We start from the raw sequence: 62,401 nt of genomic DNA on the forward strand, positions 1-62,401 counted from the left end.
GCATACAGTCCTTCCGCCTTTCACTCTGTATCATATGTAGAGATTTTTTCTCCCTACTATGATCAGTTTTCAAGCGAGGGAGACGAATCAGATTGTGATTCGAAGTAGTGTTTAGTGCTTAGCAATGAGCTCAATTGTTGGTAATGTGTGTAGCTGTGATTAATAAAGATCAAGTCTCTTTTTCTTGAACCGAACCACGAAATTGGCACAGTTTGGTACACTTCTATAGGCACAGTTTGGTACACAAAATTGGAGGTGTGGAATTAGAATTGAAGTCTTCAATTCCAAATCCAGTGTTTGGTTGGTATCATAAAATTCTTTGATTTGGAATTAAATTATAGTTCCAAATCCTCCAATTCCACAAGTTGAATTCTATAGCAAAAGTAGTAGCATTGCAAATACTTATTAAATTACACACACTGCACATATCCACACACACACTCTACACACATTCTCACACACACACACACTGCACACACTCACACACGCGCGTGCACACACACACACACACACCTTGAAAAAACACACAAGACACATGCACACTCATACACACATGGCATGTAGTGTGTGTATTGTGAGTGGTATTGATAAACTCGTAGTTTAGCAAGTGTGTAGGATGTTTGAAAGTGCATAATTGAGTATTTTGTATCACTTTACTTGAGTTTTCATCTATGATCCCCTATTTTAGTGTTTTGATGAGTTTGTCGAGTTTTTGTAGTCACAACAGGTGGAAACGGACGAAACTGGTACCAAAGCAGGAGGCCGGGCGTTTCACTACACTGGTCGGGCGTTTTTCTACTGCAGCCCGGGCGTTTGGTCTCCCAACCCGGGCGTATCCTCTGTGACCGGGCGTTTCTCCATGGAAAAATGCCCGGGCCGGGCATTTTGCCCAAGCCGTGTGATAAGAAGAACGCCCGGTCGGGCGTTTTGCTACTCAAAAATCGCCCGGCCGGGCGAATTGCTCGTAACTGCTGAATTTCTTCTATTTTCGCCCCGGGTATAAATAGGACCTAGGGTTCGACTCCAGGACACTTTCCACACACCCCAGAAGCAGTTTCCACTTCTTGAGAGCAGATTGAAGCGACAAAGAGTCCGATTCATCAACAAGTTTGAAGACGAAGACGATTTGCCCATTCAATTCACCCTTGGGAGTATCTTTATTAGTTTACTATGTTCAAATCTCTTTCTATGGATTTCTCTTGTGAATTTGCTTTGGATATGAGTAGCTAAATCATTTGTAGAGTTTTGGTGAAGACTACAATGAATGCTTTTGATTAATTCAAGGACTTTTGATTATCTTTGCTCTTGTGATTTCTTTGTTTCGTTCTTGTGCCTTTTCAATTCAATTGCTTAGCTACCAATTGGGTTTGTTGTCCTAGTTTGAGTAATCGAGAGATACCCAATTAGGATTGATAAAAGAATGAACAACACCTAGATAGTTTGCATTCGAGAGAAGGAATTCTAGAGTGAGGGCTTGAGCCTTTTGTTTTAAGGAGTTAATTGTGACGTATTAGAAGGAGACTTCAATATTAATAATTAATCAACTGGTTAAGTGCACTCGAGAGAGGGCTTAGTCTAGACTAGCGGCTTTCCTAGTAATCCTAGAGACTTCAAATGGGTAATCGAAGTTGTTGAGTTGTTCACATCGTGTTCGTTGTAGTTGGATCCAAGACTCTATCTCGTTCTCTTACTTGAAACTCGTCTTTTGTTGCATACTTTTGTCTTGTTTGTGTTCAATTGTTTTTCAAAATTAAAACCAACTCTTCCGAATTTTCTAGATAGTAGTCAAAATCGGTTCGTGGTACTTGAGCTGAACAATTTGTCTTCGTGGATAGGATACTCATACTTGTTTATTGCTACACTAGCCCCATACACTTGCGGGTATTTCTCGTGTTTAAAATAAATCGTTAGCAACAACGTGGATGCTAACAACTTTGAGCTCAGGAGGGGGCTCCTTCAGATGGTAGAGAACAATGTTTTTAGAGGCCGATCCACGGAGGATCCTAACAAACACATCACCAAGCTCATCCAGATCTGCAACACGACGAAAATCAATGGAGTACCGGATGAACAGATCAGATTGAGGGCATTTCCTTTCTCTCTAGAGGATGATGCCCGGGATTGGCTGGACAGTTTGGAGCCCAACTCCATCCGTACGTGGGATGCATTGGTGGCCAAATTCTTAGCAAAATACTACCCTCCGAGTGAAGCTTTGAATAGGCAATCAGCGATTCTAGCATTTGAGATGACTCCTCAAGAGAGTATCCGAGGAGCTTGGGAAAGGTTCAAGAGCCTTTTGAAGCGGTGTCCTAATCATGGTTTGAATCCAACACATCAAGTCCTCGCATTCTACAAGGGGTGCTTGCCTGATACAAAGAGCGAGCTAAACTGGAGCGCAGGAGGATCACTGATAAAGATTGGTGAGGCGGCAGCAATGGAGGTAATCGAGAGGGTTGCCTCGAATGATGGAACTTGGACTAACGAGAGGAGCAAGGTGCACAGAATAGCTTCTGCCAAGAAGTCAGTCCCGATAGCAGCTTGGCTAATCAATTGGAGCTTATCCATAGGAAGCTGGATCTCATGGGAGTGGGATCATCGGTGCAAGATAACCTAGAAGGTGTAGAAGATGTCAACTACATACACCAAGGGGGCAACAGATACCATAACAACTCCCGCCCCAATCAAGGGGGTGGAGGTTTCAACCATTTTGGGAGTAAGCCACACCCCAATCTCTCCTATGGGAACATCAACAATGTCTTGCAGCCACCTCCGGGGTTTACAGTGTCACATGGAATGATCAATGAGCCGCAGAAGAGGAGTTGAGGACATACTGAATGCCTTCATGACCCAATCTCAGAAGAATATGGAGCATTCAAACAAGAGGCTCGAGAAGGTAGAGAATGATGTGCACAACATGACGACACATATGAAGAACTTAGAGGTACAAATGAGTCAGATCGCTCAGTCTGTGAGCGGCCAACATAAGCGTGGGCAATTCCCAGGGCAGCCAACGATAAATCCCAAGGATTGCAAGGCGATTCACTTGAGGAGTGGGACGAGTTATGAGGGTCCTTCCATGCCAGAGACTCCATCAAAACCTGCAGCTGAGCCAGAGATGGAAGTAGTGACTGAAGTAGAAGAGGAGGAACTCGAGACATCATCTCATGCAGTTCACCCTGAGGTGAATACACTCGTCAAGCCAGCAGAGGTTAGAGTGCCATTCCCCCAAATGCTGCAAAGGAAGAAGAAGAATGATCAGTTCGCTAAATTTTGGGAGATCTTCAAGAAGGTGCAGATTAACATTCCGCTGATTGAGGCACTGCAGCAGATGCCCGGATATGTCAAGTTTCTCAAGGAAGCTGTCGCCAAAAAGAAGAAGTGGGAGCATCATGAGACCGTCAACTTGACGGAAAACTGTAGTGCGATCCTGCAAAGGAAGCTCCCAGCCAAGATGGAGGATCCGGGAAGCTTTACTATTGAGTGCACCATTGGAGACTACTTTGTGGAGAATGCCTTATGCGACCTTGGGGCGAGCATTAACCTCATGCCTTTGTCTTTCTATAACAAGATGAAGATTGGCCAGATGAAGCCCACATCTATCACATTGCAGATGGCTGACAGATCGGTGTCCCGTCCAGTGGGTATAGTGGAGGACATATTGGTGAGAGTGAATGAGTTCGTCTTCCCAGCTGACTTCGTGATATTGGACATGGAGGAAGACAAGAAGGTGCCTCTCATTTTAGGAAGACCTTTCTTAGCCACAGGGAAGGCCCTGATCGATGTTGACAATGGAGAGCTTACTTTTCGCTTCAATGGCGAGAGCGTGACTTTCTCCATCTATGAAGCCTTGAAGAGGCACGGTGTGGAACCAGGAGGAAGCCTGCAGCATTGCAATGTAGTGACTATAGTGGATGATTGTGTCAGAAAGATGGCCTACACCAACGCACCAGAAGATCAACTAGAGGGGTGTATCGTTAACTCTATTCATTCTTCTCATCTTATTGATATTATGGAGGCTAATCATGAGCTTATTGAGTTTGTAGGTGCTCTGGATTCAGGGAAGGAGATCCCGAGATCATACCGTCAACAGTTCCTACCTCTTAGGAATGAAGAAGAAGACGGCAAGGATGAGGAAAAGAGCAAGAAAGTGGAGCTGAAGCCTCTTCCATCACATTTGCAGTATGCATTCCTAGGAGAAGATGACACCCTACCGGTAATTGTATCATCATCTCTCTCTGCTTCTGAATTAGATAAATTGTTGAGAGTTCTTAGGAAATTTAAGGGAGCAATAGGGTGGTCAATCTCGGACTTGAAGGGAATAAGTCCATCACTGTGTATGCATAGGATCCATTTAGAGAATGACCATAAGCCTAAGGCCCAAAACCAAAGGCGACTTAATCCTATTATGCAAAATGTGGTAAGGAAGGAGGTGATAAAATTGTTAGATGCCGGCATCATATATGCCATTTCTGATAGTGAGTGGGTGAGCCCCACCCAAGTGGTAGCAAAGAAAGGGGGTACTACTGTAGTGAAGGGGGAGAATGATGAGTTGATAGCCACTAGGACGGTCACTGGGTGGAGAGTGTGTATTGACTACCGTGCCTTAAATGCCGCAACTAGAAAGGACCATTTCCCACTCCCCTTTATTGACCAAATGTTAGATAGGTTGGCTGGGCATGAGTTCTACTGTTTCTTAGATGGGTACTCGGGGTATAACCAAATCCACATAGCACCCGAAGACCAACATAAGTCAGCCTTTATCTGTCCTTATGGAGTCTATGCCTATAGGAGAATGTCTTTTGGTTTGTGTAATGCTCCCGCCACGTTTCAAAGATGCATGATGTCCATATTTCATGACTTGATTGAAAATATTATGGAAGTGTTTATGGATGACTTTTCTGTATTTGGTGATTCTTTTGATAACTGCCTTGACAATTTATCTCAAGTGTTGCAGCGATGTGAGGAGACTAACCTCGTGCTCAATTGGGAGAAGTGTCATTTCATGGTCAGGGATGGCATTGTGCTTGGGCACAAAATTTCTGCAGGTGGCTTGGAGGTCGATAGAGCCAAAATCGTTGCAATTGAGCAGCTGCCTCCACCCACAAATGAGAAGGCAGTAAGAAGCTTCTTGGGGCATGCCGGCTTCTATAGGAGATTTATCAGGGAATTCTCGAGAATTGCTAAACCTCTTTGCAATTTGTTAGCTAAGGATGTGAAATTTAACTTTTCCCCTGATTGTTTGCAGGCTTTTGAGAAGCTGAAGGAGGCATTGGTGAGCGCTCCTATCCTTATCTCGCCGGATTGGTCTCAACCTTTCGAGATCATGTGCGATGCGAGCGACGTGGCGGTAGGCTCGGCCTTGGGACAGAAGAGGGATAAGATATTCCGGGTGATCTACTATGCAAGTCGAACTTTGGACCCTGCCCAAGTCAACTACACCACCACCGAGAAGGAGATGCTAGCAGTGGTCTACTCCTTTGATAAGTTCCGCCCCTATCTCATCGGGGCCAAAACCATCATTTTCACCGATCATGCCGCAATCCGGCACCTCTTTGCAAAGCAGGACGCGAAGCCAAGGCTTATTAGGTGGATCTTGCTCCTACAAGAGTTTGACTTGGAGATCCGAGACCGAAGAGGATGTGAAAATGTGGTGGCAGACCACTTGTCAAGAATGGAGCACATGAATGAGGAAGAGAAGTTGAAGTTAGCTATCAATGAAGAGTTCCCGGACGAGCACCTATTCTTTGTGGCTAAGGGGAAAGTGGCATGGTATGCCAACATTGTGAACTACCTCGTTGCTAAGGTGGTTCCCGAAGGACTTGAAGATTACCAAAAGAAGAAATTTTTCCATGACGCAAAGTTCTACTTTTGGGATGACCCGTGCTTGTTTAGGAGGTGTGCCGATATGGTGATTAGAAGATGTGTCCCACAACATGAGTGGGAGTCCGTCATTATGCATTGCCACGCCGCACCTAGCGGTGGGCATTTTGGAGCCAACCGGACTGCCATGAAGGTGCTACAAAGTGGCCTATTTTGGCCAAGCATCACCAAAGATTGTCAAGAGTTCGTGAAGAAGTGTGATGAATGCCAAAGAATGGGGGGCATTTCTAAGAAGAAGGAGATGCCGATGACGACGATCGTGGAAGTTGAGCTCTTTGATGTGTGGGGCATCGACTTCATGGGGCCCTTCCCTCCATCTAATGGGTTCCAATACATCCTCTTAGCCGTGGACTATGTATCAAGGTGGGTGGAGGCCATTCCTACCTCAACCAATGATTCGAAGGTGGTGACGAAGTTTGTTCAAAAGAACATTTTTACGCGATTTGGCGCACCACGAGCTATTATTAGTGATGGAGGTTCCCACTTTTGCAATAGGTGGCTAGAGGCGGTGTTAGCAAGATATGGAGTAAAGCATCGGGTGACAACTCCGTATCACCCTCAAGCCAATGGCCAAACTGAGTTGGCCAACAGAGAGATCAAACAAGTTCTTCAAAAGAGTGTCAAGGCGAACCGGAAGGATTGGGCACTCAAGCTTGATGATGCTTTATGGGCGTATAGGACGGCCTATATGACTCCCATCGGAATGTCACCTTACCAATTGGTGTTTGGGAAGTCGTGCCACCTCCCGGTTGAAATGGAGCACTCATCGTATTGGGCGGTGAGGCAATTGAACATGGACTTCACTAAAGCCGGCAAGGAGAGGATGCTTCACCTCAATCTACTTGATGAGTTTAGGAATGAAGCATATGCTAATTCCTCCATCTACAAGGCAAGAATGAAAGCTCACCACGACAAGATGATCGAGAGGCGTGAGTTCTACCCGGGAGACGCCGTTCTACTCTTCAACCACAAGTTGAGGCTCTTCCCGGGCAAGCTGAAATCTAAGTAGCCCAGCCCCTTCACTGTTAAGGAAGTCATGAGCAATGGAACGATGGAGCTCTTTGGACCCGATGGCACCACCTTCAAGGCCAATGGTCAAAACTTGAAGAAGTTCTATACTAGGGAGCAACAAGACGAAGTCTTTGTTGTCGGCTTGATTGAGTAGGTGGAGATTGAAGAGCGTCGAGCATACGGCGGTAAAAAGTTGCGCTATAGGGGTGGCAACCCCTAGTAGGTACATTTATTGCTTTTGTGTGTGTTTTAGCTTATCTTCTTAGTGTGTTTGAGTGTTTACATGGGTAGTGCTTATTTTCTTTCCCTAGGTTTGTTTGAGCTGAGTTTTTGGTGTTTTTGACGTTTTGTGTTCTAAGTTCTGTTGCAAGGTAAAAATAAAAAAATAAAAAAAAACACAAATTGTCCCCGGCAACGACGCCAAAAAAAAATCACAGAAAAAACTCCCGGGTGGAAGAAGCAAAACGCCCGGCCGGGCGTTTTGAGCACTAAAAACGCCCGGCTCCAGTGAGTAACGCCCGGGCTGTGTTCCAAACGCCTGGGCAATTCGCCCGGTCGGGCGTTTCTCGCGGATATATATATATATATATATATATATATATATAGGATTGTGTTAAAATGACAACACCTCTTAAAGTAACACCATACCACCATTCCTAGCCAATCATTTAGTACATGTGGACGAATAATAAGCTGCCATGTGGCAATCATAAAAATTGCTCAAGGGTAAATTTTCGCGGACTGCAATATCCAATACACTAGAGCGCAATTTTTCCCGATCGCAATATTCAATACGCTAGACCGCAATCTATAGATTGCGATCTAGCGTTTATATTCTATCGTGCAGTCTAGCATATTTAATATTGCGATCTAGCGTGGTGTCACAGTGTCATTTTAAGAGTGTTGTCATTTTAATTAAAACCATAATGTATATTAAAACATCAAACCATGTAAAATAATGTACATTATACACACTAATAATGTACATTTTATTCATGTATAATGTACTGTCAGCATAATGTACATAATTCATATAATGTAAATGTACATTATTAGTGTGTACAATATTTAGAACAATACATTATACATGAATAAAATGTACATTATTAGTGTGTATAATGTACATTATTTACATGGTTTGATGTTTTAATATACATTATGGTTTTCATCTGAATACACCCCTATATATATATATATATATATATATATATATTTATATTGCAACAAAACTTAGAACACAAAACGTCAAAAACACCAAAAACTCAGCTCAAACAAACCTAGGGAAAGAAAATTAGCACTATCCATGTAAACACTCAAACACACTAAGAAGATAAGCTAAAACACACACAAAAGCAATAAATGTACCTACTAGGGGTTGCCTCCCCTATAGCGCAACTTTTTACCGTCGTATGCTCGACGCTCTTCAATCTCCACCTACTCAATCAAGCCGACAACAAAGACTTCGTCTTGTTGCTCCCTAGTATAGAACTTCTTCAAGTTTTGACCATTGGCCTTGAAGGTGGTGCCATCGGGTCCAAAGAGCTCCATCGTTCCATTGCTCATGACTTCCTTAACAGTGAAGGGGTCGGACCACTTAGATTTCAGCTTGCCCGGGAAGAGCCTCAACTTGTGGTTGAAGAGTAGAACGACGTCTCCTGGGTAGAACTCACGCCTCTCGATCATCTTGTCGTGGTGAGCTTTCATCCTTGCCTTGTAGATGGAGGAATTAGCATATGCTTCATTCCTAAACTCATCAAGTAGATTGAGGTGAAGCATCCTCCCTTGCCGGCTTTAGTGAAGTCCATGTTCAATTGCCTCACCGCCCAATACGATGAGTGCTCCATTTCAACCGGGAGGTGGCACAACTTCCTAAACACCAATTGGTAAGGTGACATTCTGATGGGAGTCCTATAGGCCGTCCTATACGCCCATAAAGCATCATCAAGCTTGAGTGCCCAATCCTTCCGGTTCGCCTTAACACTCTTTTGAAGAACTTGTTTGATCTCTCTGTTGGCCAACTCAGTTTGGCCATTGGCTTGAGGGTGATACGGAGTTGTCACCCGATGCTTTACTCCATATCTTGCTAACACCGCCTCTAGCCACCTATTGCGAAAGTGGGAACCTCCATCACTAATAATAGCTCGTGGTACGCCAAATCGCGTAAAAATGTTCTTTTGAACAAACTTCGTCACCACCTTCGAATCATTGGTTGAGGTAGGAATGGCCTCCACCCACCTTGATACATAGTCCACGGCTAAGAGGATGTATTGGAACCCATTAGATGGAGGGAAGGGCCCCATGAAGTCGACGCCCCACACATCAAAGAGCTTAACTTCCACGATCGTCGTCATCGGCATCTCCTTCTTCTTAGAAATGCCCCCTATTCTTTGGCCATCATGGCTCCCGGTCCCAGTCCCTCCGGTGTCAACCTCACCTCCGACCAGAAGAAGACGTGGAAATCCCTCGCCAAGTTGCCTTACCAAGTAGCTAGGCTCCCATGCCTCTTCACACTCCGTCAGCTCGGGATCGAGCAATCTTTCTTGGAGTTGTGTGAGGTCGGACAGCTTTCGGGCTTGTTCCTTGCACAGGGCCGCCCATCATACCATCGGCTCACCCTGGAGTTCCTTTCGACGCTGACGGTGAACAAGACTCGGCACGCAATCGAGTCCATCACGTTTCAGCTGCGGAATACCGTACACAATATGCCGTTAGCACTGCTTAATGAGATATTTGGAATTACGGGGGAGGTGTCCAAGATGCCCTATGAGTTCAGCCACAGTACAGACAGGTTCTGGCAGGAGATCACGGGCGAAAGGAAGTTTTCTGCCAACAGGGCAAAGAGCTCTTCCATCCGGAACCCTGTCTTACGCATCCTCCAGAAGGCATGCGTCTGCTTCCCCTTCGCCCGAGTGGAGCATGGGAGCATCACCAGAGACGAGCTATTTTTGTTGTGGCAAATCTTGTATAGACAACCAGCGCTGAATCTGGGCCACTTCATGATTAAACATCTCGAACGGGCCGCAAAGAAGAAGAGCGGGACTCTGTGTGTTGGTGCGGTGGTGGCCGCCATTGCCCTCCATCTCGAGGTGCCACTGAATGGCATGATAGCAGACATTGGAGAGTCGCCGAGTCCGGTCCTGGACATCACATTCTTAAAGAGAACGGCTGTGATGGCCTCGGACAAACATGGCCAGATCTACTTGAAACAAAAGGCCGGCGACCACTTCCCACTCCCCAATTCCGACACAACTCATGTCCACGGACCGGAGCAACGGGAGAACTGGTTGATGAACAAGCCCAGCCCACCACCACATCACAGCAGGGAACCCACCCGGATATGTGGCGAGCCCGGAGCCAAGCGGTGATGAAGCAGCAGATGAGGACGAGGAAGAGGAGGAAGAAGAGAATGAAGAGGGACCGACCCAACAAGGAAGAGATGGGGCCGAGCCAAGCACCTCACGACGGAGGAACCGTGGGGTCAGGATTGAGGAGGATATTGATGCCATCAACAATAGGCTGGACAGCGTGGAGCTGAACATGCAGCAGCTGCGGGAGCACAACGACGCTCAATGGATTCAGTGGCACCAGCAGAGCAATGATCAGTGGGCGAACATCAATGCCCAATTTGGGAATTTCTATGCCCGGCAGGATGAAAGATGGGCCACTTTTGTGCAGCAGCAGCAAGATTTCATGGCCATGTGGCGACCACCTCATCACCCACCGAATCAGTAGAGGTCCGCCCCAATTCCACATTCTTTCAAACTTATCCTTGCCTTGGCTTGGAATAAGTTTGGGGGGGTGTCTAGTGGAATTGGGCCTTTTTCTCTTTCCCCTCTCCCTAATTCGTGTTCCCCGTGATGTAATTTGTGGTGACTTGAGTGATTCTGGCATGTACCCTAATTTGATATGATGGCATCTTATGTAGTGATAGTAGGACAGTCTATCTGCTTTTATTTGATTTTCTTCTTTTGGTGTCTAGCTTTTGTGTTTTTTTTTTTTTTTTGTTGGTCGAGTCTTTCCTTGGGTGAATTCGAAATGGGAAATGGGTGAGTTGGTAAGATAAACTAAGCATGTTTGTTGGATGAGTTGCCTATGATGATTATGATAAAAAAATATATATTTGCGAAAACTTGTTGATTTAGCTAAGTGACTTGTGTTCCTGTTTGTGATTTGCCTAAAGTGAATTGCTCGTTGCCTTGTCTATTGCCAAAAACCACCTTGTGAGGATTGAGACATCTAAAAAATTTATGTGTGATTTTTCATCGACTATGCTATATGTTTCTAGAACTTGCTCGCGGTCTGTTTGAATCTGCAAAGTGGTTATAGTGATAGGAGAGGACGTTAGGCCATTCTTTGGAGCCTTATCTTAACCTTGAACCAAATTGCGAATCATAATTCTTTGCTAGCCAATTTTGAGCTTAAGCCTTTTTCTTTGATAGCTAAAAATATGGGTTGAATCTTTGTTGGGTCATAGAAAAAGAAATTTTTGGGAAAGGATATTGTTGTAGCAAGAAGGTTTCGAAATAGAAAGTAAAAAAAAAAAAAGAGAGAAAAAGAAAAAAATAAATGACATGCAAAGCATGCAAAAATTCAAAAAAAAAAAAAAAAGGGAAAGAAAGAAAGAAAAGGGAAAGTCTGGGTTGATTAAATAAGGAGGTTGAGTTGAGATTGAATAAGAGTTGCTAAAGAAAAATATGAGGATTGGGAAGTTGAGAAGAGTTTAGGCAAAGCCTAGTCTACGGAGAATGGTAAAACCCATGGGCAGAGTAGTTGTAGTTTCATCTTTGGGATTATAAGTCACTTTGGCCAAATGTTCCTCACCTAACCAAAAAGCCTTACATTACAACCTTAAGAAAAGACCTTTCGGATCCTAAATCTATAGTCACAACATAGCAGAGGAGAGTCTAGACTTCGAGCAAGCCTATGGTAAACTATACATGTTTGATTGACTTGAGAGTTACATACTTGACCCATACACTTTGAGCGCGAGAGCATATTGAAAAAATTACACTATACACATCCAGTGAGGGTAATTGACAAGGTGGAATACGTGTTAGTAGCTTGAAGCAATGTTCGATATGGTTCTACTTGTTTGCGAAGTTAATGATGCATGATGACTTGTTTTCTTGTACTGAGGCAATGATGAAAATCCAACACACTTGCAAGAGTTTATTTTTCTTTGTTTTCTTTTTGTTCGAGGACAAACAAGTGTTTAAGTTTGGGGGAGTTGATAAACTCGTAGTTTAGCAAGTGTGTAGGATGTTTGAAAGTGCATAATTGAGTATTTTGTAGCACTTTACTTGAGTTTTCATCTATGATCCCTTATTTTAGTGTTTTGATGAGTTTGTCGAGTTTTTGTAGTCACAACAGGTGGAAACGGACGAAACTGGTACCAAAGCAGGAGGCCGGGCGTTTCACTACACTGATCGGGCGTTTTTATACTGCAGCCCGGGCGTTTGGCCTCCCAACCCGGGCGTATCCTCTGTGACCGGGCGTTTCTCCATGGAAAAACGCCCGGGCCGGGCGTTTTGCCCAAGCCGTGTGATAAGAAGAACGCCCGGTCGGGCGTTTTGCTACTCAAAAATCGCCCGGCCGGGCGAATTGCTCGTAACTGCTGAATTTCTTCTATTTTCGCCCCGGGTATAAATAGGACCTAGGGTTCGACTCCAGCACACTTTCCACACGCCCCAGAAGCAGTTTCCACGTTTTGAGAGCAGATTGAAGCGACAAAGAGTCCGATTCATCAACAAGTTTGAAGACGAAGACGATTTGCCCATTCAATTCACCCTTGGGAGTATCTTTATTAGTTTACTATGTTCAAATCTCTTTCTATGGATTTCTCTTGTGAATTTGCTTTGGATATGAGTAGCTAAATCTTTTGTAGAGTTTTGGTGAAGACTACAATGAATGCTTTTGATTAATTCAAGGACTTTTGATTACCTTTGCTCTTGTGATTTCTTTGTTTCGTTCTTGTGCCTTTTCAATTCAATTGCTTAGCTACCAATTGGGTTTGTTGTCCTAGTTTGAGTAATCGAGAGATACCCAATTAGGATTGATAAAAGAATGAACAACACCTAGATAATTTGCATTCGAGAGAAGGAATTCTAGAGTGAGGGCTTGAGCCTTTTGTTTTAAGGAGTTAATTATGACGTATTAGAAGGAGACTTCAATATTAATAATTAATCAACTGGTTAAGTGCACTCGAGAGAGGGCTTAGCCTAGACTAGCGGCTTTCCTAGTAATCCTAGAGACTTTAAATGGGTAATCGAAGTTGTTGAGTTGTTCACATCGTGTTCGTTGTAGTTGGATCCAAGACTCTACCTCGTTCTCTTACTTGAAACTCGTCTTTTGTTGCGTGCTTTTGTCTTGTTTATGTTAAATTGTTTTTCAAAATCAAAACCAACTCTTCCGGATTTTCTAGATAGTAGTCAAAATTGGTTCGTGGTACTTGAGCTGCACAATTTGTCTTCGTGGATACGATACTCATACTTGTTTATTGCTACACTAGCCCCGTACACTTGCGGGTATTTCTCGTGTTTAAAATAAATCGAGTCAGAAATTAATTGGATTTAAATAGTAAAAAAAGAACAAATACTATTGAGGAGAAGCCCTAATTACCACTTCAGAAAGCATACGCAGCTCTGCCGCGACTACCATATCTTCTTCAAGCAATAGTGATTCAATTCAATCCATCAATGGGGTGTGATTACTGTACAAATCTACCATTTCTTCTTCAAGCAGTGATTCAATCAATCAATCGCGCGACGTGATTTCTTCGCAAATCTACCATCAGAACTCACCACTAACATCCTCTCACGCCTCCCTCTCCGAAGCATTGCAATTTAGCAAATACGTTTGCAAACCATGGCACAATCTCCTCGGCTCTCTCGATTTCGCCAAATCCCTTCTTTCCGATTCCGAAACCCCTCATTTCCAAATAGTAGAGTTCCAAATATTTATTAAATTACACACATTGCACATATTCATTCACAACTCACGCATTCTTACACACACATTCACTTACTACACACATTCACACATTCTTGCACACTCTGCACACATTCACACACACACACACTGCACACACTCACACTCACACACACATTCGCACACGCTGCACACATGCACACTCATACACACATGTGGTATGTAGCAGTGGCGGATCCAAACTTTTTCAATTGGGTGTGCGACTTTCATGACAAATTAATACATAGTATATAACAAAAAAATATGTTTAAAATTATATCTAAAAATAATCTTCAATTTAAAATCACATATATTAAAATAAAAAATAATACTTTTATAGAATGGATGATTAACAAACAAAATAAATTAATATCTAAAACAGAAGATATCAAATTCATACAAACAAAATAAAATTTAAAATATAAAAGAAGTAGAATAAGTATGTAAAAGGAGTACAATGGTAAAAAAACATAAGCAATGATAAACATAAAAAGCAATAAAATTTAAAATATAAAAGAAGTAGAATAACACACACATTCACTTACTACACACATTCACACATTCTTACACACTCTGCACACATTCACACACACACTGCACACACTCACACTCACACACACATTCGCACACGCTGCACACATGCACACTCATACACACATGTGGTATGTAGCAGTGGCGGATCCAAACTTTTTCAATTGGGTGTGCGACTTTCATGATAAATTAATACATAGTATATAACAAAAAAATATGTTTAAAATTATATCTAAAAATAATCTTCAATTTAAAATCACATATATTAAAATAAAAAATAATACTTTTATAGAATGTATAATTTCATTTCGATGTTTTACCAAATACAATATTAATAACAAACAAAATAAATTAATATCTAAAACAGAAGATATCAAATTCATACAAACAAAATAAAATTTAAAATATAAAAGAAGTAGAATAAGTATGTAAAAGGAGTACAATGGTAAAAATACATAAGCAATGATAAACATAAAAAGTATAGTAAAAGAACTGCAATGATAAAAAGCAAAAAATAAATAAAACGTGGGGAAGAAGTAGAATGAGTATGTAAAAGGAGTACAATGGTAAAAAAACATAAGCAATGATAAAGATAAAAAGCAATAAAATTTAAAATATAAAAAAGTAGAATAAGTATGTAAAAGGAGTACAATGGTAAAAAAAACATAAGGAATGATAAACATAAAAAGTATAGTAAAAGAACTGCAATGATAAAAAGCAAAAAAAATAAACGTGGGGAAGAATCGAAGCCCTGCCTCCAAGTAGGAAAGAGACATTAGCAACCACTAGAACAATGCATATTTTGAAAGTTGTAACTCAATTAATATATATGAAGAGATATATTTGGGTACCCGTTGTTGTTATGAACTGGATCCGCCAGTGGTATGTAGTGTGTGTATTGTGGCAGGGACGGAACCAGAAATACAAATTAGCCAGTACTGAAATTTAATAAAATAATAATATTATTACAATATTAAAAATAATAATAATATAAAAAAAAATAGTTAATATACTACTATGTATATAATTCGATTTATTGTTTCGTTAAAATCAAAATATATCTATAAAGAGATGTTTAGAATCAAAACTAAAATAGTTGTTGTAAATTAGTTATTCATCTTTTAATTGATTCTACGTCATGAAAAAATTAAAATAATGAAATATATAAAATTGATTATTAAATCGATGAATATTGTGTGCATTGTACTTTAAATTTTAACATGAAACATTAAGTTTATGGTGAGGAGATTGATATTATTGTGCTTGCAAACTTTATATGCTTTTAAGATTTAAAATTTGGACAATTTGGTGACAAGTTTCCCACTCGTGGTTGAAAAAATGAAAATAAAATGAGAAAAAAAAAGTAAATTATAAAGAAAAGAACAAAATTGGTGAAAAAGAATTTCTCAGCTTGACAACGGTGTAAATGTTTACACTTGGGGTTGGTTAAAATTTAATACTACTAGAAAATAGTCCTAAAAATATGATATAAGTTAAGGCCCAACAACTAATAATACTACGTGATTTGAAGCCCAATTACAAATCATCTTCTTCCCTAAAATTTTATGCGCCGGTTACTGTAAGTATTTTGGATTCAATACTAGGGCGCCGGGGCACCAGCGCGGAGGGAGACCATAGGTGAGAGGTTTTTGGGACCGGCCAAGCCCCCGCTAGAGTGGTGGCTTAGCCGCTGGTGGTTCCGTCCCTGATTGTGAGTGGTATAGTCAATAGTGTGTGTAATGGCGGATCCAGACCCCGGAAATGGCTGGGGCGGAATTTAGTATTTTAAATATTAATAAATTTAATATTTAAATATTATATTTAATAGAATTATTTTTAATAATAAATTAAATAATATTATATAAATATTTAAGTAGCACTAGCTTTGTTAGTAAAATATAAACATGTACTATTAGCATGCAAATATGTATTATTCATTTTAAAATATAAAATTATTTTAATTATTATATGCATTCAAAACCATTGTAAATATTATATACAAAGTGATATAAGGACTGTAGTAAATATTCAGATTTTAAAAATATTTAAAATGTATATTTTGTTACATAGAGAATAAGATGCGTAGATCACAAATTATAAGTACTTTAGGACAAAAAAACTTTAACAAAAGATTAAAAATGATTTTAATTAATTAATAAATATAACAACATAATATATGCAAATTAGTAAAAGTTTAGATTTCATAAAGTATTTAAAGGTATAATTTTGATAATAAGAAGAAATATGAATTGGTAAAATAAAAAAAGTAAAGAATGTTAAACATATTGTTCTTGATGAGGGTTGAACCTTAAACCTCTTAGTTAAAATTCCAACAACCAAACCATTGGATTACTACATTTTATATATGAATTTTTGAAAACAAATATATTTCTACATTCCACGGAGGGGGCGGATATGCTATTTTTGGCTCGATTCAAAGGAAAGTTTAGGTTGTCCAAACGGCCGGGAGGGGGCAACTGCCGCCCTCTTGCCCCCTAGATCCGCCACGTAGTGAGTTATGTATGTGTGTGTGTATGTGTGCGTAGTATGTTTTTAATGAAGCTAGTGATCTTCATTATATCTTGAGATTATAATAGTTTTGTCGAAGATTACTTTAAATTTGAGGAATTGTTTCCTTATTTATTTATTTATATGTTGCTTTACTTTCCTTGAATAGACTTATTAGAAGTCCTATAAATAGCTTCTCTTTACACTCTTAGCTAGATATCTCGAAAAATAAAGTGTATATTATCGTATAAATAGTAGCCTTCAGTGAGGGGAATATTAGGCCTCTTCAAAGGATAGTATAGGGTTTCTTCGGAGTATTGTTCTTCTATTGAGTTTGGCTTTTCTCTATTTTCGTTATTTTTTTTTATCGAATTATCTTTACTCCATATCAACAGTTACAATGAGTGATGGTACCTACTCGCTCTTTAGAAGCATGCTCAGTTTGACATGCCATTGCGCGTGGAAAGGATTGGAGAAGGCCGCGTTGGAACTAACGCCAAGTTCAGTATCATAAACACGTTCGATGCTAGTGTTCGAGGTTCGTGCACCACACATTAATCACACACCAACAACACAGAGCCAACACAACCCTTACTTCCTCTTGCATCTGCGGAGGTACTGTGTTTGATTCCTTTTTCTACCAAATTTAAAAAATACAAAATTAATTGGATTTAAAAAAGCAAAAAAAGAATAAATAAGACTCCTACTGAGAAGAAACCCTAATTACCAATTCACAAAGCAAACGCAACTCTGCCGCAATTTTCATTTCTTCTTCTTCAAGCATTGATTCAAATCCATCAATGGGGAGGCGTGATTTCTTCATAAATCTACCATCAGTGCTCACCACCAACATCCTCTCACGCCTCCCTCTCCGAACCCTTGCAATCAGCAAATGCGTCTGCAAACCATGGCGCAATCTCCTCTGCTCTCTCGATTTCGCCAAATCCCTTCTTTCCGATTTCGAAACCCCTCCCGACCTTGCTTGCTTGACGCCGAATTATAGGTTGAGTTTTGGATTCTGTGTGAGTCAAATTAGTGGGCAATAATATAAGGTCGTGTGCATCAATCACGACGGATCTGCTCATCATGTGTACACCCTCGGGACGGGAGAATGGAGGCGCCTTGAAGCCGGCGCTGCTTCTGGTTTCGGATTCCGTTCAGACGGACAGATTGTGTGTAACGGAAACCTCCACTGGAACGTGTATGACTCCACTCGACCCTTGTTGATATGTGGTTTTGACGTTGAATTTTAGCATCTTCTCTGCTCCTCCTGCCACTGTTGAGCATCCATATGTGGAGTTGAGTGTTTTGAGGGACTGTCTGTGTGTTTCTTACGCGTGGAACGATAATATTCCTCTGGTCGATGAAGAAATACCGAGTCGAGGAATCTTGGACCTTTGAGTACAGGTTGAGTTATAATGGTTTTGATTTAAATTTTGGCGATTGCTATGGAATAGAGTCTGATTATCCTATCAAAGTTTTCAATGATGGTGACATTTTGATGTTGATGGTGACAAAACACATTGACTTCTACTACCAGAAGACGCGTCTCATCTACTACTCCAGCAAGACAGGTACTATTGAACAACTCGGTCTGGTTCATGAACATCTCGGTCCGATTGATGAATCACTCAGTACGATTGAGTATTCCAATAGGCTTACGGAACAACTCCGTAAGTTTGAGGAATTGTATGTGCGGAATCACCTTACCCATGCCATGATTTTCACTCCTGTCCTTCTCTCACTAAAGACTTTTGGAATTGAGAATGTAATCTCGGACTGAGTTGATATTAATGTACTTAAGTGTTTGTTTGTTGTCGTGTTGTGTCAACACAACCTAAATTTCTTATGAGTTTATGTTTGTGTTTGATTAATCGTGTCGCGCAATTATATATATCTTAATGGGGGTAATGTCTATAAATGGAAATGGACTGATTTTATGAGGATGTACCAAATATGAACTATTGTGGTCTATTGTCTATAATCTCACTCTAGTTTATATTGTTAAATCGCTTTGTTGTCTTAATTGTACGAGATGTGTTCGTGTTGAAGGTTTTCTTGTTGTGCGGTGCTCGGGTTTGACCATATCATGTTTTGTTATCATGTTGTGCTATTATATACGTAGTGGATTGATACTGTCTTTCTAAGTTATCGGACTCATTTTGTGGATGCACCAAAATAACAAAGATGAGTATAATTTTTATAAAGGAAGGATGTGTACATTAAGAAGCCCTTATCTTTGGTATTTCACCATGTTCAGTATTTTCTCTGTCCCTTACTTTATTAATTCTCTCTCTCATTTCTTTACAAATATTCTTATAAAAATCACCATATATCTCTTTCTTGTTTTTGTATTATTTATTCGTTCTTAACATTTTTATATTTGATTGGCTTTGCATTTGTACAAGATGTGTTTGTGCTGAATGTTTTAGGATTTATCCTTTTGATACTGTGTAGTTATCTTGTCTGACTACTAGGAGCATATATATTGTGGGGCACTGTCTATATATATGGAATAGACTCATTTTTGCTGGAGTGGTTCAAGTTTTGGTATTTCACCCAACATTTTAAAAATCAGACTGAACATTTAAATCTTCTTGAAAAGGAAAAATCAATTTTTTCGATCATGAAACGATCAATGGTTGACCCTAGTTGGCTTCAGTGATGTCCCAGAGGATAGGATTAAGGGGACGGAGAAGGGACGTGTTGTGAATTACATTAATTGTTTCAAGTTATAAGATCTAGTAACATTTTTAATTGTATGATTCTTTTGATAATGTACAAAAAAGTGCAACTCACTCATCAAATGTTAAGTTATTTATAGATCTTCACATAATTTTAATGACATATGGTATCATTGTCATACTTCAGTAAGTAAATGTAACGCAATCGGAAAAGCTCGATTGTGAGCTTGCTTAACATTTTGGGGTTGAGCATCGTGGCATTACCCAGTTCAATTACTATAGCCAGCTGCATCGTAGACATGATCAGGTTTAAGCCCAAACGAGACATAAGGAGCTCAATTGCTTGGTAACGGTGTTACTTGGTTAAGGGCCGCCGGCTTAACCCGTCGTCTCTTCACTTGCCTTTACCCTTTAGGCGCCCTCGTTCCAACGGAGGCAACGAAGACAGAGTTTAAAAATTGAGGTTAAAAGAAAATTCTCTGTTATTCACAATTTTAAATAATGATGTCTCCTTAGAATTAAGAGTGCAATTAATTTCGAAAATAAAGAAAATAATAATCCGTAGTATTTAATGTGAAGAAGCCCTAAATTCTAATATTTTTGCCGCTGCTACTCTTTCTTCTTCACTATAAGCATTCCATTTCTACCATCAATGGAGCGCAATTTCTTCCACCTCCGACATCCTCTCGCGCCTCCCTCTCCGAAGCATTGCGTTAAGCAAGTGTGTTTGCAAACCATGGCTCAATCTAATCGATTCCGACGATTTCGAATTCAAAACCCCACCCGCCCTAGCTCTCTTGCAGCAGATAAACTCTACTCGGTGCTCGATTTTCGAATTTGAAGACGAAGACGGAGCCGATCTAGAGATCCATGATCTTCATTAAATTCCGCTCACACATTTCGAAATTAGAGACGAAAAATCAGAACTACTGGTAGGTATGGCTGCAAATGGATTGCTTCTTATACACTCACAGGGAGGGTTTCCTCAAATTCCTCATTTTATATGCAATCCGATCACTCGTCAATATATCGAGCTCTGGTGCCCTGAGGAATACATTTTAGATGATGATGATGATGATGATGATGATGATGATGATGATGATGAATATGATATGCTTAGTTACGGATTTGGAATGAGCAAAAATAGCGGGCAATATAAGGTGCTCTGTACCGATGTAAACGCGAGTTCCGACTCTTATCGTCATGTATACACCCTTGGAACAGGAACATGGAGGCGCGTTGAGGCTGACGATGTTTCTGGTATCGGAATCTGTTCGGCTGGATACATTGTTTTTAATGGCATCCTCCATTGGATAGGAGGAGAAGATGATTTGGCTCTTACCTTATGGGTTTGTGGTTTCGATCTTGAAACCGAATGTTTTGACATCTTCTCTCCTCCTCCTCCTCCGCCTGTAGACGGACGTGGCCATCAAACCAGGGAGTTGTCTACTTTGAGGGACTGCCTCTGTTATTCGTACACATGGGAAGATGATATTGTCATCTGGTTGATGAAGGTCATATTGTACAAGATAAGTAGAAATGGTTTTGATATAGATTGGGATTTTGCAACTGATTGGAAATATATGGGTGTTACACCAATTAAACTTTTTAAGGATGGTGACATTTTGATGCTGCTGGACGAAAAGCGGCTCATCTACTACTCCAGCAAGACAAGAACTATTCAACAAGTCGGTATGTTAAATGATGCAAATGCATAGAATTACGTTAGTGCCATGATTTTCACTCCTAGCCTTTTCTCCCTCAAGAATTTCGCACTCGAGAATGTGATCTCATTTTAGTTAGTTTGTTTGTATGGAAGGTTTGTTTGTGGTGTAGTTTTTGGGTTATAAGTCTTCTTTGTTGTTTACTGTTCGGTTTGGCCTTACCGTTTCGACCCGAACACACTATATGTGGGGCCTGGCTACTATATATATTTTGGGATGTTGTATGTAATATTGTTGTCGCTACTGCACCTATAATATCTTTTGCGATTTTGCAAAATGGGAATCAATTAGCTGTCCGGGTTTGGTCTTGTTGTTTGATCCGACACACTGTTTGCGCGGGCCTAGGCTTAGCTAATATATATATTTTGCAATGTTGTCTACAATCTTGTTCTAATTCATAATGTTAGTCTACGTCTATGTTTTATCCCTGTCTGTTCATGTTCGTTTAGAATGTTTATTGTGTCAAGCCAACATGCACGATATGTCAGTCTTATCTAGTGTATATTTTAATGTGGGCTGTTTATTATTATCTTTTTCTAGTCTGTAATGTTTGTCCACATTTTGTGTTATCGGGTTGTGTCAACAAAAATGAAATAACATTGTTATCGCGTTCGTTTTCGTGATAAGACTTTTCTTATCTTGTCATCTACGGGCTGTTATAAAGGAAAGGCTCTTTAACACAAAATTAAAGAGTGAACAGAGAAAAACACATTATTTATCTAAATACATTATTTACTAAAAGGAGAAATGAATAGATTATTTTTCAAATACATTATTTATCCACCAAGTGTTGAGGATAAAACAATTTGTAGTATTCATTTCAACTTTCAAACAAGTGCTTTATGAGATGCAGTTGGTCATTCTCTATATATATGACCTTTTTCTCGTTTCCCTCACAATATAAGAGTATTCATTTAAAAAAGATGCTCATATCAACACTAATAAAAGCATCTAATGTAAAAAAAGAGCAAAACAAGAAAGATTAAATATATTTGCAAAAAGAGAAATGAATTGTAATAGGATAGTTTGAATACAAATACTATATCAACAATATAAGAGCATTTCCAAGGGGAAAAGGTACGTTAAATATATCTTCTTAAAAAGTACTCCATCCGTCCCGCTTCAACAGTCCCATTGATTTTCTGCACTCGTTTTGTAAAAATGATAATAAATAGTTAAAGTGGAGAAATAATAAAGTAAAAAAGAGAATAATGTAGATAAGACTCTTCTCTATATTATTCTCTTTTTTACTTTATTATTTCTCCACTTTAATTATTTATTATCATTTTTACAAAATGAGTGCAGAAAAGTCAATGGGACTGCTGAAGCGGGACGGGGGGAGTAATGGATTCCAAAGAAAGAAGATAAACTAAAAAGATAAACAAATAACTTTTTTATCTTTTGTATCAAGAAGAGGTAAAATAATTCTTAAAATGAAAAAGATGAAAGATGTATAATACCTCCTCAACTATTATTTCCATTGGACCATTAACTTTTATAGAAAAAGATAAATATAATAGTAATTTTTCCTTACCTCTTAATTTACCATTTTCCTTGGAAATGCTATAAGACTGGAAGATTATTAATCTTTTCAAACACAAAAAGTATTCATTTCAAAGTTCAACCAAATGCATTGTAGTAACTTAAAAGAAATGAGTTGGTTGGTCTTTCCCTTTTGACTGTTCTAGTTTCCAAGGGCTTACATCATGAGAATCACAATCACAATATATAAGCAGCTCTCTCTTCATCAGATTTTTTAAGCAGTGATTAAGTCCAAATCTGTGTCAAATAATTGAATGTGATTTGTTGGGAAATCTACCATCAGAAATCACCGCAGAAATCCTCTCTTGGCTCCCCATCCGAGGCATTGCAACCAGCAAGTGCGTTTGCAAACCTGGCTCAATCTGCTTGTCGAATTCTCACTAAAAAGTTTCGGAGTTGAAAAAGTGATCTCATTCTAGTGTATAATGTTAGTCAGCATTTTAGTTTTGTCGTTATCTAGTTATGCTTGTGTCTAAAGTTTCTTTATCGTTTGGTGTTAAGATTTAGCTTTATCATCTGACATATTCTATATGACTGACGAGGCTAGTATAAATGCTCTTTGTAATTATATCGTTCTAGTTGATAATGTCAATCTAAATCGTCTCCATGTTCGTTTGTAAGGTTTTCTTATCGTGTGTTGTTCGAGTTTGGCCTTATCATGTCGTCAGGCTTATATATATAATTGTTGGAAACTATAGTGGAACTAACAAAAATGAACTATGTAGTTAGAAACACTTGTCTTTCTGTTTTGAAAACTTGATCAGCTTACATCTGGTTCGATGGATAATGTGCTTGTTGTCTGATCTGATTCGGACATAAAAATTGTTGAATACCTGAATCGTTGAACTAAATAATTTAGCCTCTTAAATATAATTTTAAATTTTTGGATAAAAAGTAATTGAGGTATTTTTAGTGAAAAATGGCATATATATCAGAAAAAGGATTTCTAAATTAGAAAGCTCGTTCAAGTTGAAATAGTTCATATATTTTGTTAGTAGTATATAAGAAATGAAGAGAAGAAACCCTAATTCTTATTCACACAACGCAGCGGCCACTTCTTCTTTAGTCAATTTCCACCATTAATGGGGAGGCGTGATTTCTTCAGTAATCTACCATCGGAACTCATCACCAACATCCTCTCACGTCTCCCTCTCCGAAGCATTTCAATCAGCAAATGCGTCTGCAAACCATGGCTCAATCTCCTTCAATCCGATGATTTCGCCAAATCCAAAATCAAAACCCCTCCCGCCCTAGCTCAATTGATGTCCTTGACGAAGTCAACTCAGTGCACCGTTTTCAAATTCAAAGACGAAGACGAATCCGATGTTGAGAGCCACGCTCTTCGATTCCGCCCAATCACAGATTTCGAAATCCCTCTCGGAAACAAATTTGAAAGATGTCGAGATCAGGAGACTTAACGGATTGCTCCTTATACAGACGTTGGTAGAGCTTCGTATTTATGCATGCAATTCGATCACTCGTGAATATATTGACCTCTTTATCCCTGCTGAATACGTCTCGGCTTATTTGTTGAGTTTCGGATTTGGTGTGAGCGAAATAAGTGGGCAATATAAGATTGTCTGCGTTAACGCGGATGATGGAACGGGAACATGGAGGCGCGTTGAAGCTGGCGCCACTTCCAGTTTCATATTCTGTTTCCATGCTTATATTGAGTGTAACGGCAACCTCCATTGGACGGTGGAAGATTCTGCTGAAAACATGTCTATCTGTGCTTTTGATCTCGATACGGAACGTTTTAGCATCTTCTCTGCACCTGCAATAGATGGACTTACCGAAGATCGACATGCTATCGATTTCAGGTTTAATGTTTTGAGGGACTGCCTGTGTTTGTCCTATACATTGGACGATAAGGTTGTCATCTGGCAGATGAAGGAACACCGAGTCGTGGAATCTTGGACCATGATGTACCATATTAGTATTGATATTGATTGTGGTATTGATGATTGTCATTGGAAACTTATGAATGTTTATCCAATCAAACTTTTCGAAAACGGTGATGTGATCATGTTTTTGGAAGAGAAGTGCCTCATCTACTACTCCAGCAAGACGAGAAATCTTCGAGAAGTCTGTAGGCTTACGGAAGGAACTTCAGAGGATGACGAGGCATGTGCCATGATTTACACTTCTAGCCTTTTCTCACTCAAGAGTTTCGGGGTTGAGAATGTGATATCGTTCTAGTTTCATAATGTTAGTCCACATATTGTTTTGTTGTTGTATGGTTGTGTCTGTGTCGAAGGTTTCTTTATTATGTAGTGCATCGTGACGACCTGACAATGTTGATTTTAAGTTGACATATCTATTTGGGATTTGTGCCTCCATTTGTATGATTGTTCAAATTCTTTAGTTTACAATTTTATTCAAACTTCACAATCAAGAACAGTTCTAGCAGTTGTGCAGATGTTGGAAGGGATCATGGCCATTGAACGGCCCCGAGGCCTAAAGCTGATGTGGAGGGATCTGTTGGTAGCACCAGTGTCACTGAGTCTACATTCGCGATTTCAGTGCCGGTGCTCTCTTGATCCTTGTTGTTGTGTTTCGTCATTTGCCCCTGGGAGGCATGGCGAACGGGGAGCTACCTCGTTGCTGTTGACGTCGCAGGCAAAGTGAACAGATTTTCCTGTTGATTGACAACAGAGGGAAACAGAGAGAAATTGTTTTACTTTGATTAGGTAAAAACAGATTACACATTTGTTTCTTCTTTTTCTATTTTGTTGTGATGATTTCTTGATTATATTTTGTGTTTGTTATGGAATTGGGCTCGAAAAAGGTGATTTGGAAAAGGAATTGTAATTATTGTCTTATAGCTATATAAGACATGATTGGATCATAAAATTTTGGTTTTGTTTTTGAATTAGATTTGATGCCTGTTCGTCCAATCAAAGTTTTCAAAAATGGTGATGTTTTGATGTTTCTTAGCGAGAAGTACTTCATCTACTACTCCACAATAAGACAAGAACTATTCGACAAGTTGGTATGACTATAGGTGGACCTTCAATGTATGATGCTGCCCCTGCCATGGTTTACACTCCTAGCCTTTTCTCACTCAAGAATTTTGGAGTCGAGAATGTGATCTCGTTCTAGTTCATGATGTTCCTCTACTTATGTGTTTATATGGTCGTGTCTATGTTGAAGGTTTCTTTATTGTGTATTGTTAAGAGCAATGTTGATTCTGAGTTGAAACATCTATTTCTGATTTGTGCTTCCATTTGTGTGATTATTCAAATTCTTTAGTTTATAATTTCATTCAATCTTCATAACTAAATGAGGAGGCAGTTTTTGTGTGCTTTTGGCATATACAAGAGCAGCCATCGCAGCGGCGATTATTAAGAACTTCCTGGCCGTCGCTGCGGACAACCGGATGGTTGTAGTTCTCGTCCATGAAGCACAGCGAACGGGAAACTTTCTCGTTGCTGTTGACGTTGGTGACGAAGTGAACTGATTTTAGTATCTTGTAGATTGACCACATAGGAAAACAGAGGAAAAAATGTTTTCCTTTGATTAAGTCAAAACAGATTTACACAGTTGTATCTTGCTTTTTCTCTTTTATTTTGATGAATTCTTGATTTTAGTTTGTGTTTGTAATGGAATATGGTTGGGAAAAGGTAATTTGAAAAAGGAATTGTTAAACAAGTTCTTGAGTCACATGGATTCTTAAAAACATTCAACTATCATTGTACACTCATTTTGTCACTATAGATGTTATTCATTCTCCTATTTCATGAAGTTCCCATCTTTATGTGGCTCAAACCTCTCTCACTTAGCTCTATTAATGCCGATCGAGCATAGAGTGGTGTGCGGCTGAGCATAAATACTTAATCGAGAGACCGCCTAGCCATCGCCGAGCGCCTCTCGGCCAACCCCAATAGGTTCCCAGCTGACTGCCGAACCGCACGGCGGTGGCTGGCCCGTCTATTGCTATTGCTTCTTCTTCAGTCAGAGTTAGTTAAACCTGTAACCCCTATTTACAGATGCAATCCTCTCACTCGTCAATATATCGAGCTCTGCTGCCCTGATGAATACATCTCAGATGATTTTATGTTGAGTTTGGGATTTGGTGTGAGCGAAATAAGTGGGCAATATAAGGTAATTTGTATCAATGCGGGCGCTGGCTCCGACTCTCATTTTGTATACACCCTCGGAACAGGAACATGGAGGCGCGTTGAAGCCGGTGCTGCTTCTGGCTTCAGATTCTATTTAGATGGACACGTTGTGTGTAACGGCAATCTCCATGATTTGGTTCGACCGTCTTTGCGGATTTGTGGTTTTGATGTTGAAACAGAATGTTTTAGCATCTTCTCTGCTCCTACTATTGGTGACGATGGACCTTTTCTAACTGTGGATGATGTGTGTGATGTGGAGTTGAGTGTTTTGAGGGACTGCCTGTGTTTTTCTTACACGTGGGAAGATGAAATTGTTGTATGGTTGATGAAGGAATATAGAGTCAATGAATCTTGGACCATCGAATACAAGTTGGGTACTTTGGAGGAAAAGGCGGTTTATCCTATCAAACTTTTCAAAGATGGTGACTTTTTGATGTTGTTAAACATGCAACTCATCTACCACTCCAACAAGACAAAATCTACTCAAGAAGTCGGGATATTTAAGGGTCTTGCTTCGACGGATTACTATACCTGTGTCAAGATTTTCACTCCTAGCCTTTTCTCACTCAAGAGTTTTGGAATTGAAAATGTGATCTCGTATTAGTCTACATTTATGTGTTCGTGTGAAGTTTCTTTGTCGTGTAGGGATTAGGTTCTAAGGTTCATTTGCTATGTAGTGTTCGGGTACGGCCTTATCATGTCGACCAGATTTTTGCATACAATAATATTTAAAAATGAATAATATTTAAATGTATGCAATATTAATTTACTTAAAAAGTAAATAAACAGATATAAATATGGTTGATAAGAACCCTAATTCTTAATTCACAAAATATACGCAGCTACTTCTCAATAATGGAGCTTGACTACTTCACAAATCTACCATCAGAAATCCTGACACGCCTCTCTATCCGAAGCCTTCCAATCAGCAAATCCGTTTGCAAATCATGGCGCGATCTGTTCGATTTTGTCAAATCCAAAATCAAAACCCCACCCGCCCTAGTTCGATTTAATTACTGGGGGAGTAACTCAACTCGTTAACTGATAGAATATGCCTGAAAACTTCAAGGAACTGAGCCCACGGACTATCGTGATGGAAACTGTCGCCAGAAGAGCAATTTTTTCAGTGCTGAGGTCTTTGCCGGGATGCAGAAGAGTGTGAAGACTATCTCCAACCGGTGGGTGTGAACTGGTAAGCAACAAAAATGGGGACGAGTGGAGATGGTGATATCAATCATCATGCATGGAAATGATGGAGATTGGATGTCAAGTGATTGCAAGTCACCATGGTGATTATGTCCAAATTAGGTCTCTCACATTTTCTTTTAAAAAAATTTGGTCCTATACCTTTTGGATCCAAATATATGTTTTGGTCCATAATTAGCATTTTTGTTAAAAATTTATTAGTCAAACGTGGTATGACAAAATTAGATATTTAATTATGAATCTAATTAGGCCTAATTAATTTAAGTTATAAAATCATCACAAATGTAAATGATCAAATTTGGACTTTAGTCTTGTAGTTATGCACGATCTTTCTTTCAACTAAATTAAATTAAGATTTTATGAAATTTGAATTAATTAGAAATTGATTTAACCATAGTGCAAATTCGGTAGGATTATTACCTTCCACACCCCGACATATTCCATAAGGGAATTTGATGAATGTATCCTAGGAAGTAGATCATAGTTATTGGGCGTTATTCACAAAACATACACACATCCGCTGCTTCCACTTGTTTTTTCTTCTTCAGTGTGTTTGAGAAGTGCTTAGTCTAATCCTCTCACTGCTCCCTATCCGTAGCGTTGCCATCAGCAAATGCGTTTGCAAATCATGGCTCAATCTACTCGAGTCCGTTGATTTTGTCAAATCCCATCTTTCCCAAGTGGAAACCCCACCCGCCCTAGCTTGGTTGATGCCGATGGAGATGAAGTCAACTCGGTGCACAATTTTGGAATTTGTAGACAAAGACGAAGCCGATGTGGAGCACCATGTTCTTCACTACCATCCGCTCACATCATATTTTATCCCTCACAATTCATTAATAAGAGGTATCCACTCATAGATTGCTTCTTCTACGCTCATATGACAATAATCCTATTAAGATATGTAATCATGTCACTCGTGAATATATCGAGCTCTGCTATCCCAAGCAATACAAGTTCACAATCATATTTCAATATTCATCACATTCGCCAATCGCCATCATGCCTCATGGTTAAACAAAAGCAATTATATTCCCATAGTGTCTCCAATTCATATCTTCACAACATTTTCCAAAAGTCATAGCATTTACTTCAGATTTCCCATAATCAAAACCGCAATCAGACTTGGCTTTATTGTGTCGTTGCCATGCATTATTTGACGGGCCTAGCTAGTATATATTGTGGGATGCTTTTTATAACCTTGTTCTAGTTCATAATATTAATCTACATTTGTAGTTTTGCTATTATCTAATCGAGTCAACGTGAATCTCTTGATGCCATCTCACACCTGCTTATTGCATCGAGTGGTGGTGGATACGCAGCTGTATACTGTGCTTGTGGCTGAGCCAGGAATTCAACTTAAAAGAGCAAAATTATTCATGAGACAATTTGGATAATAGATTCGAATACTTTTGCATAATTTGAAGAGTCATTCTGACCATTGATCGCATATACAAAATAAATATAAAACATAAAATAATAGATTTATTATACTCCTTCCGTTCCAACCAAATTGAGTTGTATTTCTTTTTGGAATATCCCAGCCAAATTGAGTCGTAATCCTTTTTTGGAATATCTCAGCCAAATTAAGTCATAAAACGACACTCTTAGAAAGAAGGAAAGACAATATTTACTAAGATATAAAAAGGATTCAGAAGCTTTAATTAACAACTTTAAAAATAAATTATATTCAAAATGTATAATATATTATTTGACTTAAAAATGTAAATAAACAGATATAAATTGTGTTGATAAGAACCCTAATACTTGATTCACAAATATACGCAGCTACTTCTCAATAATGGAGCTTGACTACTTCACAAATCTACCAACAGAAATCACCACCGAAATCCTGTCACGCCTCACTATGAGAAGCCTTGCAATCAGCAAATCCGTTTGCAAAGCATGGCGCGATCTGTTCGATTTCGTCAAATCCAAAATCAAAACCCCAACCACCCTAGTTCGAATTTACCAGGGTAATAACTCAACTCGGTGCAAGATTAGCGAAATTGAAGACGAAGACGAAGTTGATGTGGAGAAGAACAGAGATTTGGTGATCCCTCACGGAAGAAGCACAGGAAGTATGGTAGGTTCCACTGCTAATGGATTGATTCTTCTGTACTCGTAATCTACACAAGGTATTCCTCTTTGCATATTCAATCTGATCACTCATGAATATACCAAGCTCAGTTACCCTGAGTACAACCCGACTTGTGTGCTGCAATTTGGATTCGGTGTGAGCAAAATCAGTGGGCAATATAAGATGGTCAATGCGGCCGCTTGGTCCAACTCTCTTTATGTATACTCCCTCGGAACAAGAATATGGAGGCGCGTTAAGGCCAGAGCTGCTTTTGCTTTCAGTCTCCTGGGTGTACCCATTTTATGTAATGACAACCTCCATTGGATAGCGTATGATTGGAGGAATCGCATATGGAAAGTTTGTGGTTTTGACATTGAAACAGAATGCTTTAGCATCTTCTCTCTTCCTCCTATTCCCATTAGATATGGAAATTGTTTGTTTTGAGGGACTGCCTGTGTTATTCTGACCACACACACAAAAACAATGAAATTATCATCTGGATGATGAAGGAATACCAAGACGATGAATCTTGGACCATAGAGTACAAGATGAGTACTACTGGTTTAGATTTATCTATTCTTAATCAATATATATCTGTTGAAGCACTTAAACTTTTTAAAAATGGTGATGTTTTGATGTTGCTAGACAGTTTTATTCTAGTCTACTACTCCAACAAGACAAGAAATCTTCAAGAAGTTAATGTGTTGAAGGATGCAGATGCAAAGAAGGGTTATGCCTTGATTTTCAATCCTAGCTTTCTCCCACTCAAGAGTTTGGGATTCGAGAATGTGATCTCGTTTTAGTCCATAATATTAGTCTACATTTATGTGTTTTCGTCGAAAGTTTGTTTCTCTTTTAGTATTCGGGTTTGGCTTTGTCGTGTCGAATAGAAACTGTAGTTCAAAGTTTTCATTCAAATGAATTTATTGTGATATTATACACATAGTTGTTACAATAGTGGAATTGTGAGACTTCAGATATTATACATATCTGATGAGAGCTTTGTAGAGAGGCCGGTTGGGTTTTCCTGCATCGAGGGGATATTCTTCTCCAGAAACTTCTGCGTAATTTTTGGGTTGACGAAGCATGGGTTCATGCCTGGTTGCCGTGAACAGCAATTTTATGCGTTTAAATGCAAATAATTATATATAGAAATTAATTATTGTTTACCACTGCCTCTCTTCTCCTTTCACGATTGATAGTAACCGATTCTCTTGACCGCATGAAATTAGTTTTCATTGAAAGATTCTTCTGATAATGTGCTAGAATGTAAAAAAAAATTGCAACTTATTCGTCAATTGTTAGTTTACTTATATATCTTGGTCGTCCAATCGTTTAAAGAATGTTAACTAATCTTCCATATGTGTATTTATCTATACGTAAATTTTCATGACATATGGTATCATTGACCTAATTGAGTATGTAAATGTTACGCGATCGGCAAAGTTCATTCATAGAACATCATTAGCTTTAAGCTTTAATGTTTCTGTTTTCCTTATTTGCAAACGAACGATAAGAATAAAAAATTCCAAATTTACAACTAAGTATTGAGCATTGAACTATTAATTGATTCAAGATGCTCGATCGTGCTTACCGACCATTGAGGGGTCGAGTATGCTCGATCAAGCGTTTAATCATCGAACTAACATTGTCCGTTTTTTGATGCATTATGCTCGATTGTGTGCTTGCTTAGCATTTTGAGCGTCGTGCTTTCAAGCATTGCCTAAACGAGACATAAGGAGCTCAATTGCCCGCCGTCTCGTTGGTTGCCTTTAACCATGGCGCCCTTGTTCCAACATGGCAGCGAAACCTGAATTTTTCTGCATTTTTCAGAATTTAAAAATAACGATGTCTTTTTAAATTAAGAGTACAAAATAGTTAATTTCGAAAATAAGGAAAACAATAGTAATACTCCCTCTGACGATTGCAAACCATGGCCCAATCTGATCGATTCCGACGATTTCGAATTCAAAACCCCAGCCGCTCTAGCTCTCTTAACGCAGATGAGCTCAACTCGGTGCTCATTTTTCGAAATTGAAGACGAAGACGGAGCCGATCTAGATATCCACGATCTTCACTACATTCTGCTCACACATTTCGAAATTAGAGACCAAAATTCAGTAACACTAGGTATGGCTGCAAATGGATTGCTTCTTCTATACTCAAAGTTAGGGTTTGCTCAAATTCCTCTTTTTATATGCAATCCGATCACTCGTCAATATATCGAGCTCTGGGCCCTGAGGAATACTCCCTTCGTCCACGATTAAGAGTCCCATTTCTAAATGGCGCGGGTTTTAAGAAATGTTAAGAAAAGTGGGTGGAAGAAAGTTAGTGGAATAGGGGTCCCACTTGTATATATTAGTTTTAAATGATATGTAAGTGGAATGAGTTAGTGGAATGTGAGGTCTCTTTACCATTTATGGTAATTATGAACCGGGACTCTATTCGTGGACGGACCAAAATGGAAAAACGGGACTCTTATTCGTGGACGGAGGGGGTACATCTTAGAACATGATGATGATGATGATGATGATGATGATGATGTATATGATGTGCTTAGTTATGGATTTGGAATGAGCAAAATTAGCGGGCAATATAAGGTGCTCTGTGTCAATGTAGAGGCGATATCCGACTCTTGTCATCATGTATACACCCTTGGAACATGAACATGGAACCGCGTTGAAGCTTGCGCTACTTCTTGTCTCCGAATCTATGGAGGTGGATACATTGTTTATAATGGCATCCTCCATTGGATAGGAGGAGAACATGATTTGGCTCATACCTTATGGGTTTGTGGTTTTAATCTTGAAAACGAATGTTTTGGCATCTTCTCTCCTCCTCCGCCTGTAGATGATGGACGTGGCTATCTAACCGGGGAGTTGTCTGTGTTATTCATAGGCATGGGAAGATGATATTGTCATTTGGTTGATGAAGGAATACCAGGTCGAGGAATCTAGGACCATATTGCACAAGATAAGTAGTAATGTTTCTAATTTAAGTTGGGCTTCTAGATTTGATTGGAATTATATGTGTGTTGAACTAATTAAACTATTCAAAGATGGCGACATTTTGATGTTGCTGGACGATAATCAGTTCGGCTACTACTCCAACAAGACAAGAACTGTTCAACAAGTTGGTGTTCAACAAGTTGGTATGTATAAGGATGCCGCTGGGAAGGATTACGCTAGTGCCTTGATTTTCATTCCTAGCCTTTTCTCACTCAAGAATTTCAGATTTGAAAACTTGATCTCTATTTAGTTAGTCTACATTTGTGTGTTTGTGTGGAAGGTTTGTTTGTGGACTTGTGGTGTAGTTTTTGGGTTTTAATGCTTCTTTGTCGTCTAGTGTTCGGGTTCGGTTTTTGGGTCAGGCTTAGCTAGTGTTTATATTTACGTGGGCTCTTGATTATTATCTCGTTCTAGTCAGTAAGGTTAATCTACCTTTTTTGATATCAGGTAGTGTCAACAAAAATTAAATCACATTGTTATCGTGTTTGGTTTCGTGCTCAGACTTTTCTTATCTTTTCATCTACGGGTTTATTTTGAAGGGAAAGCTCTTTAACACAAAATTAAGTGAACAGAGAAGAACACAAGATAAAAACTACAATTAAACCTTTAAGAAGAACAACTCCGAAGAAGCTTATTTTTGTTTTAAGAGATGTCAAGCTCTTTTAAATAGGAAATGTTTATGGGAGGCAATTCTAACCTAGGAAAGTAAATTAACTAAAAACTTATCATCGGTATGTTTAAGGATGCAGTTGTGGGTTTCCTTTACGGCCCCTGATTTCACTCCTAGCCTTTTTTCTCACTCATGAATTTTGAATTCGAGGATGTGATATTGTTTTAGTTCATAATTTTGCACACATGTGTGGTAGGTTTCGAATTCGAGGATCTACCAGATAAGGTAGCAGGGACTGTGATATCAATCAGCATCACCATGCTTGGTAAGGATGAAGATTGGATGTCAAGTGATTGCAGGCCTGTAGGCTTAATTATTGATATGCATGATCTTTTCTATCATTTAAATTAAGTAAAGATAGGATTTTATGAGATTTGAATAAATAAGGATTGATTTGAATTATATAGAGCTAATTTGGAGCGATTATTACTTTCTACACTCCTATATACCGCCCTATAGGAACGTGCCATGTGGACTAGATGGCTCGCCATCTTTCTCTCCACAAGATGACACAGGATTTTTCGGCTCGCCGTTGGATCATCTCAGCGAGAGGAGCTCAAGACGGGCGACGAGCTGAGTTGCTAATGCTCTAAGGTGACTTAGATTTTACTATAAAAAGAGAAAAAAAAATAGATTATTTAAATGTATTTTATGTCTATGTAATATATTTAAATGTATTTTAAATTATATATAATGTAGATTAATTTTCAAGTCAAGTTAAAACCCTAATTAATTCTTAATCACAAAATACACGCCTCTAATTTCTTCTTCATCATAAGTGTGTTTAAGCAGTTTATTCAGTCCAAATCTGCGTCCATTAATGGAGGTTGATTACTTCACAAATCTACCATCAGAAATTACCACTGAAATCCTGTCACGCCTCTCTATCCGAAGCCTTGCAATCAGCAAATCTGTTTGCAAATCATGGCGCGATCTGTTCGATGTTGTCAAATCCAAAATCAAAACCCCACCCGCCCTAGTTCTATTTTACCGGGGGCAGGACTCAACCCGGTGTAAGATTATCGAAATTGAAGACGAAGACGAAGACGAAGCCGATCTTGAGAGCCACGATCTTTACTACCATCCGCTCACAGATTTGGTGATCCCTCACAGAAGCACAGGATTAATTCAGTGTGTCACTGCTAATGCGTTGCTTCTTTTCTACTCACCTTTACTGAGAGGTATTTACATATGTAATCTGATCAATCGTGAATATACTGAGCTCAGTTACCCTGATGACTACACTCCGTATCAGTCGTTGCAATTTGGATTCGGTGTGAGCAAAATAAGTAGGAAATATAAGGTAATTTGGATTAATTCGGACTTTCATTGTGTATACACCCTCGGAAGAGGAACATGGAGGCGCGTTGAAGCCGATCCTGCTTCTGTTTACAGTCTTCTTGGTCGAGCTATTTCATGTAATCACAACCTCCATTGGACAGCATATGATTCGAGGAATAATATATGGACATTTTGTAGTTTTGATGTTGAAACAGAATGTTTTGACATTTTCTCTTATCCTCCTACGGGAGATAGATCAGGGAGTTTATCTGTTTTGAGGGATTGCTTGTGTTATTCTTATTATGCACGCAATAATGAAATTGTCATTTGGATGATGAAGGAATATCAAGTCGATGAATCTTGGACCGTAGAGTACAAGATGAGCACTGCTGGTTTAGATATATCTAATTTTAATACGCGATATATGCATGTGGCTGCAATTAAACTTTTCAAAGATGGTGATGTTTTGATGATGCTAGACCATTCTATTTTAGTCTACTACTCCAACAAAACAAGAACACTTCGACGAGTCAATATGTTGAAGGATGCAGATGCAAAGAAGGGTTATGCCCAGATTTTCAATCCTAGCCTTCTTTCACTTAAGAGTTTGGGTCTCAAGAATGTGATCTTGTTTTAGTCCATAATCTTAGTCTAAATTTATGTGTTTTTGTCGAATGTTTGTTTGTTTTTTAGTATTGGGGTTTGGCCTTATCGTGTCAAATAGAAATTGTTGTTTAAAGTTTTCATTCGAATGAATTTATCGTGTCAGGGTAGTGTATATATTAATGTAGGCTGTTGATTATTATCTCGTTCTAGTCTAATGTTAATCTACGATTTGTATTATCGGTCGTGTCAACAAAAAATAAATCACATTTTAATCATGTTCGTTTTTGTGGAAAGACTTTTCTTATCTTGTCATACGTGGGTTTGTCATGAAGGAAAGGCTCTTCAACACAAAATTAGAGTGAACAGCGAAAAACACAAGAAAAAAACTGCAATTAAAACTTACACAAGAACAATCCTCCGAAGAAGCTTATTGTTGTTTTAAGAGATGTCAAGCTCTTCTAAATATGAAATGTTTATAGGAAGCCACTCTAACTTAGGAAAGTAAAGTAACTAAAAACTAAACAGGGAAACAAACCCTCTAATATGAAAAGTAATGTAGGATTTTATGAGACTTGAATAAATAAGGACTGATTTGAATTATATAGAGAAAATATTGTGGGTTTATTACTTTCTACACTCTTACACACCGTCTCCATAGGGACAAGATGGCTCGCCATCTTTCTCTCCGCCAATTAAGAGCATCCGCATCGCCATCTCGATGCAGGCTCGGACTCGTCTCGGCGAGACGAGCCAGCATCGAGAATAGCGATGCAGTCCTCTCGTCGGGTCACGTGTCCCTCCGCCTTGATGAAGCTGGCAAGCCAGCTCGCCACGCGCCAGCGCCATGTGGCGAGCTCTTGCGTGAAGCGTGGCCCGCAGGGCGTCGTCATGCTGATGCAATAAATAACTTTTTTTAAAAAAAATCGATTTTCCGAGAAATATAATTTAAAAATTAAAATTTTAAAACGGTAATATTACCGTTTGAATTTAAATTTTATTTATTTATTTTTCTTTTTTAAAACGGTAATATTACCCCAAAGGGATGATTCACCGGCGAAGTAGTTTCAACTTTCAAATACATATTTATTCACCAAGTTTTGAGGATAAAACAATTTCGAGTATTCATTTCAACTTTATAACAAGTGCTTTATGAGATGCAGTTAGTCTTTCTCTATATATGTGACCTTTTTCTCGTTTCCCTCACAAAATTTGAGTATTCATTTCAAACAAATGCTCATATCAACGTTAATGAGAGTATCCCCAAAGAGTATAATGTAAAAAAAGAGTAAAACAAGAAAGATTAAATATATTCGCAAAAAGAGAAATATAGGACAGTTCGAATAGAAATACTCATATCAACACTAATAAGAGCTTTTCCGAGGGAAAAAGTACATTGAGAACATATTTTTTCATTTACCTTCTAAATAAAATAAATACATATTCTTAAAAAGTAATGGATTCCAAAAAAGAAGGTAAGTTAAAAGGACAAACAAATACTTTTTACCTTTTGTGAGTTAAAGATATCTTCTTAAAATAAAAGATGTATTATATCTCTTCAAATATTATATCCAGTGGAGTATTAAATTTTATGAAGAAAAAATAAATATAATGATTATATCTCTTTTAACTCTTCATTTACCCTTCATCTTTTCAAATACAAGTACTCCCTCCGTCCGCCATTAGGAGTCTCATTTCTTGGTGGCACGAGGTTTAAGAAATATTGAGAAAAATGGGTGGAAAAAAGTTAGTGGAATAAATGTCTCACTTATATATATTAGTTTTAAATGAAATGTGAATGAAATGAGTTAGTGGAAGGTGGAACCTTATTACCATTTATGGTAAAAGTGAACCGCTCCTATTCACGGACGGAGGGAGTATTAATTTCAAAGTTTAAACAAATGCATTGTAACTTGTAAGGATTAGTTGGTCTTTCCCTTGTGACTATTCTAGTTTCCAAGGCGTATAAAATCAAAACCCTTTATTGCGACCTTTCAAGTTTCCAATACATTATGAGAATCACAATCACAGTATATATAAGCAGCTCTCTCTGACTCTTCTTCTTCATCAGATTTTTTAAGTATGTGTTCATTATTGGAGCAAAATTTCTTCACAAACCTACCATCAGAAATCACCACAAACATCCTTTCTCGGCTCCCCATCCGAGGCATTGCAATCAGTAAGTGCGTTTGCAAACCATGGCTCAATATGCTCGGCTCTCTTGATTTCGCCAAATCCAAAATCTAAACCCCAGCTTCCCTAGGAGGCTTGATGTGGGTGAGGCGGAAAATTCGGTGCACGATTTCTGAAATTGATGACGAAGGTGAAGCGGATCTCGAGAGCCATGATCTTCACTACATTCCGCTCACAGATATCGATATCCCTCACGCGTACTATGTATTCATGGAAGTTATCACTGCAAATGGATTGCTTCTTCTGTACTGCTCATTTTATAACAACTATTCAGATGATCAAGTTACTCCTCTTTATATATGCAGTCTGATGACTCGTGAATATATTATGATCGGCTTCCCTGCGGAGGTCAGGCCGCTTGAGGCGCCGAGTTTTGGATTGGGTGTGAGCAAAATAAGTGAGCAATATAAGGTGGTCTGTGTTAGTGAGGTCATTGGGCCCCGCAATTGCTATCATGCATACACCCTCGGAACAGGAACGTGGAAGCGCCTTGAAGCTGGCCCGGTTTCTGGTTTTAGATTCTATAATGGTGAACTCATTCTATATAATGGCAAATTACACTGGAAGCTATATGATTCAACTCAAACCTTTTGTCTTACGATTTGTGGTTTTGATGTTGAAATGGAATGTTTTAGCATCTTCTCTCTTCCTCCCGAGGGAGATGGTGATCCTATTGGGGATTTGGCTGTTTTGAGTGACTGCCTGTGCTATACATATATGTGGGGTGGTGAACTTGTCATCTGGACGATGAAGTACTAGAGTTGAGGAATCTTGGACTTTGAGTACTGGTTTGGATCTAAGATTTCTATGTCATGTTCGGAATTGGCTTCATCTTATAGTATATATATTTTGGGATGTTGTCTATAATCTTTGTAGTCCATAATGTTAATCTACATGAATTTTGCAAAGCCAAATCAAACAAACTCTATCAGTATATCGCTATGACTTATTCCGTGCAAAATCAATAAATATATTAAACATAATATTAAATGGTTAATAAATAAACACAGGCTTAAACTTAAGTAAAAAAACAAGAATGAACTTTGAAGAATATTACTCCGTCCGTTCCACGGTAGTTGAGTCATTTCATTTTCTGCACTCAATTTTGAAAAAATGATAATAAATAGTTAAAATGGAGAAAATATAAAGTAAGAGAGAGAATAATGTAGAGAAGAGTCTTTTCTACATTATTCTTTTTCTTACTTTACTATTTCTTTACTTTAACTATTTATTATCATTTATCTAAAACGAGTGTAGAAAAAGAAATGACTCAACTATCGCAGAACGGAGGAAGTACTACAAAATCATCACATCACTTTTCAAATTCCAACTTTTTCTTAATCATTATGCCCATGACTCATTTGAGGGCAGAATTATTTGAATTCATGGGTATTTTCTCAATTCAAAACTAACTCGTTTAAAGTTTATATGCACTATTTTTAGATGGAGTAGGAAATATCACAGGTGATCCTCGTTGCATTTGTTGATGTCTTCCGTCCATGAAAAATATGAACAATTTTCATTTTAGTCCGCCCTTGAAGTATAAACATTTTAGTTTTGAAAAACTTTGTTTTCTCTCTAATGGGACCCATTATTCACTAAGAGCAACTCCAACAAGGAAAGGTAAATGAAAGAAGTATATCATCTATTTATCTTCTCGAAAAGTGAAATATAGGATGAACCATTTTCATTTTAGTCCGCCCCTGAAAAGTATAAACATTTTAGTTTTGAAAAACTCTTTTTCTCTCAAATGAGGTGGGACTTATTATCCACTAAGAGCATCTCCAACAAGGAAAGGTAAATGAAAGAAGTATATCATCTATTTATCTTCTCGAAAAGTGAATTATAGTATGAACCATTTTCATTTTAGTCTGCCCTTGGAAAGTATAAACATTTTAGTTTTGAAAAATTTATTTTCTCTCTAATAGGGTGGGACCCATTATCCACTAAGAGCATCTCCAACAAGGAATGGTAAATGAAAGAAGTATATAACCTATTTATCTTCTCGAAAAGTGAATTATAGTATGAACCATTTTCATTTTAGTCCGCCCCTGGAAAGTATAAACATTTTAGTTTTGAAAAACTTTTTTTCTCTCTAATAAGGTGGGACCCATTATCCATAAAGAGCATCTCCAACAAGGAAAGGTAAATGAAAGAAGTATATCATCTATTTATCTTCTCAAAAAGTGAAATATAGTATGAACAATTTTCATTTTAGTCCGCCCCTGAAAAGTATAAACATTTTAGTTTTGAAAAACATTTTTCTCTCAAATGAGGTGAGACCCATTATCCACTAAGGGCATCTCCAATAAGGAAAGGTAAATGAAAGAAGTATATCATATATTTATCTTCTCAAAAAGTGAAATATAGTATGAACAACTTTCATTTTAGTCCGCCCCTGAAATGTATAAACATTTTAGTTTTGAAAAACATTTTTCTCTCAAATGAGGTGAGACCCATTATCCACTAAGAGCATCTCCAACAAGGAAAGGTAAATGAAAGAAGTATATCATCTATTTATCTTCTCAAAAAGTGAAATATAGTATGAACAATTTTCATTTTAGTCCGCCCCTGAAAAGTATAAACATTTTAGTTTTGAAAAACTTTTTTTCTCTCAAATGAGGTGGGACTTATTATCCACTAAGAGTATCTCCAACAAGGAAATGTAAATGAAAGAAGTATATCATCTATTTATCTTCTCAAAAAGTGAAATATAATATGAACAATTTTCATTTTAGTCCGCCCCTGAAAAGTATAAACATTTTAGTTTTGAAAAACTTTTTTTCTCTCTAATGAGATGGGAACCATTATCCACTAAGAACTTCTCCAACAAGGAAAGGTAAATGAAAGAAGATATCATCTATTTATCTTCTAAAAAAATGAAATATAGCTTTTCAAAAAGTAACACGTTCCAAAGGAAAAAGGATACTATATAGAAAGGTAAATTATTTTTTAAATAATAAAACAATAGTACAAAATGCATTAAAAACCATATTAAAAACCATAAAGTGTAACACCTTCTCAAATTCCCTCTCCATTGGAGAATAGTTTTTCATGAAAAGAAAACAAATATGATGGTTATAAGATTTATCTCTTCATTGATAGAGAGGTAGAAATACCTTTTCAAATACCTCTCACATTAGGGAGAATGATTTTTCATGTAGAAAAGGTAAATATGATAGTTATATGATTTTACCTCTCCATTTACCTTGAGATGCTCAAAGAATTAATTAATTACTCCCTCCGTCCCACTTTAGGAGTTCCGGTTTATCATTTTTGAATGTCTCACTTTAGGAGTCCCGGTTGGAATATTACATAATTGGTAATAAGCCCCATATTCCACTCACCTTTTTTCACTCACATTTTATTATAAAACTAATATATAAAAGTAGGACTCACATTCCACTATGTTTTTTCACCAACTTTCCTTTACATTTCTTAAAACATGTGCCGAACTCAACCAGGACTCCTATAGTGGGACAAAGGGAGTACTTTTTTTTCTAACTCACTCTTAATTTATCAATTATGCATTAAAATTCATGTCTAGCCAAATGTTCATACTTTTCAAGGACAAAAGGAGTAACAATAATATCCTAATGTTATTCTTATTATATTACTTTGTATATAAAAATATGAATTAGTAATATTTGAAAAGTGAAAAGTCTCTCAAAAATAAATACATTAAAAATTCACCAAGTTTCAAGGTTAAATAAATTTTAAGTACTGCTCATATCAAACAAATGCTTTATAAATGCAGACGTTCTATCTTGTTATGACCTTTGAGTTTCCAGTGCTGTTCAATTCACCAAAGCAAAAACATAATAAATCTAAAATCAAAATACACTCATTCTTCTTCTTCTTCAGTGTGTTTGAAATTTAAATAGCAGAAACGCATTCCATTTTTAGCAGTAATGGAGCAAGATTTCTTCACAAATTTACCATCAGAAATCACCACAAATATCCTCTCACGCCTCCCTCTCCGATGCATTTCAATCGGCAAATGCGTTTGCAAACCATGGCTCAATCTTTTGGAGTCTGATGATTTCGTCAAATCCAAAATGAAAACCCCACCCGCTCTAGCTCTGCTCACAGATTTCGATAGCCCTCACGTATACTCAAAAGCAATGACAGGTATCGCAGCTAATGGATTGCTTCATCTATACTCAGAGTCAGGATATCCGCAAGTTCCTCTTTACATATGCAATCCGATCACTCGTGAATATATCGAGCTATGCTGCCCCGTGGTATATATCTCAATCTAACTGCTTACTTTTGGATTCGGTGTCAGCAAAATAAGTGAGCAATATAAGATCATCTGTATCAGTGATGGCTCTCATCATGTATACACCCTCGGAACACGAACATGGAGGCCCGTTGAAGCCGGCCCCACTTCTGGTTGTTAAAATGTGATTTCGTGCTAGATGGACATGGTGTATTTAATGATAACTTCCATTGGACAGCATATGATTCTACTCGGTGTATGCACATTTTATGTGGTTTTGATTTTGAAACAGAATGTTTTAGCATCTTTTCTAGTCCTCCTCATCCTGGGGTAGTTCCACAGGAGGAGTTGAATGTTTTGGGGGACTGCCTGTGTTATTCTTACACATGGGACAATGAAATAGTCATTTGGCTGATAAAGGAGTACCAAGTCGAGGAATCTTGGACTGAAGTTTACAAGTTGAGGACTACTGGTTTTGTTTGCAAATTATTTTCAGTTTGGGGTGCATATACCCTTGTTTATCCTATCAAGGTTTTCAAAGATAGTGATGTTTTGATGTTGTTGGGGCAAAGGCGGCTCATCTACTACTACAACAAAACAAGTACTACTCAAAATTATTTCTACTCAACAAAACAAGTACTACTCATCATACTTTTGCCATAATTTTCGCTACTAGCCTGTTCTCACTTGAGAGTTTCGGAGTTGAAAATGTGATCTCATTCTAGTTTATAATGCTAGTCACCATTTTAGATTTGTCGTTATCTAGTTATGTTGGGTCTAAGGTGTCATTATCGTATTCTGTTTCAATGCTTACATCGTATGCAATGGAAACCCCCATTGGACAGTGTTTGATTCCGCTCATGTCTTATGGATTCGTGCTTTTGATCTCGTAACAGAATGTTTTAGCATCTTCTCTACTCCTGCTAAGATGGTTTTGCTGAGCCTGGACTTGCTGTGGATCAGTGGATGTGAAGTTGGATGTTTTGAGGGACTGCCTTTGATTTTAGCTTTGATTTTTGGAATCTTATGGATATTTGTCCCATCAAAGTTTTCAAAAATGGCGATGTTTTGATGTTTATGTTTGAGAATAGCCTCGTCTGCTTCTCCAACAAGACGAGAAGTATTCAACAACTCAGTATGCTTACGGATGGAGCACTAGATGATGACGTTGCCTCTGCCATGATTTACACTCCTAGCCTTTTCTCACTCAAGAATTTTGGAGTCGAGAATGTGATCTCGTTCTAGTTCATAATGTTTGTCTACATGTGTGTTTTGTTGTTGTATGTTCGTGTCTGTGTCAAAGGTTTATTTTTCGTGCAGTGCATTTTGTCGACCCAGCCGCCCTATCTAGTATATATGTGTCGACAATGCATTGGTGTATATTGTTTTATAATGAGTAGCTAAATTGTTACCATCACCCTATCGCACTAATTTAATGAATTTTTCGGTTATTATGTATTTCAATTCTTGTCAATGGGTTAAAGATCTATAAACCAGTGTAGATGCATCTGTAATGTGTTGCATTGGTGTATTTTGTTTTATAATGAGTAGCTAAATTGTTACCATCACCCATAGCATGTATAAGGGGTGAATCATGTGCTAATTTAATGAATTCTTCGGTTATTATGTATTTCAATTCTTGCCAATGGGTTAAATTTCTATAAATCAGTGTAGATGCATCTGTAATGTGTTACTAGTATTTGTCATCAAATTCGAATGCCTCTTTTTTTTATATTTGGACTATTAAATGTTTTTTTATTAGACTTTTGTTTATTGCCCTCTTCGTCAACCTCGTCACTAAAGACAGCCAGACTATCGTAGTCCACCTTCGGGAAACACGGGAAATGGTGAACTTCATCGTGTTGTTGACGTCAGAGACGTAGTGAGCTGATTATCGTACCTTATAAACTGCTTAAAGAGTAAAACAGAGAGAAGCGTTTTCCTTTGATTAGGTCAAAGCATAGCATGACATGTTCATCTTATTAAAATTTTCAAAGATGGTGACGTTTTGATTTTGTTGGAAAATGGACTTGTCTACCACTCCAACAAGACAAGAACTGCTCAGGAAGAAGGTATCTTCAATGATACTGATGGGATGGTTTACTCTACCGATGTCAAGATTTTCATTCCTAGCCTTTTCTCATTCAAGAGTTTTGGAACTGAAAAAGGCTATCTCGTTTTAGTTCTACATTTTTGTGTTTCTGTAGAGTTTCTTTGCTGTGTAGTATTCGCTTTTGGCCTTATCATGTAAACCCGATGTGCACTATCTGTAATCTCGTAAATGAGCTCATAATGCTAGTCTACATAAGTGTTTTGTCGTTATCCTCTCGCTGCGTATGTGTCAAAGTTTTCTTTATCGTGTTGTGTTTGGGTTTGCCTTATCGCGTTGGTCCGACACACACTATATGTTAGGCCCAGCTAGTGTATGTATGTGTGCAGTGTGCTGCTAACAATAATCACATTTTAGTTTATAATGTTAATCTACATTCACTGTTATTGGAATAAAATCACAGTGTTATTGTGGTTGTGTAGTGTTCGTGCTGGGCTAATATATATGGTGCGTGGGGTGCGGCCTATAAATGGAAGAGACTCAATTTGATAGTCAAAATTCCCCCCTAAGCCCTTTCTCCCTAGAAAGGTAAAAAAAACTTTACCCAAAAGTATCAAAAAAAATTTATCTAAAATTGACCATCAAAAATCATGATTCAAATAAAAAATTTCGTTAAAATTTTAATTATATTAGAACATTAAGTAATGTGCAAAAGTTATGATTTAATAAGTTTATTTTATAAATTATGGAATAAATCAGAAGTTAATCAAAAGTTGTGAATTAAATGAAATTTTTTCTTAATATAAAAAGACGAAAGTAGTTTGGTAAGTCCGGTTTCAGAATGGTCGTGCACATGAAAGATAATAATCCATCCGTTTTACAAGAATATACACTATTTTCTTTTTAGTCGGTCCCACAAAAATATTCACTTTCTAATTTTGGAAAAATCTTCTCTCTCTAGTCAGGTGGGATCTATTTTTTAGGAAATGAGAAAGTATTTAAGTCCAAATTTGTCATGTACATTTCGTGAAAAAAGTTGCGTTATTAGTTGACACATACATTAACTATTCTCCAAATTGCAGCTCTGCCCTCTTCTTCTTCTTCAGTGTGATTGATGAGTCCATTAGTGGAGCGTGATTTCTTCGGAGATCTACCGTCAGAAATCACCACCAACATCCTCTCACGCCTGCCCATCCGAAGCCTCGCAATCAGCAAGTCCGTTTGCAAACCATGGCTCAATCTAATCGATTCCGACTATTTCCACAAATCCGAAATCAAAACCCCACCCGCCCTACTCCTCTTCACAGGGAAGACGATGGATTCAACTTGTTGCTCGATTTTCGAAATCGAAGACGAAGACGAAGTCGAAGTGGAGAAGAGCCATGATTTTCACCACATTCCGCTCATGGATTTGGAAATCCCTCACGGAAACAGAGCAACAATGGAAGGTATCACTGCTAATGGATTACTTCTTCTCTGCCCAATCTCAACTAAAGCTATTCCAGTTTACATATGCAATCCGATAACTCGTGAATATACGAAGCTCTGTTTCCCTGCTGACTACATCCCGGGTCATATGTTGGAATTTGGATTAGGTGTGAGCAAAATAAGTGGAGAATATAAGGTCGTCTGCATCAATGAGAGCACCAACTCTCGTTATGTATACACACTCGGAACAGGAACATGGAGGCGTGTTGAAGCTGGCGCTGCTTCTGGTTTCGAATTTGGTGGTCAAAGCATTGAATGTAATGGAAACATTAATTGGAGAGTATTTGATTTGTGTGGTGACATGTGAATTTGTGGTTTTGATGTTGAAACAGAATGTTTTAGAACCTTCTCCATTCCTCCCGTGGGAGATGGAGCCCGAGATTGGTATTTGTCTGTTTTGAGGGACTGCCTGTGTTATTTTTACACACGTGAAAGTGAAATTGTCATCTGGAAGATGAAGGATTACCAAGTCGAGGATTCTTGGACCATGGAGTACAGGTTGAGTACTGTAGGTTTTGATTTTGATTTGGATGATATGTATCTTCATCCGATTAGACATTTTAAAGATGGTGATATTTTGATGTTGCTGGTTGAATATGATCTCATCTACTACTCCAGCAAGACAAGAACTTTTCAACAAGTTGGTATGTTTAAGGTTGGATCTGCGAGTTTCCTTAGCGCCTTGATTTTCACTCCTAGCCTTTTCTCACTCAGGAATTTTGGATTCGAGAATGTGATCTCGTTTTAGTTCATAATATTAGTCTATATTAGTGTTCTAGTTTGGTCTTATCATGTTGACCCGGCATAGACATTATATGGTAGGCCAAGCTAGTATATATATTTTAGGATGTTGTCTATAATCTTGCTCTAGTTCATGATGTTAGTCTACATTTGTGTTTTATCGTTATCTAGTCCTACTCGTGTAGAGGGTTTCTTATTGTGTGGTCTATGTGTTTGGGTATGCCTTATTGCATTGGTCTGACACACGCGATATGTTAGGCCCAGCTAGTGCATGTATCGTGTGCTGCTAACAATAATCTAATCTTAGTCTATAATGTTAATCTACATTCAGTGTTATTAGAATAAAATCACAATGTTATCGTGGTTGTGTAGTGTTTGTGTCGGGCTAATATAAATGGTGGGGTGCGGCCTATAAATGGGAAGAGACTCATTTTGATAGTCAAAATTTCCTCTAAGCCCTTTCTCCCTAGAAAGGTAAAAAAAAAAAAAAAAAACTTCATATAAATGTTATAATCAAAATTTTTTATCTAAAATTGACCATCATAATATTGAATGATTTTAAATACATCCAAAGTTAATCAAAATTCATGATTTAAATAACAAATTTTGTTAAAATTCTTATTGTATTAGAACATTAAGAAATGTTAATAAGCTAATTTTAAAAATTGTGAAATAAATTAGAAGTCAATCAAAAGTTGTGATTTAAATGATATTTTTTTTAAAATATAAAAATATGAAAGTAATTTGATAAGTCCAGTTTTAGAATGCTCATGCACAAGAAAGATAATACTCCCTCTGTCCAACAAGAGTATACAATTTTTCCTTTTTAGTTCGTTCCACAAAAATATCCACTATTTAATTTTGGATTTTTTTTCTCTCTACTAAGATGACACTCATTTTCTGTTAACAATACTTTAATTATTTTTTCTTTCTACGTTTCTCTTACTTTATTAATATTATTTTAAAACATGTGTCAAATCTAAAGTACATCTTCTTTGGGGATGGGGTAATAGCTAGTAGTACTAAAATAAAAATGATAAGGGTATTAAAGTGTTGATGGTAAGTCATAAGTAGAAAACTTGTGGAGAATTTTTTTCTAATTCATAGGTTTAAAAAATTGTAGAGTGCTTTTTCCTTGTAGTACTTAAGTTTACTCATTCTTAATTTAATAGTGAAAGAAATTAGATTAAAGATCAAATTAGTAATATAGATTAGTATAAAAAAAAGACATTATTTTAGTCTGCAATCCTGGTAGAGCAAAATTAATTAGATTATGCTAAATCTGGGTTCGGAACACCGAACACCTGCGGTCAACAAAAAAAAATGCTTTATTATTTTGCAAATACATTAACTATTCACCAAGTTTGGAAGATAAATAAAGTTTGGGTACTTATTTCCTTTTACGAATGCTTTATCAGAAATATTTAATTAAAAGTTAAAAACTAAAGAATCTATTAAAGGTTATGAATAGCTCCAAATCTACCATCAGAAATCACCACACCAGCAACATCCTCGGAACATGAATATGGAGGCGCGTTGAAGCAAGCGCTACTTCTGGTTTTGATTTTCGTGGTGAAAGCACCTCCATTGTGTTGAGTTTATTAAACTCAATTGCTTCAAGATTAAGAAAAAATGATGAAGTAGGTGCATCACCACCTCATTTTAGTTGATGAAATCTTGTGAAGTTTTCATGGCTAAAAGGAAGCCACAATTGCATTACGTGTAAGGCGGTGGAGTATGTAGTCATTATATGATATCTTCCTAATTAAACTAATTAGGACACGTAGCATGCATGTGTTAGCTATATATCAACTTTAGTTACTTATAAATAGTAGTACTTGCTTCATTGTATTATAAGAGAAAAAGAAATGTAGTGAATGAGATTTAGAGAGAATTAGCCGTAGCTAGAGAGAAAGGAAGAGTGAGTGTTTGTAAGAGCCGAAGCTCTTTAGATAGAAAGAAAGAAAAGGAATTGTGTGAGTTGGAGTGGAAAAGAGCCGTAGCTCTAAGTTGGGAAAATTGTGAGAGTTTTTGTTGTTGTGCAGAAGCACGTTTGATTGTATTTTGTAATCCTTTTGTGAGAAATCTATAAATACTTATCCTCCATATTTCATCTTTGTTGAGAGTTCCTATATTTTGTGTGTCAAATATCCAACACATTGCATAGTGTTTGATTTGAGTGATTAAGTATGGATTTGTGGTTTTTTGATGTTGAAACATAATGTTTTAGAGTCTACTCCGTTCCACCTGGGATGGAGATTGGGGTTTGTCTGTTTTGAGGGATCTGTCTGTGTTATTCTTGCACATTCAACTTTTAACTTGTCATCTGGATGATGAAGGAATACCAAGTCGAGGATTCTTGGACCATAGAGTACAAGATGAGTACTATTCGTTTTGATTTTAGTTTGGAGTATTCATTTGTTCATCCAATTAAACATTTGGAGTATTCCCAGCTCTGCCTCCTCTTCTTCCTCTCTCTGTGATTGAGCAGTGATTCAGTCTAACTCTGAGTCCATTAATGGGGTGTAATTTCTTCGAATATCTACCATCAGAAATCACGATCAACATCCTCTCACGCCTCTCCATCCGAACCCTCGCAATCAGCAAGTCCGTTTGCAAACCATGGCTCAATTTAATTGATTCCGACGATTTCCACAAATCTGAAATCAAAATCCCACCCGCCCTAGCTCTTCTGATGCGAATGCCGGAGGAGAGGGACTCAACTCAATGCACGATTTTCGAAATTGAAGACGAAGAAGAAGTCGATGAGGTAAGGAGCCATGATCTTCACTATATTCCGCTCTCAGATTTCGATATCACTCACCGAAACGACTGCAACAGGGGATTTATGGAAGTTATCACTGCTGGTGGATTGCTTCTTCTCTACCCACGATCAACAATAGATAATCCTCTTTACATATGCAATCCGATCACTCGTGAATATACCGAGCTCTGCTACCCCTGTGGACTGCATCCCGCGTCATTCATTGGAAATTGGATTCGGTGTGAGCAAAATAAGTAGGCAATTTAAGGTCATATGCATCAATTTGGGCACCGACACTCATTATGTATACACCCTCGGAATAGGAACATGGAGGCGTGTTGAAGCCGACGCTGCTTCCGGTTTCAAATTTCTTGGTCAAAGCATTGTATTATACAATGGGAACCTCCATTGGATAGTGTTTGATTTGAATGATAAAATACGGATTTGTGGTTTTGATGTTGAAACATAATGTTTTAGAATCTTCTCTGTTCCTCCGATGGGACATGGAGATGGGGATTTGTTTGTTTTGAGGGACTACCCGTGTTATTCTTACAAACTTGCCAATGAACTTGTCATTTGGATGAGGAAGGAATACCAAGTCGAGGATTCTTGGACCTTAAAGTACAAGTTCAGTACTATTAGTTTTGATTTTAATTTGGATTATATAAGTGTAAATCTAGTTAAACATTTTAAATATGGTGACATTTTGATGTTGGTGGACGAAACTGAACTCATCTGCTACTCCAATAAGACAAGAACTTTTCAACGAGTCGGTATGTTTAAGGATGCAGCTGCGGGTTACCTTAACTGCTTGATTTTCAGTACTAGCTTTTTTGTCACTCAAGAAATTTGGATTCGAGAATGTGATCTTGTTTTAGTTCATAATTTTAGTCTACATTTGTGTGTTCGTGTGTAAGGTTTCTTTGTGGTGTAGGTTTTGTGTTCTAAGGTTTCTTTGTCATCTAGTGTTTGGTTTTTAACGTATCGTGTCAACACGACACACACTAGTATATATATTTTGGGCTGTTATCTATAATCTCATTGTACTAGTTCATAAGCCTAATCTAAATGAGCATGAAGAAATGAAGATATGAAGAAAAGAAGAGAAAAATGAATTTTGTATGAAATTTAATAATTTTAGATTGAAAATTAAATACTTAAATTGAGTAAATACTTATGTATTGAATTTGAAATAAGATTACTACCAATGTGAAACAAGGAAAGGCTTGTCCCAGAAACATGGGTAAAGAATCCTGTTCCAGAAAAAGTAAATAAACATATATAATGTCAATTTTGAACTCTTGGAACATATTGTAGATGTTATGTATTCTTGATTTTGGTTGGAATTTTGATATTGATTGTGATATGTCTGTTTAGAAGCTCGTCTACTACTCCAACAAGACAAGAACTGCTCAAGAACTTGATCTTCCTATCGAAATAACTGGTCATCTATTTTATGATTTCTATTTTTGGGTAGAAGCGTTCAAGCACGGGATCTTGTAATCGGAGGTTTTGTTCACTTCTTACAGAGAGGTTTCTTTAAATTCGGCTGTAATAATTTATTGCACTCGGCTGTAATAATTGATCTATGCAATATTAACAATTTTAACGTGTATCTTAGTTAGATCTGGCAATTCATGATGTCGCGTTTTGTTTTGTATCATCTTTTCATGTTTTGTCTTATCCACTTTGTGCCTTTTCATAATCTCCTTCTTCTGTATTCATGTTTGATATTGTCTTGTTTAGATCTTGCTATCTTGATGTCTTGTTGAGGATTATGCCCAATTTAAGCACAATTCTTGCACAGTTAATGCATAATTCATGCACAATTGATTGGATGTGTGACTCGAAAATCCCGGAATCATGATACACAGTGAAAGTGGTAAATTATGGGACGTTGGATCCGGTGGATGAACTAGATCATGATTCAGGCATGTTATATGGCGATGATGTAGTAACTTGGGAGATACCGGGAACGAAAAGGACTTGCAAGATCTGTTGTTGGAGTTTGTAGGTAAATATGAAAGAATCATTTCCTTACAAGGTTTAACTCTGCCGGCATCAAACTGAATTCTCTCGTTTAGTTTAATGTTAATTTGGGACTAAGTTTGATATTTATCTTCATCTGGGAATGGGGGTGTGTTATATTGCTAACTATTTAAATTGCTAACTCTGCTAACTCATCAATACAGTGTATTAAAAATGTCAACACAGTGACATCAAAATATCAACACATAATATCAACATATTATATTGAAATTCAACAAAATTATGTGTTGACATTTTAATGTCATTGTGTTGACATTTTTAATACACTGCGTTGATGAGTTAGCAAGTTGGCAACTTAAGAAAGTTAGCAATTGATCACTCCCCTCTGGAAATGTTTCTAACTATGGTTTTGTACGTTGCATTCTATTCTCAAATGGATGTTTCATTATTGTATAATAATATCTCTGTCGTGCTTTTGCACTATTTTCCCACTATTTTGCACTATTTTTGCACTAATTTGGCATAATTTTAATATTTTATTTATCACTTTTTTGTTATTTTGATTTTTATATGTATGTGGATTCAATTAAACATTTCAAAGATGGTGACGTCTTGATGTTGATCAACCAAAATTTGCTCATCTGCTGCTACAACAAGACAAGAATTATTCAACATGTCGGCATGTATAAGGATGCAGCTGCATGCGAAGGATTACGTTAGTGCCCTGATTTTCACTCCTAGCTTATTGTCACTCAGAGTTCATAGTTTCAGACTTGAGAATGTGATCTCGTTTAAGTTCTTATATTTATCCCACAGTTGTGTGTTTGTCTTTGATTTTGATTTGAATTGTCATTTGAATAAAATGTCTGCAGTCTGCTTCAAATTTAAAAATACAAAAATTTAAAAATATATACAAAAAAATAGTGATAAGAAGAAGCCCTAATTCTTATTCACACAACGCAGCGGTTGCTTCTTACATCATTAAATGGGGAGGCGTGATTTCTTCATAAATCTACCATCAGAACTCTCCACTAACATCCTCTCACCACTCCCTCTCCGAATCATTTCAATCAGCAAATGCGTTTGAAACCATGGCGCGATCTCCTTCAATCTGACGATTTCGCCAAATCCGAAATCAAAACCCCACCGGCCCTAGCTCGATTGATGCCCGCGACGAACTCAACTCGGTGCACCGTATCGAGCTCATCAAACTAATGGTTTGCTTCTTCTATACTCATCAGTAGAGCTTCATATTTACATATGCAATCCAATCACTCGTGAATATATCGAGCTCTGCTGCACAATTCATGGACAACTAATGAAGAATTCATGCACAATTCATTGTATGGGTTTGTATTTAAGCCATGTTAGATTATTGAGATTTTGACCTTGCAATCTATCCTTTTAGGCCGTTACTTGAAAAATGAAACAAGGAAAGACGGAAGAAGGAAATGGGGTCGATCACTTTGCTTGCATCCCGGAGGAACTACTCTTGTTGATATTAAGCCGGTTTGAAGACCTAAAGCATCTGTGCAGATACTCCCTTGTCTCGAAGCGTTTTGCTTTGGCTATTTATGAATTGAGATGTGTTCATTTGACTCTTCCAAGTACAATACGCAAGGACACATTGTTTCTCTTTGGATGCTGCAGTATTTGGTTACTTGTGCTATGTTTGCTCATCAAATGTAACCCTTCGCTTGTGAGTGTCACCATCACAAATCGCAAGAGAGCGGGGAGACTATTTGTGAGCAATATAAATCTTGTTGCTAGGAGAAACAAGTTGAAAGAAGCACAACTAGGCTCATTGGATTAGACAATTGCTTGGATGTGTGACTCGAAAATCCCGGAATCAGGATACGTGGTGAAAGTGGTGAATTATGGGACGTTGGATGAACTAGATCAGGATTCCGGCATGTTAAATGGTGATGTAGTGACTTGGGAGTATACCGGCGACAAGAAGCACTTGCGAGATCTGATGTTGGAGTTTGTAGGGAAATATAAAGAATCATTTTCATACAACTGATCCAGGTTAACTATGCTGGCATCAAACTTACTCTTCTCTCGTTTAGTTTAATGTTAATTTGGGACTAAGTTTGATATTTATCTTCACGGAATGTTTCTATCTATGGTTTTGTATGTTGCATTCTATTTTCAAATGGATGTTTCATGTTTGTATAATAATAACTGTCGTGCTTTTTCACTATTTTTCGCACTATTTTTGCACTACTTTGCGCAATTTTGCACTATTTTTGCTTCTTACTATTTTGGCACTACTTTACTCTTTTATTTTATCATTTTTTTTGTTATTTTAATCTTTATATTTTGTTTTTTCTCTCTCTGATTCCTTCCGTCTTCCCCCCTTTTCCCTCTGATCTCTCGCTATTTTCTATTTTTCTTAATTTCATTTATTTCAAAAAATAAATATTCTATGTACTCGTAAAATTATAGATCCCAGCAATAACTTTAATCTGATATACATTATTTTAAAAATAAATTAGTAATAAAATATTATAAATATTGAAAACATGTTAAAGACTAATATTCATATAAATATTATAAATATTGAAAACATGTTAAAGACTAATAAAATAAATTATATACAAGTGATGTATTTAATTGTGGCACCTAATTAGTACTAATATTCATATAAAGTAATTTTCTTACTCCCTCTGTCACCCAATAATTGTCCACCTTAGTTCCGGCATCTACTAATATTGTTATACAGTAATTGTGGCACCTAATTAGTAAGTACTAATATTGTTAGATATTAGCCAATGTTTAAGGAAGATAAATAGCCAAGACTTACTTGAAACCTTAGACACGGACACAACTCGTATAACACAGGAACACAAAAATGTAGATTAATATTATAAACTAGAACGAGATAACATTCTCCAATCCAAAACTCTCTATCGAGAAAAAGCTAGGAGTGAAAATCAGCATAAGTAAAGTAATGCTCTCCAACTGCATCCTTACCCATATTGACTGGTTGAATAGTTCTTGTCTTGTTGGAATAGTAGATGAGCGCCTTCTTGTCCAGCAACATCAATATGTCACCATTTTTGAATGCTTTGATAGGATGAACAAACGAAAATTTATTCCGATCAATATAAACAGTACTCAACCTGTATTCTATGGTCCAAGATTCCTTGACTTGGTATTCCTTCATTAACCAGATGACAATTTCATCGCCACACCATGTGCAATAGCTAAAACAAAGGCAGTCCCTCAAAACAGACAACTCCCTAACTCCAACCATCGCCGGAGGAGGGGAGAAGATGCTAAAATAGGTTATCAAATAGATTGAAATATTAAGATACATGCATATTTATTTCTAGAGATTACTAAGTTATCATTAATGTGCATATATACATGTTTACGAAATTTAACAAACTTAAATATGTACAAAGGAAAAATAATTGCTTCTTCTCCTCAGTCCATTAATGGAGCTTAATTTCTTCGAATATCTACCATCTAAAATCACGACCAACATCCTCTCAAGCCTCTCCATCCGAAGCCTTGCAATCAGCAAGTCCGTTTGCAAATCATGGCTCAATCTAATCGATTCCGACTATTTCGAACTCAAAACCCTACCCGCCCTAGCTCTCCTGACGACGAAGGAGAGGGACCCATCTCAGTGCGCGATTTTCGAAATTGAAGACGAAGACGAAGTCGATGCGGATAAGAGCCATGATCTTCACTACATTCCGCTCACGGATTTCGATATCCCTCACCGAAACAGAGGATTTATGGAAGGTATCACTGCTAATGGATTGCTTCTTCTCTACTCACCATTAAAAAAAAGCCATTCCTCTTTACATGTGCAATCTGATCACTCGTGAATACACCGAGCTCCGTTGCCCCTTGGTTTACATCCCACCTCTTCCTTTCAAGTTCGGATTTGGCGTGAGCAAAATAAGTGGGCAATATAAGGTGCTCAGTATCAATAAGCTTCGTGGCTCCGACTCTGAACATCGCGTATACACCCTCGGAATAGGAATATGGAGGCGTGTTGAAGCTGGTGCTACTTCTAGTTTCAGGTTTTTTGGTCAAAGCATTACATGTAATGGCAACCTCAATTGGAGTGTATTTGATTTGAGTGATAACGTACGGATTTGTGGTTTTGATGTTGAGACGGAATGTTTTAGAGTCTTCTCTGTTCCTCCTGCCGTACACACGCAACAACGAAGTTGTCATCTGGATGATGAAGGAATACCAGGTCGAGGATTCTTGGACCATAGAGTACAAGTTGAGTATTATTGGTTTTGATTTTGACTCTGATTTGGATTATATATGTGTTCATCCAATCAAACATTTTAAAGATGGTGACATTTTGATGTTGCTTGATGAAGATGATGTCATCTACTACTCCAACAAAACAAGAACTTTTCAACGAATAGATATGTTTAAGGATGAAGCTGCGGTTTACCGTGCCGCCCTGATTTTCACTCCTAGCTTCTTTTCACTCAAGAATTTCGGATTAGAGAATGTGTTCTCGTTTTAGTTCATAATTTTAGTCTAGATTTTTGTCTTCGTGTTGGGTAAGTTTTCTTGGTAGTGTAGTGTTCGGAATCTAAGGTTTGGTTCGAGTTCTAAGGTTTCTTTGTCATGTAGTGTTCGTGTTTGGTCTTATCTGTGTCGACCCGACATATATTATGGGATGTTGTCTATAATCATGCTCTAGTTCATGACATTAGTCTAAATTTGTGTTTAATCGTTATCCAGTCGTATTTGTGTAGAAGGTTTCTTTATCGTGTGGTCTATGTATTCGGGTATACTAGGCAAGCATGATATAGTGCATATATTGTGGGTTGTTTCCTATAATCTCATTCTAGTTCATAATATTAATCTACATTTTGCTACAGAGTCGTATCTACACATATCAAATCCCATTGTTATTGCGTTTGTGTTGAAGGATTTCTTATCGTGTCGTGTTTGGGTTCTACTTTATCTTGTTGTGCTGTATCGGGCTAGTACATATATCATGGGCTATTGTCTATGAATAGAAATGGACGTACATAAGCATATAACTAGAAACATAACTTTGCTACAGTAAGTTCAAATTTTGGTATTTCTGTACTTAGAGTTACCTTATTTTGAAATGCCCCTTTTACATATGCAATCCTCTCTCTCGTCAATATATCGAGCTATGTTGCCTCGAAGAATAAATTTCACATGAATTTTTGTTGAGTTATGGATTTGGTAACTGGGCAATATAAGGTGGTATGTATCAATCGGTCCGATCGGTCTGTCTCTTGCTGTCATGTATACACCATCGGAATAGGAATATGAGGGCGCCTTCATGACGGCACTGCTTCTGGTTGCAGATTATGTTTAGGTGGACACATTGTATGTAATGGCAACCTCCATTGTATGATAGTATATGATTCGATTCGGATATGTGGTTTTGATCTTGAAACGGAATGTTTTAGCATCTTTCTGCTCCTCCTCCCGTAGGAATTTGAGTGGATGAGTTGAATGTTTTGAGGAGCTGCTTGTGTATTTCTTACGAATGCGGCAATGAAGTTGTGGTCTGGGTAATAAAGGAATATAAAGTCTAGGAATCTTGGAGCATAGTGTACACAGTTGAGTATTCTTAATTTTGATTGGGATATATTGACAGGGATATGTCTTTTTAAGGTTTTCTCATCATGTTTATGTTCGGGTTTGACATTATCGTATTGTATTATTATCATGTTGGGACTTGGGCTATTACATACATTGTGGGATCCTATCTACAAATGAAAATAAACCCATCTATATACATAACAAAAATAACTATCAAGAGGCATGAGACCCATCATTAACTTAATGGTCTGGAATTCGATCCGTTTTAAATCTTAGGGCCATCTGTCCATCCATTAAAATGCATATAAATCAACGTCAGAAATAATCACTGGGTCCGCCAATGGATACCCTTGATAATTACCATTGCGGCAGTTTCCTATAATCTCCTTCCTAGTTCATAATGTTAATCTACCTGATATTTGTGTTAAAAAGTCTTTTTTATTGTTGTGTTGGGCCTTATCATGATATATTGTAATCTGTCACCATGTTATACGATATTCTTTTCCCATTGACTAGTCTACACTCATTTTATATAAAATTAATATAAATAGTTAACATAGAAAAATCTCAGTCTCCCATTAATTTACATCAAATTTTTTTATTTTTTATGTCGTCAATTAATTGACATCTTATTTTTTACTAGTTCTGTTAATGGACCATACTACCCTAGCTCATTTCACTCACATCAAAATTAATAAGTACTCCCTGTGTTCATAAAATATTGTCCATGTTTGACTCGGCACGAGTTTTAATAAATGTGAATAAAAGTGAGTGGAAAAAAGTTAGTGGAATGTATGTCTCACATTTATATATTGGTTTTATATCAGAATGTGAGTATAATGAGTTAGTGGAAAGTGGAGAACATTTATCAAAAATGGATATAAAACAAAGTGGACAACATTTCACAGATAGACCGCAATAGCAAAACTGGACAACATTTCATGGACGAATGAAGTATATAAAAGTAGTACTCCATTCCATTAACTTTTTCCATCCACTTTCACTATAATTTTTTAAAATTCGTAGTGAACCAGTATTCAATTAATAGATGATGGAGGGAGTATAAATTATGCACACCATGCTATGTTATCAACCACAACAGAGAGGATCCAAACCCCATAAGATACACAACATAAAATCTCCACAATTAATGCTGATAAATTTTTGGAAGATTTAATCAATTAAAATCCTGTTAAATATTATATCCGAAAATTACGCCACATGTAATTAACAGCTTAATTTACACGTTTTCCTTGAATATTGTATTTATATGGAGTATTTTGCAAATTGGAGATTCACGAATTTTGTATTCACAAATGAAATCTTGGAGTTGTACTTTTTTTTAACTGTCATACCACTGTACAGTATAATTAGCGTTAGATCGTTAATTTTTTTTTTACAGAATCATCAATTAAAGAACTACTTTTATTGACATTTTGTTTTGTTATAAACTTGTTTTTTAAAAAAGTGAATATCTTAAACCAAATTCATATTTGATCATATATTCAAAACCAAAATTGATATTTACTAATTTTTTTTTTCAAATACTATATTGGTTGCACGTGAGGTGAGGCTATGGTAGTGAAAGTGGTAGAGCGTTTTTTTTTTTTTTTTATAGAGTCACGCTTCCTTGGACGTGGTAGAGTGTTGATTTCACTTTGTGGTTATTAGAATTAGTTAATCTTCATCAACTAATTAAAGGGGGAAAGGAATAAAACCAAAATCTGTGCCAACATCCTCTGCTTATGCACAACATCCTCTGCCTAACAGGATCCAAACCCCATAAAATACACTACATGAAATCCCAACAATTAATGCTGACCAATTTTTGGAAGATTTAATCAATTTAAATCCTGCTAATTACATCAGAAAATTACGCTACATAATATAATTAACATCTTAATTAACACGTTTTCCATGAACATTGTATTTATATATTTGCAAATTAAGAGATTTCAAAATTTCAAAATATACTCTGCTTTGCTTTGCCTCTTCTAAACATGGATGGTCGTCGCCGCGATTTCTTCAAAATTCTACCATCGGAAATCACCACACTCATCCTCTCCCGCCTCCCCGATCTCCGCACCGTTTCAATCAGCAAATGCGTTTGCAAACATGGCGCAATCTCCTCGAAACCGACAATTTCACCGAATCCAAAATCAAATCCCAACCCGCCCTAGCCCGATTGATCTCAACGGAGGGGAAAAACTCAACTCGCTGCTCGATTTTCGAAATTGAAGACGAAGAAGACGCCGATTCGGAGAAAATCCACGATCTGCACTACCATCCGCTCTCAGATTTGGAGATTCCTCACGGAAATAAGCAATCAAAGGAAGGTATATCCGCTAACGGATTGCTTCTTCTCCACCCGGAAAATGGCGATCCCGAAGAGCCTTTTTATGTATGCAATCCGATCACTCGTGAATATATAGTGCTCTCCCGCCCTAAGAAATACATCTCGCTTAGATATTTGTTATGTTACGGATTCTGTGTGAGCGAAATAAGTGGGCAATATAAGGTTATCTGTATTAGTCGCGGCGGTGGAGTCAACTGTTTCCACGTGTACACCCTCGGGACGCGTAAATGGAGGCTCGTTAAATGCGGGGTCGGCTCTCGTCTCAAATTCTTTTTTAACAGACACACTGTATGCAACGGCAACCTCCATTGGATGGTGTCTAATTTTCGTCAGCCTTTACAGATTTGTGGTTTTGACGTCGAGTCAGAACGTTTTGGCATCTTCTACGCGCCTCCAGTGGGGGAGTGTGGCTTCGACTTTACTCCTCCTGTGGGGACGCCCTTTGGGAAGTTGTCCGTTTTGAAGGACAAATTGTGGTTTTGTTACTCGGGGGTCTTTGAGATTGTCATCTGGAGTACACGATGGAGACGTATACCTTCGATTTTGATGACTATTTTTGTATGGATTGGACGAAAATGAAGTGTGTTTTTCCGATTGAAATCTTCAAAGATGGCGATGTTTTGATTTTGATGGAGAAGATGCGGCTTATCTACTATAGCAAGAAGACGAGGAAGACTCAACAAGTCGGTATATTTAAGGATGCGGTTACTAAGGAGGATTACTTTACCTTTGCCACGATTTTCACTCCTAGCCTTCTGTCACTCAAGAGTTTCGGAGTTGAGAATGTTGTCACGTTCTAGTTCGTGTCTAAGTTTGGGGTTATCATGTCAACCTGAAACACACTATCTCGTTTTAGTTCATAACGTTAGTCCAGCTTGTGTTCTACCGTTACCTGTTTATGTTCATGTTAAGATATTTTTGTCGTGTGTTGTTCTGGTTCAGCTTTATCGTGTCGACTGGCATTGTTATGTCATACCTAGTGTTGTTTGGGTTATTAATGTTAATCTACAATTTGTCGTTATCGAGCCATGGCAACAAAAATTCAATCACATTGTTATCATGTTCGTGTTGTTTAAGGTTTTCTTATCGTGTTGGGAAAACAGAGAAACATCGGTAAAACAGAGTACAGATCTGTATCTTGCTCTTTTCTTTTATTGTGATTTGTGAAGATTTCTTCATTTTATTTTGTGTTCATTGAATATATTTTTGTTGAATATGCTAACTTATTGTTGATCATAAGTCAATATTATTATTTTGAGACAGTAAAAGGAAGAGGAAACGTCATTGATTACTGTGAAAGCAAGTTAATTCAAGAAAACAAATGTGGATAAAGTAGAATAATATTATGAACTAAAACGAGATAACATTATCAATACCGAAACTCTTGAAGGAGAAAAGACTAGGAGTGAAAATCATAGCATGGGTAAAGTTGTTATCTTCAGCTGAAAATCATAGCATGGGTAAAATCCTACGACACGCGGGGGCAGTTCTCGTCTCAAGTTCTTTTGGTACGGACACACTGTATGCAACGGCAACCTCCATTGGATGGTGTCTAATTTTCGTCAGCCTTTACAGATTTGTGGTTTTGACGTTGAGACAAAATGTTTTAGCATCTTCTACGTGCTTCCAGTGGGGGAGTGTGGTTTCGTCTTTACTCCTCCTGTGGGGACGCCCTTCCGGAAGTTGTCCGTTTTGAAGGACAAATTGTGCTTTTGTAACTCGCGGGCCTTTGAGATTTTCGTCTGGGTGATGAAGGAATACGGAGATGCTGACTCGTGGACGAAGGAGTACACAATGGGGACTTATACCTTTGATTTTGGATGACCATTTTTGTATGGATGGGACAAAAATGAAGTGTGTTTTTCCGATTGAAATCTTCAAAGATGGCGATGTTATGATGTTGATGGAGAAGATGGGGCTTATCTACTACAGCAAGAAGACGAGGAAGACTCAACAAGTTGGTATATTTAAGGATGCGGTTGCTAAGGAGGATTGCTTTACCTTTGCCACGATTTTCACGGCTAGCCTTTTGCCAACCAAGAGTTTCGGAGTTGAGAATGTTGTCTCGTTCTAGTAAGGTTCCTTTGTTCGGTGATGGGCTGGTGTCCTGGTTTGGGGTTATCATGTCAACCCGAAAGACACTATCTCGTTTTAGTTCATAACGTTAGTCTAACATGTGTTTTATCGTTATCTGGTTGTGTTCGTGTTAAGATTTGTTTATCATGTGGTGTACTGGTTCGGCTTCGGCTTTATCATGTCGAATGGCATTGATATGTCATACCTAGTGTTGCTTGGGTTAGTAATGTTAATTTACAATTTGTCGTTATCGAGTCATGGCAACAAAAATTCAATCACATTGTTATCATGTTCATGTTGTTTAAGTTTTCTTATCGTGTTGGAAAATAGAGAAACATCTTCATTCCTTTGATTAGGTAAAACAGAGTACTCCCTCCGTTTCATAGTAAGAGAGGCATTTTGTCATTTTAGTACGTTCCAAAGTAATAGAGTCATTTCCCTTTTTAGTACTATAAGTCAACGCATTTTTCCACACCTATTTTATTCTCTCTTCATCTATCTACTTTTTTTCATTTTCCACTTTATTCTCACTTTACTTAACTCACCAACACAATTTTTTCTTAATCTCCGCTGAAAGGAAACGCCTCTATTACTATGGAACGGAGGGAGTACAAAACTGTATCTTGCTTTTTCTTCTAATATGATTTGTGAAGATTTCTTGATTTTATTTTGCGTTCGTGATAGAATAGAATGAAAAGGGTTGGTCAAAGGAGATTTGAAAAAAGAAGTGCCAATAATGTTATCTAGCTATGTAGGCGTAGTTCATTGAATATATATTTGTTGAATATGCTTATTGTCGAACATAACTCAATGTTGTTTTTAATTTGAAAGGAAGGGTATTTATAGCGATTGCTTACTTGTGAAAGCAAGTAGAAAACAAATGAGGATAAGTAGTCTAATATTATGAACTAAAACGAGATAACATTCTCAATTTCGAAACTCTTGAATGAGAAAAGACCAGGAGTGAAAATCATAGCATAGGTAAAGTATTCCTTTACAGCTGGATCCTTAAACATACCGACTTGTTTAGTAGTTCTTTTCTTGTTTGAATAGTAGATGAGCGTACTCTGGTTCAGCAACATCAATATGTCACCATCTTTGAAAGCTATAATTGGATGAACAAACTGTATTATACTCCG

At 37.7% G+C, this 62,401-nt stretch overlaps 7 protein-coding genes across 7 annotated transcripts; all 7 read left to right on the forward strand.

Annotated features, from left to right (window-relative positions):
* Positions 1–17,696: 17,696 nt before the first annotated feature.
* On the forward strand, positions 17,697–21,298 carry LOC125206692 (F-box protein At1g47340-like). Its single transcript, XM_048105932.1, has 3 exons — positions 17,697–17,918; positions 18,266–18,585; positions 20,701–21,298. The coding sequence occupies exons 1-3, from the start codon at positions 17,697–17,699 to the stop codon at positions 21,296–21,298; spliced, it is 1,140 nt and encodes a 379-aa protein (XP_047961889.1).
* A 2,871-nt stretch (positions 21,299–24,169) lies between these two features.
* On the forward strand, positions 24,170–25,045 carry LOC125206693. The gene has a single exon (XM_048105933.1). The coding sequence runs from the start codon at positions 24,170–24,172 to the stop codon at positions 25,043–25,045; it is 876 nt and encodes a 291-aa protein (XP_047961890.1).
* A 1,410-nt stretch (positions 25,046–26,455) lies between these two features.
* Positions 26,456–27,571, forward strand: LOC125206695 (F-box protein CPR1-like). Its single transcript, XM_048105934.1, has 2 exons — positions 26,456–26,469; positions 26,836–27,571. The coding sequence occupies exons 1-2, from the start codon at positions 26,456–26,458 to the stop codon at positions 27,569–27,571; spliced, it is 750 nt and encodes a 249-aa protein (XP_047961891.1).
* Positions 27,572–34,751: 7,180 nt separating this feature from the next.
* On the forward strand, positions 34,752–35,849 carry LOC125206696 (F-box protein At3g07870-like). Its single transcript, XM_048105935.1, has one exon. It carries the CDS (start codon positions 34,752–34,754, stop codon positions 35,847–35,849), a length of 1,098 nt encoding a protein of 365 aa, XP_047961892.1.
* A 2,237-nt stretch (positions 35,850–38,086) lies between these two features.
* Positions 38,087–38,767, forward strand: LOC125206697. The gene has a single exon (XM_048105936.1). It carries the CDS (start codon positions 38,087–38,089, stop codon positions 38,765–38,767), a length of 681 nt encoding a protein of 226 aa, XP_047961893.1.
* Positions 38,768–45,394: 6,627 nt separating this feature from the next.
* Positions 45,395–46,516, forward strand: LOC125206698 (F-box protein At5g07610-like). The gene is made up of 2 exons (XM_048105938.1): positions 45,395–45,995; positions 46,101–46,516. The coding sequence occupies exons 1-2, from the start codon at positions 45,395–45,397 to the stop codon at positions 46,514–46,516; spliced, it is 1,017 nt and encodes a 338-aa protein (XP_047961895.1).
* Positions 46,517–54,705: 8,189 nt separating this feature from the next.
* On the forward strand, positions 54,706–55,766 carry LOC125206699. Its single transcript, XM_048105939.1, has 3 exons — positions 54,706–55,018; positions 55,068–55,302; positions 55,397–55,766. The coding sequence occupies exons 1-3, from the start codon at positions 54,706–54,708 to the stop codon at positions 55,764–55,766; spliced, it is 918 nt and encodes a 305-aa protein (XP_047961896.1).
* Positions 55,767–62,401: the final 6,635 nt, after the last annotated feature.

This window comes from Salvia hispanica, chromosome 2 (assembly GCF_023119035.1).
Source record: "Salvia hispanica cultivar TCC Black 2014 chromosome 2, UniMelb_Shisp_WGS_1.0, whole genome shotgun sequence".
NCBI lineage: Eukaryota > Viridiplantae > Streptophyta > Magnoliopsida > Lamiales > Lamiaceae > Salvia > Salvia hispanica.

Bases quoted from the DNA above. Each gene is read 5' to 3' on its own strand.
- LOC125206692 (XM_048105932.1), top strand. From the start codon at position 17,697: ATGGGGAGGCGTGATTTCTTCATAAATCTACCATCAGTGCTCACCACC. The intron at 17,919-18,265 runs GTGAGTCAAATT...TGGTCGATGAAG, and splicing joins GGTTGAGTTTTGGATTCTGT to AAATACCGAGTCGAGGAATC. The intron at 18,586-20,700 runs GTATGTGCGGAA...TGATATGCTTAG, and splicing joins CTCCGTAAGTTTGAGGAATT to TTACGGATTTGGAATGAGCA.
- LOC125206693 (XM_048105933.1), top strand. From the start codon at position 24,170: ATGTTGAGAGCCACGCTCTTCGATTCCGCCCAATCACAGATTTCGAAA.
- LOC125206696 (XM_048105935.1), top strand. From the start codon at position 34,752: ATGGAGGTTGATTACTTCACAAATCTACCATCAGAAATTACCACTGAA.
- LOC125206697 (XM_048105936.1), top strand. From the start codon at position 38,087: ATGTGGGTGAGGCGGAAAATTCGGTGCACGATTTCTGAAATTGATGAC.
- LOC125206698 (XM_048105938.1), top strand. From the start codon at position 45,395: ATGAGTCCATTAGTGGAGCGTGATTTCTTCGGAGATCTACCGTCAGAA. The intron at 45,996-46,100 runs GTTTCGAATTTG...ATGTTGAAACAG, and splicing joins TGAAGCTGGCGCTGCTTCTG to AATGTTTTAGAACCTTCTCC.
- LOC125206699 (XM_048105939.1), top strand. From the start codon at position 54,706: ATGGAGCTTAATTTCTTCGAATATCTACCATCTAAAATCACGACCAAC. The intron at 55,019-55,067 runs GTATCACTGCTA...ATTAAAAAAAAG, and splicing joins AAACAGAGGATTTATGGAAG to CCATTCCTCTTTACATGTGC. The intron at 55,303-55,396 runs GTTTTTTGGTCA...TTTGATGTTGAG, and splicing joins GGTGCTACTTCTAGTTTCAG to ACGGAATGTTTTAGAGTCTT.